Source organism: Miscanthus floridulus, chromosome 10 (genome assembly GCF_019320115.1).
Source record: "Miscanthus floridulus cultivar M001 chromosome 10, ASM1932011v1, whole genome shotgun sequence".
NCBI classification, from domain to species: domain Eukaryota; kingdom Viridiplantae; phylum Streptophyta; class Magnoliopsida; order Poales; family Poaceae; genus Miscanthus; species Miscanthus floridulus.
Window position 1 is genome coordinate 4,121,448 of NC_089589.1, and position 72,089 is coordinate 4,193,536.

General features: G+C 43.9%; 1 protein-coding gene and 2 pseudogenes across 4 annotated transcripts; all 3 read right to left on the reverse strand.

Annotated features, from left to right (window-relative positions):
* Nucleotides 1-13,468: 13,468 nt before the first annotated feature.
* On the reverse strand, nucleotides 13,469-37,180 carry LOC136487885 (uncharacterized; annotated as a pseudogene).
* Nucleotides 37,181-37,660: 480 nt separating this feature from the next.
* LOC136487526 (uncharacterized) lies at nucleotides 37,661-47,208 on the reverse strand. Of its 4 annotated transcripts, XR_010767295.1 has the most exons (13): nucleotides 46,662-47,208; nucleotides 46,252-46,387; nucleotides 44,852-44,971; nucleotides 44,581-44,706; nucleotides 43,086-43,979; nucleotides 41,748-42,336; nucleotides 41,173-41,331; nucleotides 40,863-41,075; nucleotides 40,067-40,643; nucleotides 39,755-39,967; nucleotides 39,114-39,303; nucleotides 38,899-38,999; nucleotides 37,661-38,433 (listed from the first exon to the last, which is right to left on the reverse strand). XR_010767295.1 is itself a non-coding variant. In XM_066484646.1 (11 exons), exons 6-11 carry the CDS (start codon nucleotides 41,763-41,765, stop codon nucleotides 39,843-39,845), a joined length of 1,011 nt encoding a protein of 336 aa, XP_066340743.1. In that variant the 5' UTR covers nucleotides 41,766-42,336; nucleotides 43,086-43,979; nucleotides 44,581-44,706; nucleotides 44,852-44,971; nucleotides 46,252-46,387; nucleotides 46,662-47,208; the 3' UTR covers nucleotides 39,525-39,842. The 4 variants fall into 4 exon arrangements, 3 of the variants coding, with proteins under 3 accessions (XP_066340743.1, XP_066340744.1, XP_066340742.1); XM_066484646.1 differs by lacking the exons at nucleotides 37,661-38,433; nucleotides 38,899-38,999; nucleotides 39,114-39,303 and having other exon boundaries at nucleotides 39,525-39,967; nucleotides 40,067-40,114; nucleotides 40,196-40,643; XM_066484647.1 differs by lacking the exons at nucleotides 37,661-38,433; nucleotides 38,899-38,999; nucleotides 39,114-39,303 and having other exon boundaries at nucleotides 39,525-39,967.
* Nucleotides 47,209-50,543: 3,335 nt separating this feature from the next.
* On the reverse strand, nucleotides 50,544-59,395 carry LOC136486112 (uncharacterized; annotated as a pseudogene).
* Between the last annotated feature and the right edge of the window lie 12,694 nt (nucleotides 59,396-72,089).

Genomic DNA, 72,089 nt, shown 5'->3' on the forward strand with positions numbered 1-72,089 from the left:
ACATGTTAGTCCCACATCACATGATACGATCACTTGCTCCTTTTTGGCTTCCTTCGCTTTGACTTGCTCAATGAGAGATGAGTGAGCCTTTTCAAGCTTAGAGTGAGCTTTACCAAGCTTCTCATGGGCTTCCATTAGCCTCTCATGAGTAGCATTGAGCTCATCAAAGGATTGCTCAAGAAATTTTACTTTCTTGCGCAATTCTTTGCACTCCTTTCTCTTCATCTCATTGCAAGCGTGCACTTGCTCACACATGTCCAAGAGCTCCTCCTTGGTATACTCATCCTCATCATCATCATCATTATCATTCCTACAAGAGTCACTTTCACATTCATCATCATCACTCTTATCATATTTTACCTTGGTGGGTTTTGCCATGAGGCATGTCGAAGGAGTGTCGAAGATGGAGGGCTTGTTGTTGATGGTGATGCTTGCTAGTGCTTTCTTGATAGATTTCTTGCCATCATCACTAGAGTCATCACTATCCGATGAGACATCACTATCCTAAGTGACTACATAGCCTCCACCCTTCTTCTTCTTTTGGAAGGTCATTCTCTTCTCCTTCTTCTCCTTCTTTTCATTTTTATCTTTCTTGTGCTTCTTCTTCTCGTCTTCATCATTATCACTATTGTAGGGACAATTTGCTACAACATGATCGGGGCTCTTGCAATTGCAGCATCTTCTCACATACTCTTTGCTCTTGGTGTGATCTCTTCTCTTTCTTGCACCATAGCCCTTCTTCATGAATTTGCCCATCTTGCGCACAAATAGAGCCATGGCTTCATCATCAATGTCACTAAGATCATCATCATCACTTGATTCTTTCTTTGACTTGCCCTTGTTCTTGGATGATGATGAGCTAGCCTTAAATGCTACACTCTTGTTCTTCTTGTCCTCTTCTTCCTTCTTGTCCTCCTTGTCATCCCCCTCCCTTTCCACATGGTATGTCTCTTGTGTCATGACATCACCTAGTACTTGGTTGGGGGTAATGTCCTTCAATCCTCCTCTTATGATGAACAATCTCAACATCTCAAATCTTGGAGGTAAGCACATCAAGAATCGTTGAGAGACATCATCATCCTTGATCTTCTCTCCCAATGCCTTCAAGTCGTTGACAATGACTTGCAATCGATGGAACATCTCTGGAATGCTCTCATCATCCTTCATCTTGAAACTTATCAACTTGTCCTTGAGGATGTATAACTTGGCACTCTTCACCGCCGGTGTGCCCTCATATGTTTCTTCCAATCTTTTCCACATCTCATTTGCTCTTTCATAATCCTTGATTTGCTCAAACACCTTGGAATCAATGTCATTGTATATTGTGTTGAGAGCCATTGTATTGCATTGCTTGTTGATCTTATCTTGGTTGGTGGGATCATCGGGATCGATGATAGCATAGTCATCCTCGGTCACTTCCCATACTTGATCATTGATTGAACCAAGATGCATCCTCATCTTTCTCTTCCAATAATCATAGCATGTGCCATCAAAGAACGGTGGTTTGCCTCCCACATGGTTGAACACAACTTGAGCCATAATTTGACACCGAGGTTGTTAAGCCTTCAATCAAACGGTGACCATGGCTCCGATACCACTTGAAAGGTCCTAATATGGCTAGAGGGGGGTGAATAGCCTATTTAAAAATCTACAAATCAACTTGAGCAATTTGATTAGTATGACAAATAGCGAAATGCAAACTTGCTCTAGCTCTACAAGGGTTGTAAGCCACCTATCCAACAATTCTAGTTGCAATGATTACTAGGCACACAACTTACAATGTTACTACTCACTAAGAGCTCTCAATCTTGCTACTCTAAAGAGCTCCACTAGATGAACTTAAAATAACAAAGCAAGCTCTCAATTCTAATTACACTAAAGAGCTTGCTATAACTAGTTTGCAAGAATATAAATGAGTGAGTAGGGTGATTATACCGCCGTGTAGAGGAGTGACCAATTACAAGATAAATACTAAATCAATCACCGGGAGAATACTAAAGGGCAAGAGATAACCAGTTTTCTCCCGAGGTTCACGTGCTTGCCGGCACGCTAGTCCCCGTTGTGTCGACCAACACTTGGTGGTTCGGCGGCTAAGAGTTGTTGCATGAACCTCATCCACACAATTGGACACTGCAAGAACCTACCCTCAAGTGAGGTAACTCAATGACACGAGCAATCCACTAGAGTTACCTTTCGGCTCTCCACCGGGGAAGGCACAAGACCCCTCACAATCACCGGAGATGGCCACAAACAATCACCAACTCATGCCAATCCTCCACCGCTGCACCAAGCCGTCTAGGTGGTGGCAACCACCAAGAGTAACAAGCGAAATCCATAGCGCAACACGAATACCAAGTGCCTCTAGATGCAATCATTCAAGCAATGCACTTGGATTCTCTCCCAATCTCACAAAGATGATGGATCAATGATGGAGATGAGTGGGAGGGCTTTGGCTAAGCTCACAAGGTTGCTATGTCAATGAAAATGTGCAAGAGAGTGAGCTTGAGCTGGCCATGGGGCTTAAATAGAAGCCCCCACGAAATAGAGTCGTTGTACCCCTTCACTGGGCACTGATCGGGGTGACCGGACGCTAGACCTAACATCCAGTCGCCCGATGCCAGGCACGTGTCAATCTTCATTTAACTGTGACCGCCAGATCTCAACGGTCGATAGTTGACCGGATGCTCCGGCACAAGTGACTGGACGCTGAACCCCCAGCGTCCGGTCGTTTACAGTAAGGTTTCAAAATCGGTTTTTTTCGACCGGACACGTCCGGTGGCACTTGACTGGACACAACCAGCGTTCGGTCAGTTACCCTGATTTCTGTGCAGCTACGTCAGCTTTGAACGGACACTGCCTTCCAGCGTCCGGTCAGTTAGAGGCCCAGCGTCCGGTCACATGACCGACGCCAGGATATCACGGCCACGCCTGATCGGACGTGCCGGTCCTCCTGAGACCAGCGTCCGGTCAGTTGTAAAACAGCGAGACTGACCTTCTATCATCTCTATCTCCTTCACCCTTGCTCAAATGTGCCAACCACCAAGTGTATCACCTTGTGCACATGTGTTAGCATATTTTCACAAACATTTTCAAGGGTGTTAGCACTCCACTAGATCCTAAATGCATGTGCAATGAATTAGAGCATCTAGTGGCACTTTGATAACCGCATTTCGATACGAGTTTCACTCCTCTTAATAGTACGGCTATCTATCCTAAATGTGATCACACTCACTAAGTGTCTTGATCACAAAAACAAAATGGCTCCTACATTTTATACCTTTGCCTTGAGCCTTTTGTTTTTCTCTTTCTTCTTTTCCAAGTTCAAGCCTTTGATCATAACCATGCCATCACCATTGTCATGATCTTCGTCATTTCTTCATCACTTGGAGTAGTGCTACCTATCTCATGATCACTTTGATAAACTAGGTTAGCACTTAGGGTTTCATCAATTAACCAAAACCAAACTAGAGCTTTCAGCTGCATAGGCGCATTGCTGGGCCACGGACGTTGCTGTTGCCAGCTAGGCCATGGGGAATTTTTCTGTCGCCAGGCCGAATGAATAGTAAATAGAGTTTTATTTTATTCTTTTTTCATAAGCAAATTTTGATAGAATTTTGTCTACTTTAATATCTCTGTTAAAATTTGAACAACGAGATAATTTTTCAGAGAATATTTGAGAAAAGTTTAATGCTTCTGAAACACAGATAATGAATTTTTCATGTTTCCGCTGCTAAAGAAATTGTTTATTCTCCAGTTATTTTGAACCAACATGATATTTAATTTGAGAAAAAGAGATTTTTCACATGATTATGATGTTGTTATTTTATGACCAACGTTGTTAATAACAATATCATAATTTTTAATGATTTATGCATTAATTCTATTTCTGCCCAACGGTGATGTAGAATTAATGTATAAGAACAGTTGTATATTTTGATTTTGACCAACGTTGGAATCAAGGCATGCAATTGTTGTTATTTTTATGTTAAGAAAAGTTTGACTTGGCCTTTATCTTGACTTAGGTGGACCGGGTAGTCACTTCACCGTGTTCCACATAGCCTGTGGCACCGGTGAGGGAGACAAACAAGGATGATGCCACTTGGGCAACTAAAGAGAGGGATTTTGAATCCCAAAAGATGTCCTATGACCTTGAGCATAGGAAGTGGGTCACTACCAACAAGAAATGTTTGGCTGTTACAAAGAACATGATTGAGCTTGCAATTGTGGGCTCAATCCCAGAGTGTAACACGGTCACCGAGTACCTCGATAGAATAAAGAGTCAGTTCACTGGCTCTTCAAAGACATATACTACCCAGCTGATAAAAACAACTGGTGACAGAGAGTTACTCTAAAAATGGTGGATAAGAGAGATCACAATGCGTCGTCATAATTATGGCACTGTCGATGAGGCCATATTTCAAGGGGGAGAATAGAAAGACTAGTTAAGAATAATATTCTTCCTCCATTAGAGCTCTCAGATTTAAAACAATGCAGAGAATGCATAAAAAGAAAGTATGTAAAGAAAATTAAGAAAGATGCCAAACGAAGCGTAGGAATTTTATAGATTATTCACACAGACATATGTGGTCAGTTTCCTGTAAAGAGTGTGGATGATAATGATTCGTTCATAACATTCACAGATGATTACTCCTGTTATGTCTACATTTATCCAATCAAAGAAAGAACATAATCATTGGATAAGTGTAGATATTTAAGGCAAAAGTTGAAAACTAACGCAATTTAAAGATTAAGATAGTCAGGTCCGACCGTGGGGGGGAGTACTATGGTCGGCATACCCCATATGGCCAAGTTCCTAGACCTTTTGCAAGGTTCTTACAGGAGAATGGCATAGTAGCCTAGTATTCTACACCGGGTGAACCCCAGCCGAATGGAGTAGCTGAAAAATGCAATCGTACCCTGATGGATATGGTGCGTAGTATGATAAGTTACTCCACCTTACCGATGAGCCTGTGGATGGAGGCATTAAAAACCGCCATTCATATTCTCAATAGAGTACCAAGTAAGTCGGTGCTCAAAGCACCGTATGTGTTGTGGACAGGAAGAGTACCCTCACTAAACCACTTACGTGTGGGGGGGGAGTCCTGCTGAGGCTAAAGTATTTAACCCAAACATTGGGAAGCTAGATCCCAAAATAGTAAGTTGCCATTTCATTGGCTACCTAGAAAAGTCAAAAGGTTTTTGTTTCTACTGTCTAGATAGACATACAAAGTTTGTGGAAACGAGACATGTTGTCTTCCTAGAGGATGAAATGATGAGGGAGAGCATGGTAGCTTGAGAAATTGACCTTGAAGAGAAGCGGGTGTATGCGCCCAGTCCGATGATTCATGAGCCATTTTTCTCACTACCTGCTATCGCTGCACCGATAGTACAAGATATTGTGGTGCCAACACCTGTTGTTATTCCGCCTGTGGCAACAATGAATGATGATGATGAACCTGTTCTTCAGGATCCTATAGAACCAATTGCCACACATGAGGGGGAGCAACAACAATCTCAAACAGAAGATGTGCCAAATGTGGAGGCCCCTAGAAGGTCTCAAAGAGTTAGAAAATCAGCTATTCCTGTTGACTATGAAGTGTAGAACACTGAGGAATTTCAAATGGAGGATGATCCCACCTCATTTGAAGAAGCCATGAGAAGTGATCATTCATCAAAGTGGCTTGAGGCCATGGAAGATGAAATGAGATCTATGAATGCCAATAAAGTTTGGGATTTGGAAATAATTTCTAAAGGAGCCAAAACAGTAGGCTGCAAATGGGTCTACAAAACAAAACTTGACTCTCAAGGGAACATAGAGAGATATAAAGCGGGACTTGGAGGAAAATGTTTACATGGCACAACCGAAAGGTTTTGTCATGGAAGGAAACGAACGAATGGGACGCCGCTTAAAGAAATCCATTTATGGATTAAAACAAGCTTTAAGATAGTGGTACTTGAAGTTTGATCAGACAATAGGGAATTTTGGGTTTAAAGAGAATGTAGAGGACAATTGTGTCTATACAAAGTTTAAGAATGGGAAGTTCATCTTCCTTGTCCTGTATGTGGATGATATCTTGCTTGCTAGTAGTGATGTCAGTCTACTACTAGAGACAAAGAAGTTTTTATCCTCAAAATTTGATATGAAAGATCTTGGTGAAGCTCCGTTCGTTCTAGGGATCAAGATTCACCGAGATAGAAGTAAAGGGGTATTAGGATTATCACAAAAGGCATACATAGAAAAGATCATAAAGAAATTCAGTATGCACAAATGTAGTCCCTCACCTGCTCCTATAGTCAAGGGCGACAGATATGGGGATTTTCAATGCCCTAGGAACCAATATGAGATCGATCAAATGAAAGTGGTTCCATATGCTTTAGCTGTCGGAAACTTATAATATGCTCAAGTATGCACATACCCTGACTTGGCATTTGTTACCAGGTTACTTGCAGATTCCAGAGCAACCCTGGAACAGAACACTAAAAATTGGTAAAGAAAGTCTTGCGTTATTTGCAAGGAATGAAAGGCCTCATGATGACGTATAGAAGATCTGATTCACTCCATATAGTGGGATATTCAGATTCTGATTACGCGGGAGATGATAGAAAATCCACGTCTAGATATGTATTCACTCTCGCAGGGGGAGCTATTTCATGGAAAAGCTCAAAGCAAACCATCACTACATCGTCCACAATGTATGTCGGTTTGTAGCGTGTTATGAGGCAACGGGGCAGGTGAACTGGCTAAAGAAGTTCATACCCGGTTTGAAGGTGGTTGACGACATCTATAGACCACTTAAGTAATACTGCAATGATAATTCGGCAGTACAGTATGCTCAGAACAATAAGTCAAGTGGTGCTACCAAACACATTGACATAAAGTATTATGTTGTGAAAGATAAAGTCCGGGATCATGTCATAAGTCTTGAGCATATAAGTATAGAAAAGATGCTCGCGAATCTGCTTACAAAAGGCTTGCCACCCAACGTGTTTAGAGAACATGTAGCTAGCATGGGTTTAAGGAAAGCCTAAAATTCTTGGACAAAAGAAGGCCCAAAGTTAAGTATCTATTTTAGAACAGAGTGGTGTGTTGTAGCTGTTAAATCTATCGGCAATTGACCATAACGATGAAACATGCTCTATGTGCTAATCTGTAATGAAATGAACAAAAGTAAATGATATGAAATTGAAAGATGGTAGTGAGATCAAGGGGGAGAATGTTAGTTGATCTCCACCAATAGGCCCAATGGCCTATTGGGCCCTTGTCTCTACGCCCTGATCGGGGGCGCCCAACCCTAATATGGTTGGTGGGCCCCTATCGCACAACACATATAAAAGAGATGTGGGGATCACGGCTCTGACTACGAGGTTGGTCTAAGCCACCGTGATCCACCAACAGAAAACCTAATCCGATCTACAGTAAGTGCTGCCAGCGACGGGAAGCCCCATCGACTCCGCCGTCGCCACTGGACCTCGACTCCACTACGCTGGAACCACTACACCGAGCTGTTGTGTCACCGTCATCCAAGCTGTTGTGGTGCCATGGACCGAATGGTGACCTAGACCAAGGTACATCAACAGTTTTCACATCTAAGAGAAAAGCCTACCCCTGATCTATGGTTTAGAGGCACTATTGTATCCAACACTTCAGAGTAGAAGTAAATGGCAACACCGCTGATGGAAGGCAGGTTGTTTGCAGACACAGAGAGGCAGCGGTCAAGGCCGAGAAATAGAGCTCGATCACCAAGGCTGCTCAACGGAGCAAGCCCCCTCTGCTCAGCCGTGCCAACCTCAAACAACGCAAACCGGCGAGGTCCATATCCCTTAGGCCACGTTCGGTTGGCAAGTATTTAATCCACCAGGCGAACCAATCGGAAAGGATTGAGTGAATCCGTCCATGTCACTCAAACCCCTTGTGGACTAAATCCTTTTCTTTACGTATTCCCTTCCTTGTGTTCGGTTTTGGATGGGAACCAATCTAGGGGATGCCTCCATGCTTCAAGTCACATTTGCACAAATGTAGCAAATTGTTATTAGCTCAGATTCACACAAATGCATCAGTGAGGACACAAGAAATCAAGAGTGTGGCAATGGGAACTTGCAGTTGCAGAGGTAGAAATTAAAACCATGGCAACTTGCAGCGCTATCATGTCAATTAGCACACATACACTGCTGTTGCATACTCAGACACATTAGAACTTGGACAGTACAAGGCCTCAATGTGAGAAGTTGTAGAGTATGGAATGTGAGAACTTGAACTTGTTATGGTGCACTTTTTGGACAGTACAAGAAACTCTAATAAATAACCAAAAAAACCACAAAAAAGGTCTCCAACACATTACAATGGCACTTGGATAGTGCAAACCGAAAGACCTTCCAGTAAGGACACTGAGTTGCAGAATCAGCCTTGAACTTAACCTTAAAACCCACTCAAGAGAAGATTTATCAAGGATATAAGGTTATAAGATATAAGGCTATAGGTTATAAAATGAACATTTCAGGCCGCACAAAAACTGAACCAAAGTAGTCATTTGCAGTTGCTCAAAAACTGAACCAAATAATAAAAAACTGAACTCTGCAGTTGGTTTACTGAAACTGAATCTTCAGGAGCTCTTCAATCTATTTACTTAGAAGTGACTAGATCAGTACTGAGAAGTATACGAGGCATAGTTAATAAGGCATTAGATTCTATATATGAATAGAGTAAAAGCCATAGCCTTATTATACAAGGATGGTAGCCAAGGCCTATTAATAGATGCATCTTACAATACTTAGAAGTGATTTCTCAAGGGCCGGATTCCAGTCCGCTCTTTGTTTTACTACTACACATAGTATTCAGAAAAATGGGCATATGGCTGGATGAAATGGTGTGGTGCAAGGAACTATCTTTAGTATCTTATGAATCTCACTCACTACACAAGAATACAACCACAAGGAGAAATCACATAGTAGAAATCACAGTTGGTACGACAAGTAGTTAATTGTCAATGACATAATCTCTAGAGGACATCTTTTGCTGCCCAGCATATCACTGATAAGAAAACAGCACAGGTGTGCCACTCTTGGCTATCTAATTCAGTTATATAACGATTGTTAACAAAAAAAGGCATTGAAAACAGCACAATGACCTTTTATTATTTAGTAGCATTTAAGTTTGACATTGCCACATCATTACAAACCTACTACTAGCAGACTGCAGATATACTCCTTGAACTAGTTGGGTGTAGGCTCAATAAGATTTGGTGAATCACAATAAAACTGAGTATGGTTCTTGTCAACCTTTCCAAATTAGCCAACAGGGCCAAATGAAATATAAAAGGTGGGGAATATATCACGGATCAATGAGATTTATGATACACACTGCACTAAATGTGTGGACAGACAGACAACAACAGTAGAGAAATACTACAAAATTTACAAGCTCTCGGAGAACCTCCGGTCTTCTTTGCCCTACTGCAGTTAGGAGACGCCTTCTTTTTAGTACCACTTGTTGTAGCATTAGATCCTTGGTGCGAGTGGTGGTGCATGAACATATGGGAATTTGAAGGCGATAGCTTAGAAATCTCAAGTACTTCTGCACAAAACTAAAGCGGTTTTAGCAACTTGTTTAATACAGAGCTAGTCTTTGACTGTCAGAATACAGAGCTAGTCTTTAACAAATGGCTTTGCTTGACTTCATTTGATCTGATCATTTGAATGAGGAGCATTTATTGGAAAGTAGAAGAGAATGCATGTGTACTGTACTGTACAATTCTAAGTTTCAGAGAAACAAAATAAACCACAATATCATGGATTCCCATGTACGCATCACTTTCAGACTGCAGGTAAAGAAACTCAAATATTTTGCCTTTTTTATTCTTCCTGGTAACCTTGCACTCAAAGTCCAAAACTCAAGGACCTCACAGCTCCGAGCTATATAGCGGCATGGGATTCTCTCAGACACTAAAAGTGCAATGCTGATGGAAACATGAACTTTGAGTTCGATTAAAGACACTGAAAGTCCCAAACTTGGACTGAAACATTTCTTATCCTTAGTTCGACACTGCAACTTCCCTCACTACAGACCAATATGCTACAGACACAGTGTATATAACTCCTCTCCACTCCTCCATCAAATGTCATCAGCAAAAGCTACAGAGTCAACGGCAATGCAATGGGTTCCACCTACTCCGAGCTGCAAGCCAGCGCACTCTCCCTGCTCGTCCTGCTCCCCCTCCTCTACATCTCCTTTTTTTAACCTCTCCTCTACATCTCCTACAACCTGACGACCAAGAAGAAGAAGAAGCCCACCACCCACGGCCTCACCGCACACCCGCTCCTGGGCCACCTCCCGGCGTTCCTCAAGAAACGCAGGCAACGGATCGAACGACGACAAGAAAGAACCCTAGCGCCTGAGGGAGAGAAGATGGCAAGGAAAACGTGGGCAACGCGTTACCGGCGAGAACGCGTTCCGGGCCGTTCCGGTGGTCGTTCCGGGTGGAACGGAGCCGTCCGTATTGAAAACTGGTGTATAACTGGCGAGGAACGAAACCTGGTACGGCTGCTGCCGAACGGGCCCTTAGTGGGATTGTCATGGGAAAAGTGGCGGATAACAACATACCTGGGCATCGGGCCGGCCCGGCCCGGCACGGCACGGTCACGGGCCGGCACGGCACGATGGCTATCGGGCCAAGGAGGCACGCCGTGCCCTGCGGGCCGTGCCTCATCGGCCTGTGGGCCTGGCCTTCAGCCCAGGCACGGGCCTGTGGGCCATTTTTCGTGCCGTGCTGGCCCATGAGGCACGGCAAAAATAACAGGCCGTGCCAGCCCACAGCCCGTTAAATCTAAAACACCTCCAAATAAACATCTCAATCCATTCAAATATCAAAAAGAGCTGTTTTGTGCAATGCTGCCTCATTAAAAACCTACCTAGGTAAAACTCACCCTTGTGAGAAACCCTAGGCAGGAAAAAAAGAGTGCAGCCAGCTCCAAATGTCTTAATCTTACATAGTTATTACAGACCATTGTTCAAAGGTTCAAATGAAAACTAAGCAAGTGAGTGAGGGACACATCCACTCTCAACTCACACAAAAGTACTCCAACACTCCCAGCCAACCAATGCCACTGTCAGCCACCAGATCCATCATCTTCACCTTCTGGTTCATCCAGGAACAGATTCTCGAATGCATCTTCAATTTCCTTGGTATCAGCAGCTTCATGTTGTTCCCTCTTCTCTCCTAGCTCCCAGTCCTTCAACAAGGTCAGCATCTCAACATGTTCTGGTTTCAAGCTCCGGCGCCGTTCTTCTATGATCCTCCCTGCTAAGCTGAAACAAGACTCTGAAGAACAAGTGGAAACAGGAACTGACATGATATCTCTGGCCATAATAGCCAGGATAGGATAGGTTAGTTTGTGGTCCTTCCACCACAGAAGAATGTCAAAACCATCCTCATAAGCAGTTATGCAGTCGCTGTCCAAATAGCTTGAAAGTTTAGAAGCAGTAGAGTGAGAAGAAGAACAGGCAGTGCCACTGGAAGGACCAGGCAGACCTGATCCTCCAAAAATTACCCCCCAAGCCTGTTTTCTCTTACCAGTGGGTGGGGTAGGACCAGCAACCCTTTGTGACCTGGTTGCACCAAACTTTCTCAAATATTTCTCAAACATTTTATGCAACTCAGTTTTCAAATCAGCATAGTAAGTAGTGTAATCAGTACCAGTATATTCAGTAAGTAAATGGAGGACCCTTTGCATACCTCTCAGCTTAGCTCTAGGGTCAAGAATGAATGCAAATGAGTATAAGAGAGAAATGTCCTTCCAATACTTGAGAAATTTATGCGGCATAGGGTACACAAAGGGTCTAAGATTAACATCTCTTTCACATGCATGCAAATAAGTTGCAATCTCCAGAACATGGTGCAGCACAAGAGGACTGGTAGGATAATAAACACCAGACAGTGTAACAGTAGAGTCATAAAATACTTCCAGGAACTCCAATATTTTCCCAGCCACGTGCCAATGGGCTGGAGACAACAGTGCAGAACCATAATTTGAATTTATGAACACAGAAAATACTTCACTGTAAGGAACCAAGTGTTTTAGCATGAGATAAGTAGCATTCCATCTAACATCCATGTCTAAGCCAAATTTTCTAGGTCTCATACCTTTAGCTTCACAGTAGTTTCTAAACATAGCAATTCTTTGATTAGGGGAGTTCAAGAAATTAATTGCAGTTCTAAAATCCTCTATATAAGGTTTGATTCTTTTTAGTCCAGATTTGACTATCAGATTAATAATGTGATAAGCACAGCGTTGATGCACAAGACTGTAACCAGGTGCAGGATCATCAGGTGCAGGATCACAACCAAGATAACCAGCAAACATGGGTGTCAAAGTTTCCATAGCCTTAGCATTAGAAGATGCATTATCTAAAGTGATAGAAAAGATTTTATCAACCAAGCCATACTCCTCAACAACAGATGCAATGGAAGCAGAAATGTTTTCACCAGAATGCTTAACTTGAATCAACCTAAGACCAACAATCTTCTTTTGCAATTCCCAATCAGCATTCACATAGTGAGCAACAACATATATGTAATCCTCTTTAGCATTACCAGACCATATGTCAGAAGTCAAAGCAACAGATGCAGAAGCATGCACACAGTTCCTAATCATAGCACGATGTTCAGCAAATAACTTATCCAGATCTCTAGTGGTGGTTCTTCTAGATGATCTAACAAATCTTGGGTTATGAGAATTTTTAATATATTCCTCAAATGCATCAGTGTCACCAAAACCAAGAGGAAGATCAAGCCTAGCAATCAATCTACACAGTTCAGTTCTAGCAACAGCAGGATCATAGTTCCAATTATGCAAAGACCCATCAGCATTAAAAGCTAGTCGAGACTGAACCCTAGAAGCATTATCAAGTTTCTGTTTGCAAGATTTTTGGTGCCTAAGGATGTGACCAGTACCAGCAGTAGATCTAGCACTCAACACAGTTCTACACATCTTACATATAGCTCTAACACGCACATCGACACTATTAATCTTCTCATAAACCTCCTCAAAGTCACCCCAGCACTGAGACTTGCGCTTACCAAGTCCAGAAATAGCACCAGAGGAAGGAGAACGAGTACCATTACCATCAGCATTACCATTAACACCAGTGTAGTTGGAGTGGGTGTTGGAGTCCACCGTCCCTGTCCCCGTTGCCCCTGCATCGACGGCATCGACGTCGATCGCCGGCTGTGTCCCGCGGGTGGCGTCATCAAACACCGCAAAGGGGTCACGGCCGTCGTCGTCGTGCTCCGGGGACAGCCCAGCCGCGACCAAGTCATCGTCGCCAGTCACAGGGAACATGGCACCGTCGCCCTGCGAGTCACACGCCATGGGGCCCTCGGCCGCGGACGGCTGAACTCCAGCACCGTTCCTCAACGGTGCGCGGCTACGGCTTGGCCGTGGTGCCATTGCCCGTCGTCCGTCTACGCCAAGGCTAGTTGACGACGAGGCATCGGCAGCAGACCTGCAAAAAAAAAGAACACGCAAAGAAGAAAAGGATGAGAAAATGATCCCAAAAACAGAATCAAAACACTGAGAAACGTATAGATCTAGGGGCTAGGGTTAGGGTTACGAATGGGGATGGACTTGCCTGCGCAACCGGAGCCGGATGAGAAAATGATCCCAAAAACAGAATCAAAACACTGAGAAACGTATAGATCTAGGGGCTAGGGTTACGGTTACGAATGGGGATGGACTTGCCTGAGCAACCGGAGCCCGGCGCCGGAGAAGACGAGGGCCACACAAGGGCAAGACGGGATTAAGAAGGACGGCGAGCGACGGTGGAAGAGAGACGGGGAGGCGGACTCACATGTTCATCGACAAACAGAGGAGAAGGAGTAAAAAGGAAGACGGAGAGGGACTGAGGGAGTAGGGAACTCAGGGAGAGCCGGAGAGGTGATGGAGCGGCGGCGATATCACCGGATCCAAGGACGACGGTCGCACCGGCGACGAAGATGGATCGACGAGAGGAGGCGAAGATGGACCGAGCGGGTGTCGAGTGCGGCTGCGGTTGGGAGGCGAATGGGATTAGGGTTAGGGTGTCGAGTGCGGCTGCGGCCTGCGGTTGGGAGGCGAGGCGAATGGGGTTAGGGTTAGGGTGATGGAGCGGCGGCGATATCACCGGATCCAAGGACGACGGTCGCACCGGCGACGAAGATGGATCGACGAGAGGAGGCGAAGATGGACCGAGCGGGTGTCGAGTGCGGCTGCGGTTGGGAGGCGAATGGGATTAGGGTTAGGGTGTCGAGTGCGGCTGCGGCCTGCGGTTGGGAGGCGAGGCGAATGGGGTTAGGGTTAGGGGCCGGCCGGGGGAGGGGGGGTCTCGGTTATATGGGGAGCCGGGGAGGAGCCGAGGAGGCCAGGAGGGGAGGGGGCCGTTCTTGGGCCGCCGGCCTGCTTGCCTGCTTGCGGGCCGTGCCGTGCCGGCCTGTGGGCCTAGGGTTCGGCCCAAGCACGGCCTGCACCCCGTGCCGTGCCAGCTAGGGCCCATTGACCTTCGGGCCGGGCCAGGCTAGGGCCGGGCCTAAATAGCGGGCTCCGTGCCGGGCTCACGGGCTCGGGCTTTGTGCCCAGATATAGATAACAAGCACCAGGCAGGAGGAAGAAGGAATAGTCTTGAGGCATGTCGAATCTTGGGATTAGAGCAATGCAAGGGCCCAGGCATTGAGGATAGATCTGCAGAACTGCCATCTTGTTTCTGACGACGCCACAGAGCCGGCCTTGGAAGGAGTCGGCGCGCTGAGGCAAGCTGGAGGCTGTGGTGCACGGTATACCAGCACGGGGAGCCAGGCTCGGCGACGACTACCCCCGCTGCGTTGAGGAACCAGGCGACGACGGCGATGGAGTCAGGGGAGTTCTGGGACATTCACACGGCGGCTCTCACCCAGGAGCGGGACAGCTGGTCCTTGACCATGTAGTCCAAGATGGGGGCGATGGGCGGGAGGTCGACGGCAACGCGGGTGAAGGGATGCAGGACGCGGACGGCGGTGGTTCCCTTGTTGAGCAGGATGAGGAGGCCGTCGGTGAAGCCCACGATGCGGTGGCCGCGGAGCTCCGGCAGGCGGACGCGGACGCACCTGCCGGTGGCGGTGCAGAGGAAGGCGACCTCGCATGCGTCGGCCGGGCGCACGCCGTCGCCGTCGCATAGCGCGACCCAGCCGCGCGGTCGAAGACGCGCGTCACGGAGGCTAGGGTCGCGCGGACTAGGCGTGGAAGCACGCCAGCTCGCGCATACGGCGCGCAAGGACATGTAATCCACCACGCCCGCCGCCCGTACGCGGGCGGCGATGAGTTGCGTCAGGTCCGGGAGGAGTGACGCCCAGTCACTCCGCATCTCGATCGCTCTCCCTCCTGGCAGGCGCCACTGCCATCTCTATCTCGCTCTCCCTCCTGGCGGGCGCCACTGCCGGGCCCTGACGCAGGCTCCTTCGCCTCCACTCGCCCGCAGTCGGCACCTCCGCCCTCACCGGCCCGCAGCCTCTGCCCTTAGAGAGAAGTTGGCCCCGTGCACGAAGTCCGCGACGCGCCGCCCGACGAAGTACAGCCGCAAAAACGGGAGCCCCAGCGCGCGCTGCAGATTCTAAATCTCAAAATCAGAGCCGCTAGCTCCTACTTCTATCTAGCTAATTGATCGATGGATGAGCAGTGGGTTAAAGTTGTGGCGTTGGGTTGCCGTAGTCTTCGCCGTAGACGAAGCGCACGTTGCCAGTGACCGCTAGCGAGTCCCCGAAGCTATATACACCCGCGGGTAGCACCCGGACGCCCGCGTCGCTCCAACCAGCACCGCCGCCGCTGCCATCACCGGGAACAGCAGCCGATGCACTCGGTTTGGGAGATGATAGATGAAGAGGCGCCACGGTCAGCCGTAATGACACAGTAGATCGATGACGTGTCGCCACGTAGGATGAGACCACTTTGGATCGGCTAGGGAGGTAAAATAAATGGTATTGAAAGTTGAGGGGGGAAATCAGACTATGCCAATAATTGAGGCAGAAAAATAGGGCTTCTTCCCATCGAAGATCACACGCTATTTTGGCAAAATCAGGTCCACTAAAGCCCAGTATCGGGTCCATAATCCATACATGCTTATGCTCATTTCACTGATCTAATGGCCCATTTACGAATGGTCCCACCAATGAGAGAGATTTTCCTCTTGGGGCTCCAAGGCCGAGAATGTGCAATTTTTCTTTTAAGGAATCAGCTCCTAATTCATTCTATCCTGATTCTTGAGTAGGAGTTGAGAGCCGAAAAAATAGCTTCTTCGTTATGAGAAGTGACTCACTGTTATGAAAAAAAGTAGTTTGTCTTATAGAATTACTAGAGAATCACTTCCAGCCATGTAACCAACTTCTACTTAGAGAATCACTATCACTACTACAGAATCGATTTTTAGGGGCGGCTCGTAACCATTTGTAGGGGCGGTTTGGCCAGCCGCCCCTACCGAACTGTCTCTACAACTCATGCATTTGTAGGGGCGGTTCCCAGGCCGCCCCTACAAATTGATTTGTAGGGGCGGCTCGTATTACCAGCCGCCCCTATAAATCGATCTGTATGGGCGGCTGTAGTACCAGTGAAAGCTCTAGTTTGGTTTTGGTGAATTGATGAAACCCTAAGTGCTAACCTAGTTCATCAAGTGATCATGAGATAGGTAGCACACTTCAAGTAGAGAAGCAAATGAAGATCATAACATGACAATGGTGATAGCATGGAGATGATCAAGGGCTTAAACTTGAAGAGAAGAAAGAGAAAAACAAAAAGCTCAAGGCAAAGGTATAACTTGTAGGAGCTATTTTGTTTTGGTGATCAAGACACTTAGAGAGTGTGATCACATTTAGGTTTGATAGCCGTACTATTAAGAGGGGTGAAACTCGTATCGGAATGCGGTTATCAAAGTGCCACTAGATGCTCTAACTCATTGCATATGCATTTAGGATCTAGTGGAGTGCTAACACCATTGATAATATTTGTGAAAATATGCTAACATTTGTGAAAATTCGGCGCTTTCGGAAAAATGAAATGCCTATTTTCTATTGCGCCGGATACAAATTCTTGGTGGTTGGCACATTGGAGCAAGGGTGGAGAAGATAGAAGTGAGAACAGAGCTGATGCCAACGTCGGTCCAGTGACCGGACGCTGAATCCAGAAGCACCGGACGCTGACTACCTGCGTCCGGTCGCGTTGACTGTCGGTACAGTGGCTAGGGTTTACCACCGGACGCTGGCCTGTGTCCGGTCGAGGAAAACCAGGTTTTGACCCTTACTGTACTCGACCGGACGCTGAGGTTCCAGCGTCCGGTCAGTTTTAACCGGAGCGTCCGGTCAGCGTCATAGCCGTTGGAATCTGACGAACAACGTTTGAAGGTGATGACACGTGGCGTCCATCTGTGGACCGGACGCTGAGTCCAGGGTCCGGTCAAGTGGACCGGAGCGTCCGATCAGAGCGCAGAGTACCCAGTGAAGGGGTACAACGGCTCTATTTCGTGGGGGCTTCTATTTAAGCCCTATGGCCGGCTGTGGCTCATATCTTTGGCCATTTTCATTGACATAGCAACCTTGTGAGCCTAGCCAAAGTCCTCCCACTCATCTACATCATTGATTCATCATCATAGTGAGATTGGGAGTGATCCAAGTGCATTGCATGAGTAATTGCATCTAGAGGCACTTAGTGATCGTGTTTCGCTGTGGATTTCGCTTGTTACTCTTGGTGGTTGCCGCCACCTAGACGGCTTGGAGCAGCGAGGATTGTCGAGCGGAGGTGGTGATTGTCTCCGGCTCCGATCGTGGTGATTGTGAGGGGTTCTTGACCTTTCCCCGGTGGAGCGCCAAAAGATACTCTAGTGGATTGCTCGTGGCTTGTGTGATCCTCATCTTGTGTTGGTTGTGCGGCACCCTATTGAGGGTTTGGCGTGTGAAGCCAATTAGCGCGTGAACCTCCAAGTGAGTGAATCACCACAACGAGGACTAGCTTGTCGGCAAGCAAGTGAACCTCGGTAAAAATCATTGTGTTCATCATTGATTCCGAGGTGATTGGTCTTCATTGTTATTCATCTTTGTGATTGATTGGTACTTCATCTACATGGAGGTATAACTATCCTAATCACTCTCTTTACTTTACCGCAAACTAGTTGACAAGCTCTTTAGCGTAGCTAGTTGTGAGAGCTTGCTTGCTTGGTTGGTGTGGCTCTTTAGTTAGTCTTTGAGAGCACACTAACATATGATAGTGTCTTTGCTATTGTGTGAATAGACACTATCTAAACTAGAATTGTGGTAGGTGGCTTGCATTTTAAGTAGGCTAGTGCAACACTCGCTTCACCTCATAATTGTCTAACCACTTTGTTAAGTGTTGTTGTAGAAATTTTATTAGGCTATTCATCCTCCCCCCTCTAGCCATTAGGACCTTTCAACCAGCCGCCCCTACAAACAGGTATTTGTAGGGGTGGTTCAATCTAAAACCGCCCCTACAGTACGTTTTCCCACAAAAAAATTCAAATTTACAATTCAAAATCTCGTTGCCGAACGTCCCGCGACCAACGTTCCGAACCGCGTTCGCGTTGTCAAACGCCCCGCGACCAACGTTCCGAACCACGTTCGCGTTGCCGAACGCCCCACGACCGCGACTACAAGCACAAGAGTATTCTATAAACTACAATTACAAGTCCAATTCACAAGAATATATACAATCCATCATTAAATATACAAATTCTATACACATTGTTATCAACGTCCTAGAGCTAGCCTTTCAGTCTCACGAAGGTGTTGGTACTGAGGATTTGTACCTAACTCAGACTCTCGGTCATGGTAGGCGCCTCTAACATGTACAATCTGGTCAAATATGAAGTTGCAAAGGTCGCCGACGAGCTCTAAGAGTTGGTCGTCCTTGTATGTGTCTCTTTTCATTCCATTCCTTTCTCTTCTCTCCACTATAAGAGAACAAGTTTTGGTTTAGTATTTCATACCATGTATGAAGTTTTTATACTACGGGTGAAGAGGTTCAAACTTACCCTTAAGGGGTGTCTCCTGTAGGCACCGGTGTTACTCATCATCGAATATATATAGTATCCACAATATACACTCTCAGGCTTCTGCTTGGGGCACTGTGTGTTTTGCATATGAAAATATTAAGTAATGCTTTTGACAGCCATGTAACGGAGTACTGAAGAAGTAAGTTACACTTACCGCACATAGTGTTTTTATAGCCAGCTTTTCCTTCCTTGCTGGATCATGCCTTCCATGATGATTAGTGACATAGAACCTAAATGCTCTGTTCAAATTATTTTAGCAAATACAACTTGTTAGTATCCAAAAGTGAACGTTACAAGTATGTATACAAACATATAAGCTAATGAGGATTGTCGATATGTATACGTCTTGAGAATCGATATGAAGTCTTTGTATGTCACCGTGTCCCTATCAAATGAATCAAAGACCCATGCCATGCTCCTCCCGACATCGACGGCTATACAAATCCAATGGTTGCTGCATGGATTTAATCATAGAACTAGATAAGCTCTTTTGCATCGAATAAAATATATCGAACAAAGCTTTAAGTATAGAGTTGAACTTACTCGAAGTTGTATGGTAGCCATATAGTAGAGTGTTGTTGGAGATTTTTGAAAGCCAGGGCAATGTATGCCGCAACCTTAAGGGACTCTTCCCTTAGTTTCGCCGTACAGATGCGCTCTTTCTCCCGAAGAGTCTTTGCAGCAGCTAGCTCTTTGGCATCCAGTGTCCACCGTTTAGGGTAATTAAAATTTGTTTGGGCTATAGCTTGAGGGTCTAGATACCCGGCTTTCACACTTGGCATTTGTTTGACAATGTGTACTTGCATTCTACAAATCACGGCGTGGGTTAGTTACAACAAAATTCAAAGATTACATTCATATCATATCAGGAGGACAAGGACTTATAGGCACCACGTGCGAATTAGATTCATCTCCATTTCTCCTAGGTGAAAGCATGTGTGCATGTCATCGAAGTCAAAGACAATTTTCCTGACTGGGCTTCCAAATGTGCCGGTGGGGAAGCATGCTTGTATGAGATCTATGCTCGTTGGGAGAACACGCAAGTACCAATCATGGAACCTTCTCATTCCAAGTGGTAGGCGCTGGATGTCCTAGTTTGGTAGGAAGGGCTTGCCTCTTTCATATGTTTTCGAGCAATCCTTTGACCATTCGATGGCATCAATATTTGGATACTGCTTTGCAATTTGGTGGAGTTTGCTAGTGACGGCCTCCTCAGAACCTCATGATGGGACTTTTTTAACTTGGTTCTCAGGCTTGAACTGGTCATGGGAATACCACTTAGACACCGATGAGACGTCTTTGATCGGAACATAAACTGGCCTTATGTTGATTGGAATCTTCTTTCGAAGTTCCCATTTAGGCACTTCCTCATCTTCTTGTGCATCACCTTCTTCAGGAGGCACTCGTTCATGTATCGGCTGTGCTTGTTGAGAAGACTGTGGCATCTCATGATGCACTTTTCCTCGGTACGAGCTGGAGAAGGTTGTGGCATCTCATCAGGCACATGCTCGCTAGGAGACGGGGAAGAATGTGGCATCTCAGGAATGTGGGGGTCACGAGACGGTGAAAATATCTCCCCGACCTCAACAACTTGCTCCAAATTTGGGAGAGGGGGAGGCGGTGAAGAAGCAGTCAATATAATGTCCCGTTTGTGCCAGAGGATGAACTGCCCCATAACGTCTCCGAGTAACACCAGCCCCTTGGGAGTTGCGTAGTCTATCCTCCACTGCATGAACTCGAGCTTCACTGTATGCACCTCGACCCCAGTGTAGTCCGGCGGTATCTTATTATTGTGGTGTAAGCCACCGGGAGGATGTGCCACACCCATTGTCACCTCCATCATAGTGTTCTGTCGGCCACTGAGAGACACCAGGGTGCAACTAGTTGGTTCCCATATGCGATCGACAGTGGTTGTGGCTACAGTGGAACCTTGGTTCCTAGGAACTTTCGGAGGGTTGCCAACTAATGCCAGTTCTCCCGGCGGTGTCACTAATATCCATGGCTCCATAGACAGTCCTTGCTCCTCCAGCGCCTTCGCAACTAGAGCCTTCACTTGGAGCTCAAGACTAGTCTCTCGGTCTCTGCCATGTTTCTTGTACATGTGCTTGTCCTCTTCGAATCCTTGCTTCTAGGTCGTCCTTTTCCCTAGCCCCCTAGTGCGGCCTGTGTGCTCCTTGTTTCCCAAGCCAAGGCTAAGCTCGTCCCTCTCTCTAGAAGGATTGAATGAGCCCTTCTCCTTGTCTTCAGCATATTTCAGTATCCTTGATACTGCCTCTTGGGTCTTTGGCTTATCAAACTTAAGATTACTGCCGGATGATTCTATACTCCTTGCATATATCCAATTCCTTGAGCGTACCTTCAAATTCATCACATCGATATTCCCAGCAGCTGCAGCCTCTTTATCCATCTTCCTAAACTACTCTTCCTTGGCATAGTAGCCACCGGGGCCTAGATGATGGTGGTGTTTGTTCCTCTTCGCTAGCTCGATGTTATGGGCACTGAGCTCTAATGCCTCTGGTGAAGTCTTCTGAGCCACGAGCTCCTCCCATTGACTATGAGTTATTTTGCCAAACTCGTTGAAGGGAGTTAACCCCTTTTGGATATACTTCGTGTTGAGCTCCGACCTCCAACGTCGGAATGACTCTCCGATCATCCTGAAAGCATTTTTTTACCAGTTCGTGCTTACCCTCTGGAAATCTAAAATTGAGCTTCAGCTGCCTATCCCATAGTTCATTCTTTTTGTTCTCTGGTACCTCTTTCTAGTTAGGGATTGATGGGTTCAATTTATCTCTTACTAGGGCCCCGATCGCATTATGGAATCGTCCTCTTAATTCCTTCGGCTCAAGGATCTCCCCTACTGGCCTGACCTCCGTTATCACATAGCATGCCTTATTTAGATATAGATTTCCTTTTCTATCCCCTCGTTTCCTCTTAGGCTTGGTAGTCATGGTTGTGTCTTGAGGTTGTGGAGCAGAGGCATCGTGATCCGTCTCTATGGCTGTTGCCTCTGCTCTCCTTTTCTCTACTCCGTCTTGTCCAACGAGATGTCGCGAACGTCGACGTCGTCTTTTTCGAGTTTCAGGAGGGACTTGTATATACGACAGGTCAAAGTGTTAGTAGAGGTAACATAGCCAAAGCTTTAGCAAAATTTATAAGCTAAGGCTTTTTCCCTACCTCCTCGTTCGGGTCAAAATCCTTGTCCAAATCTTCCTCCGTTGACCTCCTTCTGGCTTCACGTGGGAAAGGATCCTCAGGACTTTCATATCCCTCTTCTGAGTTATCATCATCATCATCCTCTTCTTCTTTGTCTTCAGCAGCCTCTCCTTTGGGGCCTTCCTCCTCGTCACACTACTCCTGAGTAAGTATCACTTCTAGATCCTTTTCTACCTCGTTATCGAACTGTTCCTGAGTAAGCTGGTCCTCTAGTGCTTGCTCCTCAAGGGTTGGCTACTCATCATGCTTGGGGCATTAGGCTGCACTGTCTGGTATCCACGACATTATTTCGCTCTTTGTTCTAATAGATGCAAGAAAGTGTGTTTTAGGTATGCGGGAAGGTATAAGAAATAAAAAAGGTCTATAAAACAAAGTAGTCCTATAAAACAACAATATATCCAAAAACAAGAAGTAGCAGTAGTAGAGGCCTCAGAAACATGTCAATCATCATCTGATCTTGAACTTGGAGCATCAAGGCATCATAACAGAGAAGAGAGGAGAAGGTAATGTAGGGGCGGCTGCTAACAATGCCAAGTTCCTCACAAGTTCTTGATCATCAGCTCATATTCCATATAATGTATGGACTTGGACAATTTTATCATTGGCAAAACAAAGGACATGAGTAGGAGTAGTAAGAGAGGTGAGGAGAAGAGAGAAGAGAGGTGTGCACATTATTTAAATCAGAATAGGAGCAACTACTGCTGCCAAACAAGAGAGAAGAGAGGAGAATAGAGAAGAGAGGTGAGTAGAAGAGAGAAGAGAGAAGAGAGGTCTACATATCATTTAACTCAGCAAAAGAGCAGCTGCTACTGCCAAACAAGAGAGAAGAGAGGATAAGAGAGGTGAGAGAAGAGAGAATAGAGGTCTGCACATTATTTAAATCAGAATAGGAGCAACTGCTGCTGCCAAACAAGAAAGAAGAGAGGAGAAGAGAGGTGAGTAGAAGAGAGAAGAGAGGAGAAAATAGAAGAGAGGAGAAGAGAGGTGATTAGAAGAGAGAAGAGAGGTCTGCATATAATTTAACTCAGCAAAGGAGCAGCAGCTGCTGCCAAACAAGAATTGCTGGATAGCAACAAAAAAAAGTAGCAGCGCAGCTATTGCAATATAGGAGAGTAGTAGAAGCAGTAGTTGTTGCAAATGACAGGAAATGAGTTCAAGCACTTAAGCGGTAGAAAAACAGCAAGACGTGATAACTTAACTGAAAAAGATCCATTCCATTCCATGGCATCAGTAAAAAAAAAGTAGCAGCGCAGCTATTGCCAAAAAAAGTAGATTAGACAGCCAGTGCACTTAACCTATTTGGTTCATGGCCATGGCCTGCCTCAGGTTGCACAGAGCACCAGCTGGCAAGATTACTTGTAACTAATAAACAAGTCCTTATGGCATGTTTGCATCATTTTTGAATTCTTAGAATCTGAACTGTGAGAAGGATTATATTGTAATAATCTGAACTGTGAGAAGCAAAATTCTCTCTGCAGCTTGTGCATGCATGAAAAGAAAGGAGAGAGGAGAAGCGGTAGTGAGGCATCAGTGTGTGAATGAATTGGCATTGCTTTGCTGTTTGCAAATGCATGTTTGCATTACTTTGCTGGAGACTAACATTGTTGATGCACATGCATTTGAACTGAACTGGAGTGAAGTGGTGGTTTCCAAAATGCAAAAGTGTTCAAGTGAGACGAGAAAGAAATGCAGGGTTCGGCCAGGCCGGGCCGGGCAGCAGGGTGCAGCAGATGTAGGTGGGAATGAAGTGACAGGTCAGGATGGTTGGATGGATGGATGGACGGGACACGAGGGAAGGTAACGATCCAAGAAAAAAGAATGAAAAGTAGGTCAGCTCTTCTTCTCAGCTCCATGCCCATGGATGGATGGATCATGGATCGTCGTACACACACATGCACAGAGTCAGAGAGAGAGAGAGATGAGAGACGACAGGGACAGCGACAGCGACAACAGCAGGGTTGGAGGAGGAAAGAGGAGTCGTGTGTGTGTGTGCTCGTGCCTAGTCCCAAAAAGCAAGAGACAAAAACAAAGAAGGTGACATTAGGTGAAGACATCTCAGGGGAGTAAAAATTTGACAGCACTGATCTCAGCAAGCAGCAGGCATATGAATAAAATAAATATCAACGACATGAATATAGCAGGATCTATCTTGTTCGAAAAAGCATGGATGGCTATAGCAGTACCTACCTAGTCCCAAAAAGCAAGAGACAAAAACAAAGAAGGTGACATTAGGTGAAGACATCTCAGGGGAGTAAAAATTTTGACAGCACTGATCTCAGCAAGCAGCATGCATAAATAGATGGGAAAATAGAAAAGATCGACATAAACGAAAGGAAGCCTAAATGATCCACAAGGCACCAACAGGCGACATGCATATGAAGGAATCCAACATGGAGTGGAGACACGAATACTATTAATAACGCAATCATGCAACAAAAATGAAAAATACCAACAATATTCAGAAAAAATATAAGCAGTATGAGTACAAATTAAGCATCACGCAAGTCACGGATGGTTAAATAAGATGTGAATTGCCGATGCATCAAAATAGTCTGTTGCATATTGAAAATGGTTTATCAACCAGTCTCATATATATTGTTTTGTTATTTGAAAACTTCGTAGAGATAACCGTTGCAGATGTCAAACCAGATTTATTCAGTAATACTAAAGGATCAGAAACCTATCACTGAGTTAGCTCTCTCAAAATAACTATTACATTCAAAACCCTTTGCCTTTCATAGCTAGATGTTGCTAAATTAAAAAAAGGTATGATATCCCAACGCTATAACCACTGAAATGAAACTAAAGCTAAAATCTTCGGGGCAGCAATCTAACTAAGGTTCCACCAAAAGTTTAAATCGCACAACTAGAAATTAGGGTTCTATCTAGGATCTAACACAGAAAGCAAAACTAAAGCTAGGTTACCATGGAAATGGAACAGCCCACACAAACACCGCCGATTCTCGTGGGGAGACTCAAAAAAAGGAAAAATGAAAACGCGCACCTTGCACCGCGTTCGAATCAAGATGGTGCGGGCATGAATCTAGTGCATGATTCGGACGCGAATGTAGATGCGTGGAGCCTAGTCGCGGCCACTTACCCGGACTCGCGACAGTTGCTGGCCACTTACGATTGGAGGATTGCTGCGGTGCTTCCGCTTCAACTGCAGCAGTTGTTGGCCTCCTCTTCGAAGCGTCGAGCAGCCAGAATGGCGACGAGCCGAGGAGCCTGCGTCGTCGGTGTGCGGGGGTGGGACGTCGAGGGCCGGGCGCGGGGCGTCGGGAGCCTGCGTCGTTGGTGCGCGGGGGCGGGCGTCGGGGGCCGGGTGTGGGACGTCGAGCGCCGGGGGCTAGTGTGGGTGGGCACGAGCGCGGGACCGGCGGCGGGGCTGGCGGCGGAAACCTAGGGCGGGGAGGAGCAGGCACGTGGGGCAGCCTAATAGCGTCGGAGGAACAAGACAGCGCCCAACTCATTTTCTCCCATGCGCCCTCCGATTTATACTTGGGACTATTTCTAGGAGCGGTTTCTGATCCAGCCGCCCCTACAAATGCATTTGTAGGGGCGGTTCCTGATCCAGCCGCCCCTACAAATGCATTTGTAGGGGCGGGGGCGGTTCCTGATCCAACCGCCCCTACAAATATTTTCAATTTTTTTAAATTATAAATTCTATATTTTTATATCGTAAAAACACAAAGTAATATAAAAAATTGTGTATATGCACAAATATAATATTTTGTATTATTCTATATATGAATAAATATATATATAAACAATTGTAGTCAAAACAATATAGAAAACAAAAAAAACAAAAATTAAAAATTTGCATTTTAAAACTTCGACTATAATTTTATGACATTAAATGAAATAAAATGGAAATGTTGTAAACATAAAAGTTGTATAACTCATCAACTTGTCCAACTTTTATTTTGGTCATCTTGTCATGTGACTTTGTTTGAACGATTTAAATTTTGAAATTCAAACAATTTCAACTTGAAACAATATTTTGATAGAGTAAATGATTTCAGATGAAAAACTCATGAATACCAAAGTTGTAGAACTCATCAATATGTACAACTTTTATTTTGATCATATTTTCATTTGACCAAATTTGAATAGTTGAAATTTTGAATTTCACTAAATGGCAACTTCAAACAAGATTTTGAAACCTTAAATAATTTCAACAATAAAAGTTGTGAACATAAAAGTTGTTGAACTCCTCACTATCTACAACTTTTATTTAGGTCACTTCTTCATGTGACAAAGTATTAGTAAACATTGTTCATAAATTCACGTATGACTCATAGTTTCATAAACTATACGAGAAACATGTTAATTTGTGAACAATGTTTACTATTACTTTGTCAGATGAAGAAATGATCAAAATAAAAGTTGTAGATCTTGATGAGTTATACAACTTTGGTATTCATTACTTTTTCAGCTGAAATCATTTAATGGTTGAAAATCTCGTTCGAACTTGTCATTTTTTTAAATTTGAAAATTTGAAGTGCTCAAACTTTGTCAAATCAAAAGAATGACCAAATCAACACACTAACTTGATAGGGCAAGATTTTAGAAAATTTTAGGAAAAAATCATCACATTTGGAGTTAGTATGAGGGAGAAAGACTAGTTACAAATTTTACCCAGAGATTAAAAAGAAAAATTACTAGATGATTTTAGAAAATGACAGCTTCAAACCTGATTTTCAAACACTAAATGATTTTAGCTGTAAAGGTGATGCATATAAAAGTTGTATAACTCATCAAGATCTCCTACTTTTATTTTGGTCATTTCTTCATTTCATAAAGTGTTAAGTATTTTCATAAAGTTTTAGTAGTAATAGAGTGGATGTTCAAATAGAGTCATCTGGATGTTGCAAAGGGTAGTCTCACACACATGCATAAAATATAGTCTCACACACATATAAAAATATGTAGTCTTACACACGTATATAAATATATAGTCTCACACGCATGCATAAATAAAGTCTTACAAACACACACTTACACAAACACTCCACGTTCAACAACTAGCTAGCCCACTGTAACGACTTTCCCCTTGATACCTATTCATTTCCATGGCATTTTGTATTTGGGGAGGTTCTTTTCCACAACACTGATCTTCTTAGGAAAGTCTGTGAATAGCGGCATCTCATCGTAGTTATTGTAAGCTTCAACATCGTCCACGCCATCAACTCCAATAATGTGTTGTTTCCCGGAGGCAATCACGTGCTTTGTCTTCTTCTTTGGGGGGAGGTTACTTTGTGGGTCAGACATATAGAAAACGTGTGCGACATATGAAGCGAGCACCCAAGGGTCATCTTGGTAGCCTAGATTCTTGAGGTCCAGGACTCTCAATCTGATCTCATTCAGTTAGTGTTGTTTGATCCAGCGGCATCGAAACAGGGCCACCGTTATATCTCTTCCATAGTCAAGTTCTCATATCTCTTCAATGATGTCAAAGTATTGGATCTTTCATCCCAATCCATCGAGAGCCTTTATTTGAACGCCGCTATTTTGGTTCACATATTTACTATCCTTTGCGTGGGTATAGTTTGTATACCCATTGATGTCATAAGGATTCCAAGATGTCACTTGTCTCGATGGCCCCTCCTCTAACCTACTGAGGGTAATAGAGTCTATGGTTTCTCCAGGTGGTATGTTTTGGTCCTTCAACCATGTAGTTAGTCGTTGCTTGTGTTGTTTCATGACCCAATCGTCCGAACGGCCATTTCTCTCTACCATAATGATAGCCAAGTGTTCATTAATGTACGGTTGCATCAGTTGTGTACTCTGCAAGACACTGTAATGCGCCCGACTCATCTCTTTGTAATCATAGTCGATGAACACTTTTCTACCACTGATGCCCTTCCCAGCCAGCCGACCCTTGTGATGAGAATTGGGTTTACCAATCCCTTTTTGTACTTTTAGGTACTCTTGACAGCACTCGATGACTTCTTCAGTACTGTAACCCTCTATCATGGAGCCCTCTAGGTATGCTCGATTATGCACGTATCGACTTAAAACCGACATGAACCGCTCGTAGGACCACATTTCATGCAAGTAGCAAGGGCCTAGCGCCTGTATTTGATGAACCATGTGAATCATGAGATGTGGCATTATATCAAAAAAAGCAGGAGGTAAACACATCTCCAGTTGGTTTTGTGTCTCCACCACAAATTCATGTAGGTCACTCAGCTCTTGCTTGTCAATCGTCTTCTGTGAGATCTTCGAAAAGAAGTAGCACATGCGGGTGATGGCCATTTTTAAGAACTCTAGCTTTATAGCCCTAATTGCAATAGGTAGAAACACTATCAGCATCACATGGCAATCGTGAGCCTTGCAGTGTGTTATTGACAAGTCCTTCATCGATACTAGCTTCTTCACATTTGTTGAAAACCCAGTCGGGACTTTGATCCCCCTTAGGAAAGTGCATATAGCTCTCTTCTCGTCTGGTGTTAGGTTGAAGCACGCCACGGGCAGAGTGTATTTTTCATTAGCCTTAGGTACCGAGTGAAGCTGTGGCATCACGTTTAGCTACACCATGTCTTTCCGTGCTTTTAGACCATCCTTTGACTTGTCTGTGTCCATCAAGGTAGCAATGAGACTCTCAAAGACATTCTTCTGCACGTGCATAGCATCAATGGCATGGGGGACCTCCAAGTCTGGCCAATAAGACAGATACTGAAAGAAGATCGATTGTTTCTTGAAAGGTACGCCTTCGACAGGAGGTGTGCTTCTATCTCTGTTCGTCCCATCTAGATTCTTCTTTCCATAGACGACGCGTATGTTTTTCACCATTCTGTACACGTGTTCTCCGTTATGACGTCTCTCCGGAGGGGGTTCAATCTCCGAGGCATTGTCATAAAATCTAAAGAATAATTTGCTGCGGCACTTGTGACTTGTCTTTAAGAAGCATCGGTTCCTTAGGTAAACTATCTTCTTGGATGCATCCAGGTACACCAATGTAGTACCATCCAAGCAAACCAAGCATCCCGTCTTTCCTTTGATCTATCCAGACAAAGCAAACATCGCGGGATAATCATTGGTAGTAACAAATATTATTGCTCTACATATGAAGTCCTCCTTTTGGAACACATCATACATCTGCTCCCCATGCCTCCATAGCCTCTCCATTTCTTGCATCAATGGCTCGAGGAACACGTCTATATCAATGCCTGGTTGTTTAGGGCCAGAAATAAGAATAGTGAGGAGAAGGTACTTTCTCTTCTGACACAACCATGTTGGGATGTTGTACATGGTCAAGATCACTGGCCATGTGCTGTGGTCGCTCATCCTCTTATTGAAGGGATTCATTCCATCGGTGCTCAAGCCAAACCGTACATTCCTTGGGTCATCGCTGAATTCTTTGTGCTTCTCATCAAACCTTTCCCACTGACTACAATCAGCCAGGTGTGCAATCTTATCATCATCCACCTTGCTCTCATCATCCCACCATGTTATGAGTGCGGCTTCTTTAGGGTTTAGGAAGATACGTCTCAAGCGGTCGGTCACTGGTAGGTACTACATTACAAAGACAGGAAATCTTCTCTGCTTTGTATCGTTGCCTAATGGAGTGTCTTCTAGGGGCTAAGATTCTTGTATCACCTTTTTGTACCCTTCTTATTCCTCTTTTTCCCCGTGGAGGCTTCGTCCCCATCATAAAGGTCATTGTTCTTGTATCGGCTGGCCCTGCACCGGGGACATTTATCTAGTGACTTGAACGTTTCGCCACAAAAAAGTATACAGTGGTTGGGGCATGCATGGATTTTTTCAACCCCCATTGTCGATGGACTTATGACCTTCTTCGCTTGGTATGTGTTGACGGGAACTGAGTTTGGTTGTGGTAGCACCCATGACAGGAGATGCAATAGATCATTAAAACTACAGTCTGACCAGCCGTACTTAGCCTTCAGGATGAGCAGCTCAAGCACAAAACGTAGCAATGTCCAATGTGTCGGACAACCCTTTTCAACACCATACATAGTCTCCTTCGATGCTTTTGTCATCCTTTCCAAATTTTCTAGACCTTTCGGGCTATTTAGTAAAATCTCTGGTCCAAGGGCTCGAATCATGTCCTCCAAATCATCTTCATCCCCAACACGTGCTCCACCATCATTATTGACACCACCTTCGTCGTTACCATCCCAACCACCAGCATCACCACCTTGTTCATTGCCAAACTCAAAATCCATTCGTGCATCAAGCTCTGCTGAATATTGGGACAGGGATTCTATGATTTCGTCGTCGTATTCGTCCTCATCCTTGTCGTTAACAATAAATTTCAATATTGGGAAGGGATTCTATGGTTTCGTCGTCGTATTCGTGCATCAAGCTCTCTTTCAATGTCGTTGCATGCTTCTTTGCGGCTTCAATAAATTTATCCACCTCTTCACGGAAACCTGCCTTGAACCTTAACGAACCATACATCCAAGAGTTCCTGTACTCCATCTTTTACAACAACAACAACAAAACAAACATTAAAGGACTACTTATTCAGATATATATAAAAATGAAACAAATTAATAATTACTTGAGAATAATTGTATATACTTCAGATATATATGAATATAAATCTAATATAATTACATGAAGCATACAAACACACCATGTTAGAGAAAAATTAATTAATGGCCCATTTATCCATAAATAATTAAAATACATATTTATTGATTACAATAAACAATTTCAAATACAACAATTAGCAACAATTATACTTTACCCAATATCTTTCATACAAACCCTAGTCTAATTTCATCAAACATAAATTTATAAAAACGAAATTAATAAAAAAACCAAACCCTAGATCTAGATCCACATGCACATGAAACATCCATAAAACTAACTAATTGTTCACTAAAATCAAGAAACATGGACCAAATAAGGGTATGATCTTGTTCCCCTCCCTAATTTACCATAATACATTTAAAACTTGGGTCTAATTTGCTTCATAAGTAGCTCAAGCACCATAGAAGAGAGAGAAAAACAAAACTCTAATTACTCACTAACCAACCATTAAAACTTCAAAAAAAGTATGGAATAGCATTTTCTTACCTTCTACAACCTCTCCACCAAAGGATTTGAGACCAAAACCTCTCCTTTAGTAGAGCAATTTTTGGGAGGTGCCCAAGGCCTCCCCACCTTTCTTTCACGGGTTGAAGTGAGTGACCCGAGGAAGAAGAAGGTGTTGCGGCAGTTTTATATGTGGATCATTTGTAGGGGCAGCTAGTGATTGAGCTGCCCCTATAAATCGGAGCTATATATACGGGGGCATTTGTAGGGGCGGCTCAATCACCAGCCGCCCCTACAAATAGCAACTCCAGGAACGACTGGTGATTGAGCCGCCCCTACAAATCAGACCCCATTTGTAGGGGCGACTGGTGTCTGGGCACCCGAGCACGCCACTGTAGGGGTGGCTCCATCACCAGCCGCCCCTAAAAAAAATCGAACCGTTGCTAAAAATCATTTTTTACGTAGTGTATGTTATGAAAAATAGCTTATCTTAGAGAATTTCTATATAATCACTTCTACTCGGAGAATCACTTCTAGAAAAGCTATGCAAACAGACCCTTAAAAGATTTCCACAAAATTTGAAACGAGGCACTAGTGGATTCATAAAATGGACATTATCTCAAAAGCTAGGAAGCAAACTCAATCCAGGAAAAAACAAACAAAAATAGCAAATTGTACAACAAAATTCTAGAAAATGCGTGCAAGTATATGTTGGGCTAGCTGTTTGGCTAATGATTGGCACGTCGATTGGTTGATCATGGATGTTGATGACCCAGAAGTCTTGCTGCCTGTGTTGTTTTGACAAGTCAAGCCAAGTGACTGGCATGTCGTCCATTGCTTGATCATAGATCTTCATGACTGAGAGGTCTTGTTGCCCGTGTTGTTTGGAGAAGTTGACAATCATGGGCCATAGCGTCCAGTGTCTAGGATTCTTGTCCAGTCGTTGTGCCTGAGAGCAGCTGCAAGTGTGGCGTTGTCTATCATGTATGTGACGTAATGGAGATGTAGGAAGATGAAGCTCGAGGCATATTATATTCTTTCATTGGAATAGGTTGTAGTTGTGGGAAAACGAGTATTGAAGCTTCAGAATAAATTTACAAAACAGTTATAGGTCACACTTTAAATCAACACTCAGAAAAAAATAGTTTAAGGTTCCAAATGATAGCTAATACGCTACTTTTAGAGCCTATTATCTTATAATTCTATATCATAACATGCCAAAATTCTAAACTAGAATGCTAGGCCCTACAAAGTTACAATGTTGTAGTTTTAAGATTCAAGGATCTGGATATTTTAAATTTTTGTTCAAATTCGATGAGCATCATTTTTCATGGACCCTGATCTCAAACTAAGGGCTTGTTTAATTAGCTACAAGCCTGGAAACCACGCTTGGCCTAGGCAGGTCACCCAGGCTTTCAATTGTCTATGCATAGATAAACGCTCTACCAGTTGAGCTACATCCCTAATTTTGTTCATTTTTGCCACTACAAATTGTTTTAAATTTTATTTAATCTTGAAGATAGATTAATAAAAATAATAACAATTAGAGATATGAGGAGTTGAAACCATGTACCTTTTTCATGCATAGACAAACACTCTACCAGAGCTAGTTGAGCTACATCCCCAATTTTGTTCAATTTGTCACTACAAATTATTTTCAATTAGATTTAATCTTCGAAGATAGATTAATAAAATACAATGATTGGAGATGCCAGGAGAACACTACTAGTTGAGATACATCCCAATTTTGTTCAATTTTCCACTACAAATTATTTTAACCCCAATTTTGTTCAATTTGTTACTACAAATTATTTTAAATTACATTTAATCTTCGAAGATAGATTAATAAAAAAAAATTGGAGATGCGAGGATTTGAGCACTTGAGCTACATCCCCAATTTTGATCGATTTCCGCTACAAATTGTTTTAAATTTAATTTGATCTTGGAAGATAGATTAATAAAAAATTTGGAGATGCGAGGATTTGAGCAGTTGAGCTACATCCCCAATTTTGATCGATTTCCACTACAAATTATTTTAAATTTTATTTGATCTTGGAAGATAGGTTAATAAAAAATAATAATTAGAGATGCGAGGAGTTGAACCCCGTACCTTTTTCATGCATAGAGAAACGCTCTACTAGTTGAGCTACATCCCAACTTTGTTCAATTTCTACTATAAATTGTTTTAAATTTTATTTGATCTTGGAAGATAGATTAATAAAAAAATTGGAGATGCGAGGATTTGAGTAGTTGAGCCACATCCCCAATTTTGATCGATTTCCACTACAAATTATTTTAAATTTTATTTGATCTTTGAAGATAGATTAATAAAAAATAACAATTAGAGATGCGAGGAGTTGAACCCCGTACCTTTTTCATGCATAGACAAACGCTCTACCAGTTGAGCTACATCCCCATTAGTGCTCAATTTTCCACTACAAATTATTTTAAATTTATCTAATCTTGGAAGATAGGTTAATAAAAAATAAAAATTGGAGATGCGAGGAGTTGAACCCTGAACCTTTTTCATGCATAGATAAACGCTCTACCAGTTGAGCTACATCCCCAACTTTGATCAATTTCCAGTACAAAATATTTTAAATTTTATTTGGTCTTGGAAGATAGATTAATAAAAAAGATAATAATTGAAGATGCGAGAAGTTGAACCCCGTACCTTTTTCATGCATAGACAAAAGCTCTACCAGTTGAGCTACATTCCCACTTTTGTTCAATTTTCAACTTCAAATTATTTTAAATTTATTTAATCTTGGAAGATAGGTTAATAAAAAATGATAATTGGAGATGCGAGGAGTTGAACCCTGTACCTTTTTCATGCATAGATAAACGCTCTACCAGTTGAGCTACATCCCCAACTTTGATCAATTTCCACTACAAATTGTTTTAAATTTTATTTGATCTTGGAAGATAGATTAATAAAAAATTAATTGGAGATGCGAGGATTTGAGCAGTTGAGCTACATCCCCAATTTTGATCGATTTCCACTACAAATTATTTTAAATTTTATTTGATCTTGGAAGATAAATTAATAAAAAATAATAATTGGAGATGCGTGGAGTTGGACCTTGTACCTTTTTCATGCATAGACAGACGCTCTAGCAGTTGAGCTACATCCCCAATTTTATTCAATTTGCCACTACAAATTACTTTCAGTTTTATTTAATCTTGGAAGATAGATTAATAAAAGAATAAAATTGGAGATGCGAGGAGTTGAACAGTTGAGCTACATGCCTATTTTAAATTTTATTTGATCTTGTAAGATAGATTAATAAAAATATAACAATTGGAGATGTGGGGAGTTGAACCCCATACTTTTTTCAAGCATAAACAAACGCTTGACCAGTTGAGCTACATCCCCAAATTTGTTCACTTTGCCACTTCAAATTATTTTAAATTTTATTTAATTTTGGAAGATAGATTGATAAAAATAGTAATAATTGGAGAATCGAGAAGTTGAACCCCATTCCTTTTTCATGCATAGAGAAATGCTCTACAAGTTGAGCTACATCTCCAATAAGTTGAACCCATACCTTTTTCATGCATAGACAAATGCTCTACCAATTTAGCTACATCCCCAATTTTGTTCTATTTGCCACTATAGGTCATTTTAAATTTTATTTGATCTTGGAAAATAGATTAATAAAAAATAGTTAGAGATGCCAAGAGTTGAACCCCATACCTTTTTTCTCATGCACAGACAAAAGCTCTACCAGTTAAGCTACATCCCTGATTTTGTTCAAGTTGCCCCTACCAATTATTTTAAATTTATTTGATCTTGGAAGATAGGTTAATAATAAAATAATAATTGGAGATGCAAGGTGTTGAACCCATACCTTTTCCTGCATAGATAAAAAATGCTCTACCAATTGAGCTACATCCCCAATTTTGTTCTATTTGCCACTATAGGTCATTTTAAATTTTATTTGATCTTGGAAAATAGATTAATAAAAAAATAGTTAGAGATGCCAAGAGTTGAACCCCATACCTTTTTTCTCATGCACAGACAAAAGCTCTACCAGTTAAGCTACATCCCTGATTTTGTTCAAGTTGCCCCTACCAATTATTTTAAATTTATTTGATCTTGGAAGATAGGTTAATAAAAAAGTAATAATTGGAGATGCAAGGAGTTGAATCTCATAGCTTTTTTCATGTATAGATAAACGCTCTATCAGTTGAGCTACATCACCAATTTTGTTCATGTTGCCACTACATATTATTTTATAATTGATTTAATCTTGGAATAGAATAATAAAAAAATAATGATTGGAGAAGCGAGGGTTGAACCCCGTACCTTTTTCATTGCCTAGATAAATATAATGTGTTATATGGACAAGAAACTGAATGGAGAATTAAAGCAAAACAGCACTTTACTCAGAACCTGAAATGCGTCAGCACAAAGAAACAACACTTGGAAGATCTTGCTGTAGAGTTTTCATGTATTATACTAAACAAATCTACGTTTGGCTGAAGGAGGTTAAGGGAAACAAATAGTAAGAAGCCCACATCAACTAAAAAACAGTAGCTAGCTTTATAGTGGCAACTCAGGTGTGGGACGACGTCTTTAGAGATGGCGCAAGCGGATCTAATTGTGGATGGGCTACACGCCTTCCAGCGGAACACAACGGTTAGCCCTGCTTAGCAGCGGGTTACTTAGTGTGGGACATCGTCGGTAACGACGACGCAAGCGGTGATGAGGGCGATTTCGTCTTGACGGCTTTGTTTTTCGGGGGGGTGGCGGTGTAGTGTAGTGTAGTGTAGTGTAGTGTCCAGTTCGCGGTGGTTTGGTGGCGGTGAGGTGTGTGTCTTTGTTGAGTTGCGGCTCGTGTTGATGTCCCATTCCGACCGGACAGAGTTGTTTTTTCCTTCTTTGAGTTGGGGTTTTGGTGCGTGTTGAGATCACAATCTAACTGACCGGAGTTGTATCTGTTTATTTTTTGCCTAGTCTAGACTTCATTTGCTTTTTAATATAATCGGCAGCTCTCTTGCCTGATTCGTTAAAAAAAAGTAGCTAGGGAAAAAATGGTAACCTATCCCGTTTCCACAGGACACCTTTCTAAAAATGTCGTCAGAGAAATCACACCCACAGCACTACACCCGGGAGTTGTTATTTCAGACTTTTACGCTTTCATCATATAAATAAACGTCAAACGCAACCTGGAAGAATACTTCAAAGTGTATCTGATTTGGATTGTGATCAGCACAGTGTCATGAAGAACAGTCATTACTGGTATAAAATAATCTTCTGCGAAATATGTGTTATGCACAAACTCGACTGGTTTGAGTGATGCAGAAAGCACCGACATTGCCTTATCAAAGAGGAACATTATGTAATGTACCCCAAAAAACATATATATTTAATCAAAATTATTGTTCCGAACTAACTTGGTAATGGATTGCTAATGAATAACCTCACATTGCTCCACGTGGGGTTATGAATACGGTCACGGATATATCCGTGCGTCCGTCCCGTGACTCCCGTCCGGACGAACCTTATCTACTCATTCACGGACCCATCCTCATCCACACATTCACGGACCCAGCCCGTGTCGCACGCCCACTTTGCACTGCACGCCCCCGCTCGTAGGACGACTCCGCTCGCCCGTGCCGCCCCCGCTCGAATGGACTTCGCTCGTCGGTGCCACCCGGCCCGCCATCGCGGGACGGACTCTGCTCGCCGGCGCGCCCCCCGCTCGCGGGACGGACTCTGCCTGCGCCCCCCCTCCCCTGCCGTTCGGACTCACGCCTTCCATCGTGGCCATGCTCCATCTGCCTACTGCGGCCACTGCCAAGGTCTGTGCCGCCGACGAGCTCTGCACCGGCGACCTCCGAGCACTCCGTGGCATCGAGCTCCGCGTCGGCGTCGAGCTCCACAAGGACGAGCTCCATTCGTCCAAGCATCAAGGTGACATTGTGTTGAAAGCACGTGTTGCAAGTGTATGTTTTGAGTGTTTCAGTTGTTTTAGAGGTATGTTGGGTTTCGTATGAATGCTACAAAAGTAGATCAGGATGTTGCATATGTTGCAATGGTTGCACACTTTATGTTGCAAACGTCTATCCCTAATGTTTCATCTGTTTTTCAAACGTATGTTGCAATTGTGTTTATCTGAAAGTTGCATATGTTTCACTCATATGTTGTAAATGTTTTATCTGGATGTTGCGTACGTGTTGCAAAAGTTTTTAAGTGTTTCATGTGTTTTTTGCAAGTGTTTCAGACACACATTTCAAATGTTTCATCTGTCTTCAGACGTATATGCAAATGTTTCATCTGGATATTTCAAAAGTAGATCAAGTGTTGCACATGTTACAATGGCGCCGGTGGCTGGCAGACGTACAGCGGCTTGCCACGGGGCTTCGGCTTCTACCTCGCACGGCGCGCCTCTCCCTCCCCACTCTTTCTTTCCCTCCATTTCGCCGCAGTAGTTTGAGCTCGGTGGGAAACCCTACCCGACGAGCACGCAAACGCCTGCGGAGGTGGTGTCCCCGGGTGGACCGACAGCGACGAGATGCTCGCGTAGTGGCCCCGAAAGCTGAGGTCCATGCCATAAGCTCGCTACGCGCGAGAAACAAACAGCTGCGGGCGTTTGGATGCTAATAACGCCCTTATGAATAACCCAAAAAAACATAAATTTTTCAAATGAGCTGCTGGTGCAAGAAATAGATGAATACAGAGACACTACACAGATTTCTAACAGAACCGCTGCTTCTCTCTTATGACTCCCCCTTCATTCGCACGCTCTGTCTGTGATCATGCATGACCCGGCAGCGCCTTTGCTCGACGTTCAGCATTGCTCCACCATGAGGCTTTTTTCTTTCGTACACTCGAAGTTAACCTCTGGTCATCATACGTGTTGCGCTTCTTCATGAGCGCCAATCAGATCGTGAGATCCAGTGATAGCGATCACAGGGATCATAGGTGTTTTAGAGCACCTAGCGCTCGAACGCCTGGCTTCAGCGCGGCGTCCGGACGCACCTCGGGTCCGACCGGTTGTCCCAATTCGATTCGAGTCGGAAGCACCAAATAACGTTTTGATTCGAGTCAATCCCACCAATCCGAACAGAGCTTCACTTGCCAGTCGTGGTATCCCACGCTCACGGACGGCCGGTCCCTCGGCCACGCCGCCTGTCACCCGGCCATCCTGCTGCACCACATTTTTCAGATGTAACAGTAGTGAGACTCGACTATTTCATTAGAGCATTTCAGATGTAATGGTAGTGAAATCATGCTGTTTCATGAGAGGATTTCAGATATAACAGTAGTGAGACTCGGTTGTTTCATTAGAGCATTTTAGATGTAACAGTAGTGAAATTATGTTGTTTCATGACCACATTTTTCAGATGTAACAGTAGTGAGACTCGGCTGTTTCATTAGAGCATTTCAGATGTAACAGTAGTGAAATCATGCTGTTTCATTAGAGGATTTCAAATGTAACAGTAGTGAGACTCGGCTGTTTCATTAGAGCATTTTAGATGTAATAGTAGTGAAATTATATTGTTTCATTAGAGAATTTTAGATGTAACAGTAGTTCTGCCCATTACAAACGAGTGTCGTTGCTTCGTTAATCGTATTTCATTGAAACCAAAGAATGTATATACAGCTCACATACCAGATCCATCTTGTTGAGTTTAAATGTTTTGTTTATCTTGGTGTAAAGGTTCTTGCAAGTCTCACCATTATTGAAAGAAGCTAGATCCATACTCAGGAAGTCTTGTCCAGCACACGTTAAAAAAGGTGGAAAAAGGAAAAGGAGAAGAGATAAATAAAAGATGAGTTCTAAGAATTCAGTTTTAAATGAAAAGTCATAGGGTATTGTATCATTACCGTGGCCAACTGGGGAAAAGCAAATTTTCTATCTCTTGTTTTTCCCTCTTCAAACAATTGAAGGTGGTCAAGATTGAACTGGTAACTCCACAAGGCCATTACATTTTTACCGACCAATCCCCTTGACTTAAAGGAGTCATAGAACTCATCGTACGTAACATGAAAGCCAGATATCTCAATGAAAGGTGGCCTTGTAGAAAAGAAAAGGCAATATAATTACTAAAACCGATGTAAAATAAACAATGAACATATAAGCAGAACCTACAAGAACAAAGATGAATGAAGTGTTAAACCAAAAGAAGCTTGTTTTTTCAACAGTTGAAACAAGCAACTGCAACAATTAAATAAAGCTATGGCAACACCTACTTGAACACATGAATGAAGTAGAGCTACTTTTTATTTCATTTTCTAAAAAAATGAAGACTACAGAGGTGGAAAATAAGCAAATCTAATTGATCACTTAATGCAACAGGTATGAATGAAGTATGAAAACAGAAAAAAGAGCTAGTTTCAACAGGTGAATAATACATTTGCAACAACTAAGCAAGCCTAATGCAACAGATCTGAACACCAGATAAAACAGGGCATAAGTGTAGGACAAGTTAAAGTGAAAAAAGGTAGGGGGTGGGGAGGGGGTAAACTCATGGTTGGCTTTGACCCTCTATCTTGAATCCCTGATGAAAAGCTCTTTTAGCCAAAAACTTGTTCCAAATTTCTTTGGAATCATCATCAACCTTGATTTTTTTTATTCAGTCCAAGGCCAACGTGAATTCTTTTCCTCTTTTTTCTATTCCTTTTTTTGATCGTGCTTGAGCCTATTTCTCTGTCCTTGGAAGCCTCAATGGTGGTGCCCCCTGGACAAAAAAAAGATAAAAACACATGTGTCAATCGAAGAAGCCACATTTCAACACATAAATGAAATGTGATGGATGAAAAAAAATCAGAGTGTTTACTAGTAGGCGTAGGGCTTCTTGATCTTTCTGCACACACATCTTCGAACTCTAGTTCATCAGGTTTGAATAAGTCAAATGAAGGGATATCATCTAAATATGAAGGGCCTGATGGCTTGGGAGGAATTGGACCTTTTGTACTCTCCTTTGGTGAGATTGGTGGAGGCGAAGGAGTTGGATCTTTTGTACTATCCTCTGGTGGGATAGGTGAACCGGGAGGAGTTGGTTCATGTGTTATGTCCTCTGGTGGGATTGGTGGACTGGAAGTACTTGCATGTCTTGTACTCTCTACTGGGCTGGATGGTTTTTTGGGTGACTCAGCTGGTGGATCTGTTGGATCTGATGGAGGATGCACGTTGGCATTGTCATTGGAAGGTTTCTTCAGCTGGCTCATCTTACTTGCCAAATCAACATCATTCAAACGTTTGTTCAGATGGATCAACTTAGAAGCCAACTCAGCACCACGCTTTGCCATGGTCACCTTTCCTTGCTCTTTCATTGCCCGCGCAAGCTCATCAAAACCTTTCTCCACCAAAGAATTATGCTGAGCCAATAGAACTTGGTATTCTTTAGTAAGTGACTGCAATAAAATAATATATGCAATGTTAAACATAGGAAATTGCAACATATATATACATATATATTTGCACAATATAAAATAGGGTCACTGACACATGTAAGAAATGACACTGCAACATATGAAGTGGGGTAAATGAAACATGGGAAAAATTACACTGCAACATATGAATGCACATTGTGCAACATGTACAGAAATTATGAGAGGGTTTGACAAAATTACCTCAATGGCAACCGCAGGAGTATCAACTGGATGGTGGCTGGAAGTGCCTGGGCAATCCAGCCAGTCCTTAAGACTTAGGAGCACGGACTCTTCTTCTTCTTTAGGCATTGGCGGTGGGGATGGCCCCATGGCCTCTTCTTCAAGCATTGGCGGCGGGGGTGGAATGTAATCAGTCATGGGCACCGAGGTAGGGTAGGGGTTGATCTTTCGGAACTAACAATGAATGAAGATATATTATGTCAAGAAATAATGTAATGACTAAAAGAAATGACCAAAGATGAATGAAGAGGAAAAAAAGCATCAAACTCACAGGTTGCTGCCCATATGCATTAAGTTGCAGCCTACTCCCGTCAACCTTTTCAACGAATTTAAAGTCATTGTTGCTGACATGGCAAATGCGTGGAATAGAATAATTGATCTTGTGAGTAGTCCGGTCAGCAGGTATGTCAAGGTGGTCCATGTACGCAATCTACATACAAAAAAAACATGAAGGCCCAACATTAGGAAATCGGGGCTGCAGTATATGGAAGCACATGTAATGAAACATGTATAGATAGCTACTACAACATATGAGGTAGTAGCAATGAAATAGTAGAAAATCAGGGCTGAAGTATATGAAAACATATGTACTAAAACATATATAGATAGCTACTGCAACACATGAGGTAGTACCAATGAAACAGTAGAAAATCAGGGCTGAAGTATATAGAAACATATGTACTGAAACATATATAGATAGCTACTGCAACACATGAGGTGGTACCAATGAAACAGATTAGCAAAGTTATTGCAATGGGACTACAAAAGAATATAAGACAAAAGGGAAAAATGAACATATCGCCAAAACAGCAAGGCAGGAGCCAAGGTAGGGGCTTGCGGCAGCACCTTCAGCTTGAGGATCATGGGTCTGGTACTTTCGAACTTGATTCATCAAATGATTTGATTTTAGAGACATCCTGTAAGTTGTACAAGTACCGTGGGGTGGTTGCATTATCTGTTCCTGGGCAGAGTACAGACTCCAAGGCAAGCAACATGAATGCCCTCATAAAAGGGTCCTTGTCCTTAGGCTTAGTCAACACCTCCATGCACTTGGGCCACCTCCCTTTGAATCCATCCATAAAAGGCTCACGAATCTTCTGGAATGATTCGTATTGATCGGCGGTGGAAGTAAACTTAACAGGCTATTCTTCGCTAGGCACACCAAGAATGTTGCAAACAAGCTGCTTGTCAAATACAATAACTTTATGTTTGAGCCTAAACTCTCTCAAATCAATGTCAATGTGCTTCATGATCCATGCAACGAGCTTCACAGGGATGGAAAACTCAGACATGGCAAGTAAAGCACCTAAACCAGCCTCTTAGATCCACCCTATCTGATCTTGACTGAACTTGTGGTCACGGATCCTGTGGACTGAAACTCTTGTTTTGAAGGGGTCGCCATTGACTTTGACTTTGGTTTTGGGAGCATTAATTCCTGCGTAAAAAATACAAAGAAACAACATATTAAAATCAAATCCGAAAATTAGGGTACACAGTTCAGAATAACACATAAAAAAGTGGACACAAAGTTGGTACATGTTCCAACATGCAGGTGGACAGCATAGATATGCCGATAACACATGCCAATATATACACACCCTATAGCTAATTGTTGCAAAAAAAAAAGAAAAAGACATGAAACACTGGACATATCATGGTGAAACAAAGCAACAGTATAACGAAACTAGTTGGACGGTGATGACCATTTGAATCAAAAGATAGGATGCAGTTTGATCATCATGAATAATAGACACAACAGAAACTGTTTCAGTTATTGTCACTGAATCTTAATGTTCTCTGTTAGGACCTACTGCAGTATGTTTCGTATTAATGAATGAATTTTCCATGAATCCATGATTACAGATCTCTTGACTCTTGTTTAGATATCATATGCTTGTCAGATGCTGTGAGATCGATGGAGATCAGATGCTGTGAGATCGATGGAGATATGCTGGTCGAAACAAATGGCACCACACAAATAAACAGTAGGGACACAAACATTCCTAGTAGAGCACTATGCACACCTAGCTAGCAACCTTGATGATCTTACACTATGCTTAAACAATGGTTAATCACTACACAGCTACAGCATAATCAACATACTAGTACCAGGGTCTGCATAATCAGCATCACATATGCAACTACATAGCACTAACCACAATTCCAACTACATAATACTCATACCTTGCTGCTTGGGGACCTTCTTCATTGGAGATTTCTTCACAGGAATGTTGGTTCGTCCTTTGCTCTAAGATGCTTGGCCTGCCTTGCTGTTGGGGACCTTGCTCGCTGCCAGAACCCCGCATGCCTTGCTGTTGAGGACCTTCTTCACTGCATGACGCCGGCGACCACGGACCAGCCCAGCATCTGCCTCCTCGTAGCTGCTGCTGGACGAGTCGCCCCTGACGGGCAACACATCCCTACCTCGTATGCATCACAGTCGCTCCGGCGCTAGGTCGCGGTGGAGAAGGAGGAGCAGGCAGGAGGCAGGCAACCGGCGTGGTACCTGCACCGCTAGGGTTGAGGTGATAGGCAACCGTCGCAATCCCTGTGAAGGTGGGCAGTGCGATGGAGGTCGTCACGACGGGAGGATGGCACCGTGGACGCTGTCAGCGACGGTCGGGGCGGAGTGGAGCGGTGCGGGCCTACGGCGAGAGGGAAAGCCGAGCGATGCGGGCCAGGCGGGCGGCGCGGTGAAGGCCGCGGCGGCAAGCGGACGGCGCAGTGGAGGAGCCGCAGACGGCGAGGTGGATGCGGCCACGACCGCGGTCTGGTGAAGGGTGCCGATTCAGAGTGAGTGAGCGGGGAAAACTGTTCGCTGGGGTGTTCCCTGGGGTCCCTGGGCCGCCCGTCCGCAGGCCCAGCAAGGAGGCCGCCGGCCCAGCGGATCGGCCGGACGTCCTCACCCAATCAATATCGTAGGTGTTTAGGATCGGATTTCTTGTCGTCAGAAGAGCACCGCCCAAGGTGGAGCCAAGTACAACGAAAACAACCGGTAACCAACGTCATTGCAAACCGGTAACCACACTACGATCCCTTTGCACTGTTCTGCGAAAAAAGAGGACCTAGCGTGTTTCTCTGTGTACACATTAAGCAGCGTTAGATGATATCCTAGTTATTGGATAGTATATATTTGATTACAAAACTAATAGTATCAAGTTTGTGATACTTAGCCCAATTATTGGTCAAAGATTATAAAGTTTGACTCTTGGCATATGTATGTGAAATAATAAATACCTTATAAACTAACCTATATAAAAATGTGTTATCCATTGGATTATTTTTCAAAGCTTGCTGATAGTGTAAACATTTATCTAATTTAAAACCTATATAAAAATGTGTTATCATTGGATTATTTTCAAAGCTTGCTGATAGTGTAAACATTTATCTAATTTAATGTTTGTAATTGATATAGCCTCTTTCATATTGTTAAAATCTGCATTTATCTATATGTTAATTGTATTTGGTACGGGCTTTTCAGTTGGATCTAAACGGTAAGATGTTCGAAAAATTAACAGAGCATGGTTTTTATCTCTTTTCCGATTAATCTCGTAATTCTAGTCTAAGTCATAGTATATCGGCAAACATGGTGGCCTTGTATTAAAAAAACGAGTTTTTAATACAGTTATATTAAAAAGAGAGTTTTTAATTGGGAGGTGTGACAGTTCAAATCTCATACCTGCGTCAAGTCGAGTACTAGAAAACACAGGGCGCGGCGTTGCCGCGCCAGTCTTTGAGCAGTCCGGTGTTGATTAAATCAGAGAGAGAGAAAATGATACTCTTTCTTCTCATTTATATAGAGAACCTGGATGGAGTAGAACCGAGATCCATATATATGCAAAGTCATAGCAGAAAAAAAAAACATAGGAGATTAGGAGCAAGAACTGTGAGGCTCGAAACTAAGCAAATATACTCTCCATCTATCATGTCTTCTTTCATCCGTGGTTTACCTAAACTTTAAATAAGGACCGTAGATAATTGTTGAGCATCACTTGGAGCATGCAAAATATATATCAGTTCAGGCAGCGCGGACCAATTGGACAGCTCAAGATCACGGATCAATTGGACAGCTGAAAAAAAAGGGTGCACATCATTAGAAAATAATCCAAGATGTGAGCCGCGACTACAACTGGTTGAAAAGGCATAAAATTGTTATCCATGAAACTAAAACATGTGCTGAATTATTTGGCAAAAGGCATTCAAACTATTACCCATGAAATATATACTAAATTATTACTGAGGTGGTAGATATATAGAAATATCGCTAAAATAATAACATATCTATTCATTTATTAAATACTTCATATGGCTAGAAACCTTGTTTTTAAACTTACAATAAAGTTACAAAACTAATACAATGAGAGTGGTAGGAAAGCTCAGCACTAAGCTATGTCATCTTAAATGTCCCTATAGTAGTGCAACAGGTTAACCTGCGGCTGAGTGTATGAGCGTAGGCTTCCTCTTCCTATGTTTTAGGCAGCCATTAAGTGTGGATGACCCAGAACATCAAGGCATGATTTGTGGAGAAACGCAGTTCGAGCTGAGAAGAATCGTTTAAGCATTTAAGGAATGATGAGTCTCTTAAGATTCCAATCACACTAAGGAAACTTTGTTCAAATTCTTCCTCAAACAAAATAACATTCTAATGATGCCTACACAGGTAAGTAGCTTGTCCCACATATGCACTGATCAATGCTGTACACAGCATGGATCATGTATGTAAAAGCAACCAGTCTAAGAAATTTCATCAGAGAGAATAATTTACCATATATTGCTTGTAGGATGAAATACAGGGAAAATGAGTTTGCATTAGACTTTATTCACCTATATGAACAGCTGAAACCTAATAGTAAATAGGTACCCCAAAGATGAAGGCATATGGAATTATGATATCAAAGTTGTCAAAGGTAGATGAAGACAGCGTCCAAGGGTAACACCATCAATGACACCACAGATAGTATAAGAATAAATATAGATGAGACTGGACAGTGTGGACTGTGGAGCATCCTAAGTAAATTCCGATGGCAACTACATAAGGTGTTCCAAACACAATAAGAGCAGAATCCTGATGTTGAAATGCAGTATATAAGAACTCATCATCGCTAATGAGAACACATGTTGCATTTGCAGGGCATTTATCAAAATAAATGTTGGAACACAATATTTAGTAACTTATTCAACACTAAAAGTAAATGCAGGTAATCTGTAGCAACAAATCCAGGTAAGTGCAAGTAATTTGTAGTGTAAATAATTTCTCTATGACAGCAATTCCAATAAATTGAGAATAAAATAATTTTAATGCAAGTCCAGAGATAAAAGGAAGTTAGTGCACGAAATGGAATTATCTCACCTTGAATCAATAGCATGCTGCAGTCCCGCAGATTAAGAGCACCTGCAAGAAGGGAGCGAGCTTCTCTCACTTGTGCAGCAACTGCTCCTCGTATTGAATTGATTATGCCGTTGTAATTCAATCCAATTCCATTGAACTAACATAGAGAATAAGAACATGGTTGAGATGATGGCCCAAGAACAGGGGAATAGAATTACAAGATAGTTCCAAGAACTAAATCCTTCACTGGCTAGATGTGAGCAGCAGGACCACAGGGCAGCGCGAGGCCTTGGCTGACAGTAACTTTTATATTGACGTGGTGAGAGTGCTAGCCATCTCAGCGCAGAGTCGCAGTGGCGGCGACGACGTTTGTATAACAATAGAGATGGGATCCGTAAAGGAAAAAGGAGGAAAAAAAAGAAAAAAGATACCTTGTGCTCATTTTATCGAACACATTCACGGCAGCTTCATGGAGGCACTGAATTCGATGTCCGATGGCAACGTCGAGCACATGGGAGCAGGAGGCATGGAGGCTGTAGATGCCCCGCATGAGCCGGCACTGTTTTCTTCCCCATCGCCGCAGCGGGATCCATGCGGACTGGTGCCGCGAGCGGCGAGCGCCGGGATGGAGATAGCACGGGTGCGGCGGCGACGGCAGGCGACCGCTTTCGACGTGGCGTCGCGTAGGCCTGCACGCCGCCGTGGTCGAGGTCGAGCCACGCCGGGGTGCCGCGCTAGGTCCAGCACGCGAACCAGGGACGCCGGGCTTGCCCGCGCTGGGTCCGGCCGCACCGAGAACGGCACGCTCACCTATGCCACCTGGAATGCTGCTGGCGCTGCCGACAACGGGGACGCCCGTTCGCAGCTCACCCACCAAGCTGCCGCCCGGCCATGGAAGGGCGAGGCGCCCGGCGCACCCGAGGTTGGCCTCTTCTCGGCCGGAGGGAGCCAGCCGATTCAACGGCCTAGGAAACGTGCCTATCGGATCGGACGGCCGAGAGATGATGAGGTGACGTGGCCCTATTAGAATCCTTTCTTTTGGAGGCAGGATTCCTATTAAGGTATTTCATCACGGCTGGAAAGGTCCACCACAAGTTCACGACCCAACCAAACCCAACCAGCAAAGCTATGCTCAGTTTGCAACTTTGTTTGATTTAGCGTTATGAATCATTTTATATTCCTTAATTTTTCATAGAAGACCATTTTTGCGTTTACACTCACAAGTCATAAGGATCCACATCTCCTTAGCGCTTGACTAAGAGTTGCATTGTAGTTGCTGCCCTCATATATCATCTGCCCTCATATAGCCATAGCCCATAGCGCTTGACTAAGAGTTGCTGCCCTCATATATCATCAGTCCTTCACTAAGAAGTAAGAAGTCCTCATCTCCTTTGCAGTTGCATGCAGCCGTCCAGCAGGTCCAATTCCAATGCAAACAGCAGCATGCATTGCATTGCAAATGTAGAGCAGTGGTACGCAGCTCTACTCCAACCAAGTTCGTTCATTCCCCATGTTACTTGTTGCTATACCATATGCCATCTACCGCTGTGGCCCAAGAGCAAAACGGCCAAGAACGAACTGACAACGTCTCAATGATTGGGATTGCAGAGGAGCTAGCTAGGTAACAAAGAAGAAGGAGCTCGGCAATGCAATTAGCCGACGATCAGATCGATATAAAGCCGGCCGCGGCCGGTCAAAGCTGGGTGTGGACTAAGAGACAGATAGTCCATGGCCAACTCCTCTTCCATGTGGAGTCGCATATGCACTTGTCGTAGCAGTTCATTAGTTGGCAGTGCTTTGTTTACTACTCTAAATAAATTGGATCGGTAACAGCATTTTCACAAAGGTATATATGCATATATGGTGTATATATAACAAGGTCCAAGTTCATGCGAGGCCAGTCATCAGAATTCAGATCAGTGGCATACCCAACTTTATTTCAGAGCTGAAGAATTTAATTAGCTCATACTGTTAGGAACTGAATTCATGTTCTTTTTTCTTTCTTGAAAGACCACGGCTGAATTTATATCGGATATGCTGTGCACAGTGTTCAAAAGGAAGGAGCATTCTATCTGCGTGTGATCCGTCTGTGGCCTACCGGCCGTACATCGGCCACGGATCTGAATCTGAAGCTTGTTGGTGCCATTATTGTTGTTCGATCACGCAACTAACCGAATAAGATTCTCAAGCTAGTATATATATATATATATCCTAACTCTAGTCCAAGAAACGAATGTGTGATTTGATCACATGCATGACACTGCCCGGCTAGCTAGCTAAACTGAAATGCTGAATTGAAAGAAACCCCTCCGGTTTGTTGTATAAATATACGGCGACGGCGGATATGTGCAGATAATGGTCAAATTCAGATGAACTTCACATGGTCGGCGTTTAGGACTCCGTCTGAACTGGTGACCATACTAAGCATTTGACCAGATGACCTGACCTGACGGCAATATTGTGTGATTTCAGAGTCAGAGAGGAGAGAATTAATGAAGGACAGAAATGGTACGCGGATACCTGAATTCTCCAACATTTATAGGCGTCTGATCCGACCAGCACAGTCAAAGGGAACCAAAGACTATAGTTTTTTTTTCTTTTTAAATAAAATTTGCATCTGCAAGAAAGAACCACGATGAAGTGATGCAGTGATCCCAGGGCAACATGTTCACACAGCTCGGCCATATATATGCTCCACTCCACTCCACCCAGGACATGGAGGAGAGGACGTAGCATCCATGTTCCCTGCACGTTCCCACCTAGTGGAAGTGGAAGTGGAAGTGGAAGCAGCGTGCTTCGTCCTCCACTCGCAGCCATGTTAGCACTAGTAGTCTAGTAGACTAGTACACGTAATATACTGCAGTGCAGGGCCACGATCTCTCTCTCTCTCATATATATATATATATACTAATTTTATATACTAATTTACGATAATGTCAATACATATTTATGATAGTTGGGTTACTATAATATATGGGGATATTTACCGTAACGTTATAGTAAACCACTTAGTAAAGAGTTACTATAATCTCGTAAATTAACATAGTAATTATCGTAACTCAAACTGGCTACAGAATAAATTATTTTGTAGCCAGCTACAAGGTAGTAGTTCTATATATATATATATATATATATATATATATATATATATATATATATATATATATATATATATATAGACACACACACACACACACACACACACACACACACACACACACACACACACACACACACAAAACCCGCGGTTACCTACACTAGCTAGCTCGCTCTGCAAGTCCAAGATCTACTCCTCCGACTCCGTCCAACACACCTACACCTAGCGGCTAGCAATCCTCCTGCTCCTGCTCTGCTAGTAACGGCAAGTCACACACAGACACAGCTGAAGCCTCTGCAGATGAAGCAGGCTGCAGTATGCGGCTACAGCGCGGCCATGAGCGCCGTGATCCTGCTCCTCCTCCTGAGCAGCAGTGCGACGGCCGCAGCAGCAGCGTCGTCGTCGCTGACGGCCCTGCGTCCGGGCGGTGGCGAGGACAGCAATGCGGTGGCATCATCGTCATCGCAAGAAGGCTGGGCGCAGCGTCGTCGTGCCACGGCCACCAGGAGGCTGCTGCGACCGGCGGCGGCCGCCATGGCCACCAACACCTTCAATGCCGCCAAGGACAACGGCCATCGACCAGCAACGCCGACGACGAAGATGGCGAAGCCGAACGTGGAGTTCAACGCCAGCACCAAGACCGCGCCGACGAGCAGATACAACCCCAGGCAGAACTAGTAGTCCTGATGATGAAACCGGAGGAAGCTGCTGCTACAGCTTAGTATCACTTGCTGTTCCTTGATTCTCTGATTCCTTCTCTCTTGTAGCTAATCTCTACTCTGTAGCCAGCCTTGTCTCTCTCTTCATCTTGTGTAGAGAAAAAAAAAAGAACTAACCTGATAGGTTGCTTACTGTCAGCTGGAATTTCCTAGCTAGTTTTACACCATGATCTGTAGCTTCAATCTGCTTGGTATTAGCAGATTGAGATCCATTTGTGCATGGTATTCATTTTTCATCACTGGGCGCCGAATACATTGCCCCCAACTTCCATTCTAGCCTCTACACCACTAACTTGTGAAGTTGCAGTGCAGGGCCATTAATAAATTCAGAAACATCTTTAAGAAAAAACTCAACAAATCTAAATAGATTGTGTGTGTTGTCATGCATAGACGCCAAATTGATTCATCTCAACTTGTCTAAATCACCATTCCTTGTCCAAACTAGTCCTTGTGTAAGAACCAAGTGAAGGAAATCAGCAATTTTAGACCCAAACAAGAAGGTATATAATAAGAAGAAGAATAAAATAAGAATCAACAATTTTAAACAGCATGGAAAATATTTGCAGTTCAGATCATATCCATGAGACTATGACCAGTAAGTTCTACAACTGTTTTAGCCCTAAAATTGTTCTACCAGTTGGCAACTCTTAAGCACCAGTTTTCCCAAGTCACTTTCTTCTGCCTCGGGGGATCAATGCAGACGGGAACAAAAACAAAGTCTAACTACTTCACATAACTAGGAAGAGTGAAAACTCCTCAGACAAAAGAAGGAATAGCTATACATCACAAAAGATGCATGCCTATTCTACAATCTTCTAATTCGTAGCCATTGGCCCTGCCTCGCTTGCAGGACCAGCCACGCTTAAGCTCGATACTCGGTGAATACTGTTTAATGTACAAAAGTTAACACAAGGTGCGGCCTTTATAAGCCCATGAATGCCATAGCCACCGTTGGAATCACTGTCGTTGGGCAGACGGAGATTGCTGCACCTGCACAGGCGGAAAGAACCCCATGCCTGATGATTGAAAGAATCCAGCTGATGTTGGTGATTGCTGTGGCGCCTGAGGAGACTGCTGCTGCTGCTGCTGGGGCTGGGGCTGACTCTGAGCTGGTGGAAGTGGAGGTGGAGGAGGTGGCCCACTTGGTCCCGGAAAACCTGCCGGCAGAATGTTGGTCAATGGAGGCGGAAGTGGAATAGAGCCAGCCATCATCCCGAAAGGTCCTCCCATCCCAATCATTCCTCCAGTATTTTGACCAAATTGTTGCAGGTGCGGTGGCAATAGAGAAGGCAATGGCGGTGGAGGTGGTGGGAATGGGCCTGGAGTTGGTGGATGCGTGCCTCCAAGAGAAGTAGGCACTGCTCCAATCTGTTGTTGCACCTGTGGTGCTTGCCCAAAAAAGGGAGGTGCACCCATGTCAGCAGCCTGCCCTGATTTCTCAAGCCTAGGCCTCTTATCAATCTGGAAACCTGGTGGTCCTCCAGAGAATTCTCCAGAAAGCGATCCGCCATTTATGGAAGCAGCTTGCTCAGCAGCAAAAGATGATAAAATGGAGGTCAGCACCTGCACAGGTGCTGACAAAGATGCAAGCTTATCTGCCATAGCTGCTGCCGTTCTCTTGGACTCATCACCCACTGCACTGACTGTAGGGGGAAGTGAAGTTGCAGGATTCAGTGGTTGTGACTGGGGAGGTGTCGATCTTACTCCTGAACCCTGCATTATAGCCGAAGTTTGCTCTGGTGGAGTAATCATGAGCGGACTAGAAGTAGATTGTGTAACGCTCTGTACAAGGGCACGGCCCAGTTGTTCTCTAAGTTGGATGACACGTTGAGCCTCTGCTTGAGCAACCTGTTTTGATAATTAGATCAGAGATTAGCAAGACGACATGTTACAATCATAAAATGGCTAAAGCATGACTACAGTTGCATAAAAGATACCAATATAAAAAACAGTGATATCTACCAATATTAAAGAAAGTTAATTGTGACCTCACAGATAACTTTCAACAAGCTAATTGAAGAGCAGCAACAGGCAATAAGGCTGTTTATATCAAACTCATGATGTTGAACATTTCATGCTATATATAGGCACAACAAATTTTCAGTGAACGCTAAGGCTGTTTATATCAAATATATATAAATGAAAGGAACTTCATGAGACTACAAAAAAGAAACATGCAGAAGGAAAAAAAGAGGCCAGGAGGGGGATCAGGGAAAACGCAAAACCACTTGAACATATATAATAATCTTTACCCTCCAAAAGTGTCTCAAGATTTATGTGAAGAAAAAATAGGTAGAAGACACGATTTCCGTCAGTCTCGATAAGGATGCTATTGGGTAAACATTACCCACACAAGCATGCACACACTATTTGATAGGGTACAGAGTAATAACTGCAAGAAGGCAGTGGGGGCAGTTGGTAGACCATATCTTATTCAAGCCAGGCCTAGTTTGAGCTAATTTAATAAGATTTGAGCTGTTAGATTGATAGGTCATCTTTTGTTAGTTAGAAAGCTATCTCGTGATTGATTTGTTTTCTAGTGTGAGCCACCGAGCACCGGTTGTGGACCACGGCAGGGGCTCGAGGGCTTTCCCTCTTGTCAGCCCATCTCCCAGGCGATTAGTCTTTGGGTCTGTGTGGGTAGCCTTGCAGCCAGCTTAGGTGCGCTTGTGCTTTGGCTGCAGTAGCGTGTGTTGTGTGAGTGAGTGAGTTGTGTTTGGGTGGGTCTTGTAAGTGTTGGGTTCTTATACCCTTTTTCTTCTTAATACAATGAGACGCAGATCTCCTGCATTTTTCGAGAAAAAAGGAAGGGAGGTATACCCTCCCAGTACGTACAGCCCTGATTAGAGCCCTGGTTTCAATAGTCAGGATCAGCACTGTAAAATGCCTCCCAATAATTGATCAAGTAAGAATTAGCAATCTGCCTTCCCAGTCCCTTCTCAATCCTGCCTAACTGGGTGGGGTGGTAGCTAAGCACAACTGTGGGGCACAGCTCTATTAAAACTAAACACCAAGTTCTCTAACACACTAACACATGCTACAGCTATTTCCTGCAATTGGATCATTCTACCAATCTACAAACCCACTAGAATATAGGGTGCGGGGACAGTAACACACACTTGCCCATCATTTACCCATGCCCGCACAGGCGGACAGTCGTGGAAGATGGAATCGAGGCTGCGTGTGCCTGGGACACGCTGAAGAGACAAGAAAATCCAGCAGACCGAGGAAGCAGGCAGCCACAATGAATCGGACGAGAGAACCCCCGTGGCAAATCATGCAGACAATGAGCTGCACAGACTGAGGGGACACATGCCAGCGCTAATTTCCACGTGGGGGCGGACAAGCAACAAGTTGTGCGACAGCAAATTCAACAAAGAATGACAGCAGTGGTCACATGGGGTGAAAACAAAATCATCTAGGGCAGATCAAGAGGAAACCTAACCCTAGTTTGGCTCTGTAGTCTGTACCATGACATGAATAGAACTTGTATTCATTATGATTTATGAGAGCTCTAGGCCCAAATATATGTAGGTACATGTATTAGCAAACTACGTTGCACGGATATGTCGCTGGTCCCTCGTATCGCGTATCAGATTCGTATCCGATACGGATACGCCGCTGATACATGTCCGTGGAGTATCCATTTTTTTCTTTTTTTCACGAATATTGGATACGTGGTCTGATACGTATCTTCGTCGCCGATACGGCCCAGCCCAACAAAAGTGCCTTATCCTGTCCCCGACGCCCTAGCCTCCCGATTCCCGCACGCCTCGCGCCGCAACCTCGCGCCTCGCGCAGCATCCCCATGCGCCGGCCGCCGGCCACCGGCGACAAGCCTCCGCCTCTTCGCTCGCCGGCGACGAGCCTCCACCTCTTCGCTTGCCAGGCGACGAGCCTCCGTCCCCGCTCGCCGGCCGCCAGCGACGAGTTTCCGCCCTCCCGCCGCATCCTGTGCACGCATCCCCAGTCCCCACGTGCACCACCCTGGGGAGCACCCACCAGTCCGCTACAGACAGCGGCTAGCTCACGCGATGCGGGGGGAGATGCAGGGAAGAGGACGATTCAGCACTCAGCAGGCAAAGCTAGCTTCCGCCGATCTCCCATGAGTACACTCCCTTTTCATTCTTGATGTACTCTACTTCTCTACTTGTTGCATTGCATCCAGTAGATGGCCTCTCCAAATTTCAGCAGTGCTGGCGCAACCGTGCAAGTGCTAGTGCTAGTCAGCTAGTCCTAGCATAGGATCCACTGGCCACAACCATAACAGACACAATCCTGTTCCTGACTTCCTGTTTTAGTAATTGCGCAGTATAGTTGGACTTGGATCTCCTGTGAAAACTAAGAAACCTACAAGGTGATCTGGTGATGTATCATATATGATTGTATGTACTATAAACTAATAATTAGTGATTACTCAATTTACACTTTCACAATTTTAATTTGCATTATTATTTATTTTATTAAAAAATAGTAAAACGTATCCGCGTATCAGGTTTACTGAGAAATTGCCGTATCCGCGTATCCATATCCTTCTGATACCGATACGCGTATCCGTATTCGTGCTGCATAGTTAGCAAATATGCACAAAACTCCCTTATACAATGAGGAGGTACAAAGAGTTAGAATAGATCTAACATTCAGTATACTTGGCTCACGTTCACACCATAGATTTCTACAAGATCAATTAAAACACATCAGACATGATTAAATACTATAGAGGATCTTTGCGGAGATTGGAGGGACTAAATGCACAAGTAGGCTCCATGAACATGAAGAAAATGAATGACATCTAAAAGTACTTGGAATTTCAACCTTGTGTTGACACCATAAATTTTCATAGCGCAAATGAAACTTGTGGGAGATAATCCTGAACTGCTTTGTGCTGGCTGGACCAACCGCACAGGTGGGCGCACTTGCAATGCGGGGACTATGGATAATAATAAAGTTTATTCTCTAGTTGTAGGTCTACCCAAATCCACTAGTAGTACCCGCAACTGTGGCTATGCATGGATAGGTAAGATTTTGATGGAATTAGGTTCCCCGCACCCCAACAAAACCGAAAACATCCGAGTGCATAGGATAGTTCAGACCCAAATGCATGTAACAGCACACACAAAAAAAACTGTCTTTAACATAAGGCACACTAAGTTGTTATGAATTATGATCATGGACATATATGTGCTGCCACATACCCAGCAACCACAATTGGTCAGCCTTCCATTGCAAAGGAAAATTATGCTAGAGTGGTAGAGTATTTAATCATGCTAGAGCTTCCCTGTAACATGTGCATGTTCTGCCTCTATTTCTAATTATTTTATCACACAACGCATCTTGAACATGTGGATGCATTGATCAATATGTTGCCATACAGCCATAGTTTTATAATTATGTCCATATCATGGGACATCTTAGGCAGTACTAAGATAAAAGAATGGTATCCACTCTCCACTGTCCAGAACTCTAAAATAGATTAAAAGAGTAAATGGGACAAGATAGATAAGCATCATAGTGAGGATGTGATTTTGCAAGGAATAACAACAGATGAAAAGGACAACATGCAATAAGATATAAAGAAGAATTCTTACTTGCAATTGACCGCGAAGAACTACTGACTTCGACTCCTGTTATAAAGAAGAAAAACATATAGTTCTGAACAGCACAGGGTATGTAATTGAGATAGAACGTTGGGAAGATAATGAAAAGGCTCAAAACCTGTTCGCTGAGAGCTTGTTTCAATTGATTGATCAGGGATACCCTTGCCATATCTACACTTTCGAGTTGTTCGATGCACTGTTTTAGGGTCATTTCCTGTTCTTGCAGGTCAGAGATCAATGACGATGCTGGCTGATTACCTTATGAAGAAACATAGAGGATTAAAATAGCAGAACACATCAGAATGTAGTCAAACTTTCTTCAACAGCAGATCACAACTTTGAATAACTAGTGAGCAAGCAAAATCCTTACCGTTGATGCTAGCATCGTTAATATCTTTATTTATCCTCTCCAAAAGGCCCACAGTAGTCTTACATTTGTTTAAAGCTGTGTCTTCGTCAAAATGTTGATCAAGCACTGATTGGTATGCAGACACAATTTTTTCAGGCATCCCGCCAACAGTGAGTTTCTACAGTAAAAGTCAACAATAAGGTGGTGCTCTCATATCCAATTCAATGTCAGAAGTCAGATCCACCCAAGATAATAAGCAACTTACTTTTACTATTGTACCGGAATCCTTCCGTGCAGCTTTGGAATTTGAAGTGGGATTAGAGCTAGGATTTAAACTATTCCCATTGTTAGGAGGGTTGTCACCAAGAATGTCATTTTTCATACTTTCAATACGGGTCCCAAAAACTTTACGATCATCCCAGATTAATATCTGTAGTTCCAAAAAAGAATAACAAGATAAAAACATTTAGCTTACCTAGTACTTATTTTGGACTTGCAATAAAAGATGACATAAAAATTCCATCAGTTATTCCACAATTAATCTAGTCACACTATGACTAGGAATTTTCCGTACAGAGTATTGATGAAAATAAAGCAAACTATGACTATGATCGTGTCTTAAAAAAACATCAAAGCAAACAAATACCTGGAATTAAGATAAGTGTACTGGGGGAGTAATAAGGATAGTTGCATAACTAAAGCAGCAAAAGCACATGAATCCAATAGATTGCTATAACAAATAAACTAAGGATGGTCATTGATCCAATGGTATTATAGTAGCATGATGGTACAGATATAAAGCAGCTAAAGCATATGACACCAATAGTTTGCTATAACAAATAAACTTAGGATGGTCATTGATCCAATGGTACTATAGTAGCATGATGGTACAGATCCTCCTGCATTATTAGACAAGGTTCTAGGACAACTCTAGAATAAAGTTGCTTCTCAAATGCGAAGAATTAATCACGTAACAGTGAAAAAAGATTAAACTTACCAATCTCGCCACCTGCTTCTTCCCTTCTTCTCCCCCCTTTTCATAGACATGCTTCATTGATCTAGGTAAAACCCTCCAGAATTCATCCACATAGTCTGCTCCCTTACGTTTGCTGTTTTGCAGGATATCATTTGATAGATATAGGAATGATATTTTCTTATCCTCCCTTGCAATAGTAAACTGCTTTTCCCATGTGTCCACAACCCTTTTGGCCCTCTTGCGGTGAAAAATGCACCATTGTGAAAGTGCTGCATAAGAATTAAGGAACATAAAAAGAAGAACCACAAATGCAATCTCTAGATGCAAACTTACATATAAAAAAAAGACAAAATTCTGATAAAAATTAACATCATTAACAGACAGGAAGTGTGGAAATAAATAGACAAGGTGGTTATTTACTACTTGAGAAACCTGGACTAAATCAAACTATATAGTAGAAAGACATACTTAAAGCACACAAGATATATAAACCACAGAATTGAGACCACCACCATTAAGAAAAAGGGGAACACAGTTCCTAGGTCAATACAGGTTCCATCTTTGTAAAATGAGAAGTTCCTACCATGCAGGCTCCCACTAAAAGGTGGTCAACAGTTTCAGTCATCTCTTCCTGATTTGATAGTGTAATTATATTACATCTCTAGAAACAGAACATGTCTTGAGGCCAAAAAAAAAGAGCAGCATTGCTCAATAAACCTACAGGTTTAGACATTTAGTGGTGGACATCAAATTAAGCAGAGTGTAAGCATGGAAAGTTAACGAGGGGTGAGATCATTTGGTTCTATAGGGTAGGAATGGTTAGTATGTCATACAGCAATATATGCAGACACAGTATATCTCACAGTAACTTGAGTAGAGATGGAGTTGTATATAACAACATACAGCACGGATTCCTCACGCAGAAGCAAGCACAATGATATTAAAATAATCATATGATTCTCCTTTTTATCAATTAATAGAGAGTGACATGCGACATGCCTTACTTCAAACTCCAAAAGTAGGGCTTGCAGGATTTGTTTATATAAATTAATAAGGAGTTAAGGGTGTAGGACATGTCTTCACTTCACTGGTTAGTTGGCTCAAAATGAAGATATATGGCCATGATGTAGAAGGTGATGTAGTACTGGCAATACCTTTTCAGTGCAATAATATGCTAGAACAATTTAGTTTGAACATGGAACAGGTAACAAACTACAAAAGAACATCAGAATACCATAAAGTGCAAGCAGCAAACCAAAAGCAAAAAAACAGGCTTACTAGTTACTACCATATTAGTGCATAAATAACAGCAAGAGACATCTCTTGCTTGTTGAGACATATATTTCTGTTATCCTGTCTAGCTTACCATATTAAGTGAGCAGAACAATTATGTGCCACATCCTTCACTAGGAGCTAAAGTTTAGCCATGTCGTTCTTACTTGTAAACTAGTTTGCAATTATACTCTAGTGACAGCTAATAGATGCAATGTGTAGTCTTAGGAATTCATGTTATCATTTTCCATTTCACAAAGGGAACAGCCTGAAAAGACAATGAAATTTAGGAATTCATGTTATCATTTTCCATTTCACAAAGGGGACAGCCTCAAAGACAATGAAATTCATCTTTATAGAGAAATGGAAACCAAGCATTGGCAGTAAAGACAACAAAAACAAAGCCATTTAGTCCCCAGAAAGTTGGGGCAGGCCAGAGTTGAAACCCAACAAGAGCCACCAATAAAGAAGTAAAAAGAAAAAGGGCATTAATGACGATAGTAACATTAACTGTACTAATCACAAGAGGAGATGGTAGCCTATGTCATCTTTCCAGTGGTGCAGTGCTGGTTTCTACGCACTTATGTCCAAGGACAGAAACGCGTATATTCAAGTGCAGCACAAAGCTGATTCGAAATCCAAAGCTTGTACCGTGTTTGATTTGCATTTACAATAGGAGAACTATCTTATTCAAATAAACTGAACGAGAAAGACTCTAGAATCAAGAGAACTGTCAGGAAGTAGAGTAATATAAATCATACTGTAATACTGATACACTACACAAGCGGATTTGCAATTCCTATATATGTGCACCTCCAAACTAACAACACGATAAGCACTGCGCGGAACAGAGCAAGACGGCTATACTTAGATCTCCTAGCCAGTTGTACTCACAGACATTGCAATTTACAAGTTAGGGCTTTACTTAATCAAGAGAATATGAAACAGACAGCAAACACCATGCTACCAAATTTGCTAGCGTGAAGAAAAGTAAACACAGAAGAAAGGATACTTTGAATGCTAGTGGCTGAGTTGTTGAGCCTGTTGAGCTTATCAATCAGCCTCTGCTCGCTGAAGGAGCCGCCGCTGCCGCCACCGCCGGCCCCGCCCCCGTCTCCCGTTTCCGCAGTCTACATCCGCCTTCGCGCCCGCCATCACGAAGCCTCTAACTAATCCGGCTCCCTCGTGGATACGGCACCAACTCCCTAGAGAAATCTGCACTCCTGCGAAAGCAAGATCGAGCTAATTTTGTGCATAAAAATGCAGAGAAAATATCCAGAAAAAAACCAGAAATCTCGGGATTGTGGTGGGAGATTGGAGCTCGGAGTTCTACGGGGAGAGATGCATACCTCGGTAGCGAGTTCCTGAGCTTGAGCTTGCCGCCGCGGACGAGGCGAAGGGGGAGGGGGAGGGGAAGGTGGGAGACGAAGAGCCAAATCCAATCCTTATTCGACGCGCGTGCGACGGCACTGCTAGCTACGCACGGCGCGACGCCTTCCGCGGCGAGGATAGGGAAGGGCGGCGGGCGCACGGGGCGGATGGGAGAAGGGCGGAGCGGCGGCGCGGCGTGCTGGTGGTTTTGGTGGGGTGGCTGTTTTTTCTCTCTGCTGGTTTTTCCCCCTTTTCTTTTCCAGCGTATTTTGCGCGTGAGACTGAGAAAAAGGGTAAAAATAAAATATTTTATATGTATATATTTATTTTGGCTGGCCTTCTTTATTGTGTGGATTATCTGTCGCTGTAGGATTGATTGTACTAGACTGTATGTTAGACTTATATATACTCTATCTGTTTCAGAAGAAGTATCGTTCCTATTTTCGAGAAAGTTAAAATATCTTAATATTTAAGATACATAATAGATATCATTAACTAATCATTGAATATGTTTTTATAGTAAATTTATTTGAAGCTACATATGTGCTACTAAATATTTTCATAAATCTATAAAACCTTAAGCTACTTTATTTTTAGGATAGTGGGAGTATAGCACAGCTTATTTATATTATTTAGTTGCTTAATTGAAGAGACATATACGCAGTCTAATGCATTATTCCTTCTTTTGCCTGCATCCACTAAAACACTAGGATTGAATTTTCCTGCTTTGTGCACCATTTGCCTATGCGACGGCAATGGGCCGCCATTTCCCCTCCTCCTGTCTGTCTTTTTTTCTTTGCTTGCTCTTATATCTCCCCTTCTTGTCCACGGTGCATCTATTTGTCAAGGATTATGTCTCTACTTAGATATATAAAGAGAATATAATATGGAAGCATATAGGAGTGAAAGAGCTTGTTTACAGTTTTAGGTAGGGTAAACTTAGCACTGCTCCACGTCCGTGATGGCACTTAGCATAGCAACAATAGTGAACAATTGTGCCACCGCCAACTTCTTACTCTTCTTCCTTGAAATAGTTTTTTTTTCTAACTAATCTACTTCAATGTCACAGTACATGGTGGTCGCCTGTGGCAGCTGCCCCCGGTGGCCTATGATCGACGCGGGTGTCAACAACAGCCTCGTCGATTATAAGCCAGGAGTACTGCGGGCTGGTTTGGTGTAAGAGAAAAATACTGTTCTAGCTTATAATCCACGATCGTATACGATCGTATAAGCCGAAACGAACAGGCTGAAGTTCGGTGATGTTTTTCTCAGATACGCAAAAAAATTGCGTATCATTGTATTAAGAAGAAGAGTTTAAATAGACATACAACTGTCGATGTTCTACCACCGATAGCCTGCCACGGGGGTCCCCGGGGCAGTATTGTTCGGGCTTCAGCGTATACAGAACTCGATGGTGAACGCAAGAGACAAACGACTTCTCCTGGTTCGGACCCTCGATCGTTGATCGAGTAACAGCCCTACGTCCAGCCGGCGTTAGCCTCTACGTTGGATTGATTATGAAGTGTCGTACAATTGTTGTTCTGTTATTCTCTTCCCCAGGAGCCCTGCCCTCCTTTATATAGTCAGGAGGCCAGAGTTCTAGTCGGTTTACAATGAGAGTTCCTAGTAGGATTACTGAATAGTACTACTACTAAGATTACATGGGAAGAATCCTAGTTAGACTAGATCTTCTCTCTCCCTTGCGGGGTATCATGTGGGTCCCGCATCGACAAGCCCCCGAGCACTTCATGGTTGAGCTCTGAAAGTCTCGTTTTGCTCCTTCAGGTCTTGTTGAGTAGGAACAAACGTCATCCGAGTGCTTTCTTGAGTGAAACCTTCTAGCGCTTCTTGGGATCTTCGAGTGGTAAGTGCTTTTTGAAGAAAAAGTACATCCATCTGGTTGTAGCCCCCGAGCCTCTTGCTATTTGGAACAAGGAGCTGGAGGATCTTGTCTTAAAGTTGCTTTGATTGTTCGTTGAAGTTTTATAAAAAAGAACTCAAATATGGCTCGTTTCGGGTTCTTTTTGTCGTAATGTCTTGAAGTGGTCTGCGTTGAGGAAGTCTTTTGGTGACGTGCGCTTTTTCGAAGAAAAAGTGCACTCACTGAGTGTAGCCCCCGAGCCTCTTGCTATTTGGAACAAAAAGTTGGAGGGTCTTGAATCTCTATGTTGTTTGAAAATTTATGCTCTGAAGTAGTCCCCGAGACTTGGATTATGTCATCATCCGAGTAGTTTTGCGGCATCTTTCCGAAGCAGCCCTTTAGTCTTGGACTAAACCATCATCCGAGTAGTTTCGCAGCATGCAGCCTCCGAGCGTATATCCGTGTTGTTTTGTTCAGGAAAAACTCAGATGCGAGGTCTTGGCGTATTCTTTGATAGTCTGCTGTTGTCAGATGTAGCTGTATGGTGGTGGTTGAGTATAAATGCATTTTGTTCACGGGTTGTACTGTGCTGGTATATTCTTCCGAATATGCTCGTCTTCGAGTACTGTTCTCTCTCGCCTAAGTCTTCCATTATTGAGTCCTGTCTTTTCACTGTGTCCTTTGTTAGGCTTATTTCGTTGGTACTCCTAGTCCATGTGCGCCGCTCCTTTGATCTATAAATACTGTCCCGGAGTGCTTGTTTTCATCCATTGGACATTCTGTTGAAACCTTCGTGGTCATGAACATGGTAGTTTGTGAAGTAGAGCAGCCCCCGGACATATTTTGTAGTTCCTATGTGTCTTGTCGTAGCTGGAGGAAGTCTTGTGATAGGGATTAGAGGTAGGCTAATTCCGTGACAGCATTGTACCAGGATGTACATGGCGGTAGTTGGAGGAAGTCTTGTGATGTGGGCTTCGTTCCTTCATCTGGCAGTTCTGGGTTGATCTTCGTCGCCTGTCCTGAGACTGTCCGGTGCAGATCAACACCATATCCAGCATCACATCGGTCTTGGGTAGACAGATGCCCGCCGGCCTTCTCTGCTCCATGTTGTCCTGCCGTGCTGCTGATTTCCGCCTTGGATGCACTGCGTCCGTCCTTTGAAGAAAACAGTGTAGCTGATGGCGGTTTGTCCTTCCGAGTAGCAATTTGGGACACGTAGTCATTCCAGAGCCTAGCCGTGTCCGTGTTCCTATTTGCTACTTTGCTTTTCGTGGTACCGAGTTCGTTGGGTCTTGTAAGATTTGTAATCTTCTATTTTTGAAGTCGCTTGTAATGGAACGAATTTTGTCTTCTGAGTTGTCCTTTACTTCTCTGCTGTGATCCCTATTGTTCATGAGATTACCGAGTTCTTTAAATAATCGGGTTCTTTTGTTCCTTACGAGGTAGCCCTTTGTTTCTTCTTGGTTGATGGGTTGTTCTTGTAGTGATCTGATAACCCTGCCGTGGTGCTGGACGGATAAGTCTGAAATCTGCCTATTGGATTGTACCGTTGTGTGGATTTGTGCCCTCCGTCGTTTTAGCTGCATCGGTAAATGGACCGTTGCGTTCTCACACGGTGTTTTAACGGGCCTAGTGGGCTGTTTCTAACGCTGTAAAATTTATTTATAGACCCTTCGTCCTCTTTTTCTTTACTGCCTTTCTTTTGCCTTCAAACCCTAGCTCTTAATCATCCGCCGTCGCCATTGCCGTCGTCGTCCTTAGCGCCGCCATCTAGCTTCATCTTCCCCAATACCTTTTTACTTCCGCTAGTTCATGGGTAAGAAGAAAACCGCGAGCAAGTCCCAGGCGACCTTTGTGGACGAGGAGTCATCCCTTTCTTTGATCGAGAACCAAGAGTTCGTGGCCATGAGGGCTGCTCAGAAGGTTTGGCCGGCTCCAACAACAAGCAAAGATCAGCTGTGCGAGCTCGTCAGCGACGGCTTGATCCAAAGCAAAGTCATCGCTGAATGGAGAGTTCCGGGCGAGCATCGAGTTCCTGCTCCGGGTCCTGGTGAGATTGTCCTCTTTGTTTCCTTTGTCCGCGCCGGACTTTGCCTTCCTACTTCTGCCTTTCTTCATCAGTTTCTTGGTTATTTCGGGGTTAGTCTGAACCATCTAACCCCTAATGCCGTTCTCCATCTTTCCGTTTTCGTTTATCTCTGTGAAGCTTTCCTTAGAATCTCTCCTTCTCTATCTCTTTTTTGCTACTTCTTTGGTCTGAAACCTCAACCCCGCCGCGAAGAAACCAGCGTTCTTGGCGGTTGCGGGGTTCAGTTTCGCCAGGGTTTTAAGAGCAAGTTCTTTGACTATGACCTGGTTGATTCTGTAAAAGATTGGCGTGCCGACTGGTTTTACGCTGTCAATTTGATCCCTTCCCTTGTCGTCCACTCTGGATCTGGTCCTGTGGTGAATGACCGATGGGACAAGAAACTTGAGTCACCTGCTGAGATTCAAGTGATCCAGCCACTCCTTGATAGGATTAGCATGCTGAAACAGCAGGGTTTAACCGGTTTCGGTATTGTTTCGAGTTTTCTTCATCGCCGAGTTCAGCCTTTGAAAGAGCGGGAGCACCTTGGCTTCGAGTATTCTGGGGCCGAGGATCCTTCACGCATGGTCCCAGCTCTTGAGCTGACCGATGAGGAGGTACTCGAGCGTCTCCAGAAGATGATAAAAGGAGTGAGCGTTATTCCTCCTGCTGTCTCTGAGTTCTCTGCCAACAACCCGCCCCCAGCTGTGAGTTGTTTATCTCTTTGTTTGGGTACTTTATGTACTTTTGCTGCATCCATTTTTGCTTAGCTTTTCTTTGTCTTGCTATTTTATCCTTTTTCGTAGGAGCTTGGGCGGAACTTTGTTGACCCGATCTCTCTTGATGTTCTCCCTGCCGTGGCGGAGACTGGGGATAAACTTGCTGGAACTTCTGCAGCTAGTAAGTCTCCAACCTCCACAGCGCTTCCTAGAGTTTCTTCCGGATTTATTGATGTATATGAAGAATATGTTCCTCGTCTAGTCCCTCGCGGTCCTCGTAGTGTCCCGAAGAGGGGGCGAATGGATGGGTCTTCATCTGGCCTACCTGTCTCCAAGAAGCCTCGCAAACCAAGTACTCTCTCAAGTACTCCAGTTGTTGCTAGCATGCTCTTAGGTGAGCACATTTAATACTCTTTGTTCCTTTGTTTTCCTGTTTTTCTCTTGAACCGAGTACTTTTTATTCTTTTTTCAGCAGGTGCTCTGGTTTCCTTGGTTGAGGGAGAGGAGGATGACGAAGTACCCCTCATCATGCGGCGGTGAGTTGTTTTCATATTCCTGTTGCATTGAATTTCTCTTCTTTGTCTTGACTTTTAGTTTTGAACTTTTTGAAGTAATCGGACATCGGGTAGGAGTTCTTCTGAGGCTCCCGCGCCGACTTCTTCTGAAGCTCCGGTGTCGAGTTCTTTGGTAGCCTCGGTACCGAGCTCTACCGCTCCTCTAGTGCAGAGTTCTTCCACGGCTCCAGCCCCAGCTTCTTCCATGGCTCCGGTATCTGCTATCCCACTCCCGTCGTCGGGTGGCGGGGACGTTTTTGCCGTCGTGGTCCCCCCTGCGAGGCCTTCTTTTGGCTTCACGAAGAAGAAAGTGGCTGGGTGAGTAGATTCTGGTTTCATCCTTTTGCTTCTGTCTTCCTTCTTCTGGTTCTCATCGGTGATTTCTTTTATCAATTTTCAGTCTTTCGTCTTCTCTCGTTTCTTCATCGACTTCTTCTCAACCTTTCGCCGTGCCATTGAGTTCCGAGCCTCAGGACTTGCAACATTCTGTTGGTGAAGTTGCAGCGGGGGCTTCGGAGCTACCTGGTGAAGTTGCGGACTTGGCTGCCCCGGAGGTGACTGTGGCCGTCGCGTCGGGTCCTTCTGAGGGATTGGCTTTGGCTTCCCGGGAGGTTGCTTTGGCCGTTCCTTCTTCGCCCCAGCCAGCCTCTCCTTCCCCTTCTCTCGCTTCCGGCGGTCCCTCTTTTACCGATGACGTGGTGCAACAGTTCGATGCCACCCATCGGCTATCGGAGCTGACCGCAGCCTGGGGGAGCTTGGCGTCCTCTGCAACTTCTTTCAGGGAGAAGCTTCACGTAAGTTTTTCTGAGATTCTTTCTTAGGCCATTTGTTTTGCCTTCGTCCTTACGCCTTATTTTTCTCTATCTTTAATTGTTTAGACTTTCTCTCATGACCATACCGGCTTCTTCTTTTCGTCTGAAACTGAGAAGAAGTTAACCTCCGAGGTAAGTTCTCTGAAGACTGACCTTGACCTCCTCCGGGCCGAGTTGGAGACTGAGCGTAAGTCGCATCAAAAAGAGGAAAAGGCTCTCCATGCCCGGGTGGTAGAGGTAGAGAAACAGAGAGACACTGTTGCCTAGGAGTTGGAGAAACAGAAAGATGCTGCTATCCGGAAGGCTTCAAAGAACTCGGAGGCCATGAAGAGCTGGAAGCCATGAAGAAAGAATGTAAAGGTATTCTGGGTTCTCTTTGTTTCTTTCAGTATTCAAACCTTTCCCTCCTGCTGACTTATTGTTTGGTGTCTTGTCCAGCTCTCCGAGTTGAAGGAAAAAAGCTCTCGGAGGGCATTGATGAAATGAAGACTCTTGTTTGTACAAGTCATAACAAGGCTGAGGAGGTAATTACTCATGCTGAAGAAGAACTTGCACTTGCTAAGTTGATCAGGCGTGGAGCTGATAAAGATCTTGTGCAGGCCCAAAAAACTATTGAAGACTTGTCTGGGAAGCTGGCGATGGCTACTGAAAATTGGAACGTTTTGTAGAAATCCTTTCGTTCAGTAGCTGATGTTCTCCGGACTCCAGCGGATGACGGGCAATCTTGGGCTCAGTTCATTCCTCGGATTCCGACTCGTTTCCAAGAGTTCGCGAAGAAGTGCGCTCAAGTATGTACCAAGAATGTGCTGGCCCAGGTCTGGGTCCTTGCTCCAGAGGCGCCTCTGTCCAAGATAGCAGAGGAAGCTGATAGCCAAGAATACCTTGATGCCATTGAGAGGATAGAGCCTGAGGTCGAAGGTTTAGCCAGTAGGGTTGTAGATAGTCTTAATATTGATATTTCCCTTCCTGATGACAATGCCTGATCCAATTGACCAGCCTCTTGTAATATTACACTCCTCTTCAAATGAAGATTCTTTATTTTCGTTGATGTATTCTTTGCCCGGGTGTGGTCGGAGTTACTTGACTTGCTGAGTACTTTGTCCCATTTTCGTCTCTACTCTGTAAACAACTCCGTGTGTTATCCTGATGAAATCCCTCGATTTGTCGAGTACTTTTCTTTTCTTCCTCTTTTGTGATCCGTCGAGTGCTTTGTCCGCGCTATGACTTGTTAGGTGTAGATCTTTGTGTTGACAACCTTTCGTCTGTGCTATGTAAAACGACTCGGCATCGAATGTTGCCTTGACAAACTTCGGCATCCGAGTGCTTTCTTGAGTGGCGCTTGTGCTTTCCTGAGGAAAAAGTATTCCTATCTGGATGTAGCCCCCGAGCCTCTTGCTTTTTGGAACGAAGAGCTGGAGGGTCTTTTTAAGCTTAATTTTGGTCGACTAGTTTTAGGTGTTAGCTTTTAGCTACCCTCATCGGCGGGCTCAAGCGTCTTTTTAGCTATTTTGCTCTCGGCCGGGATGCTCAGGCATGTTTTTAGCCATTTTGCTTTTTGTTTCGGGTGTTAGCTTTTAGCTACCCTTATCGGCGGGCTCAAGCGTCTTTTCAGCTATTTTGCTCTCGGCCGGGATGCTCAGGCATGTTTTTAGCCATTTTGCTTTTTGTTTCGGGTGTTAGCTTTTAGCTATCCTCATCGGTGGGCTCAAGCGTCTTTTCAGCTATTTTGCTCTCGGCCGGGATGCTCAGGCATGTTTTCAGCCATTTTGCTTTTTGTTTCGGGTGTTAGCTTTTAGCTACCCTCATCGGCGGGCTCAAGCGTCTTTTCAGCTATTTTGCTCTCGGCCGGGATGCTCAGGCATGTTTTCAGCCATTTTGCTTTTTGTTTCGGGTGTTAGCTTTTAGCTACCCTCATCGGTGGGCTCAAGCGTCTTTTCAGCTATTTTGCTCTCGGCCGGGATGCTCAGGCATGTTTTTAGCCATTTTGCTTTTTGTTTCGTGAAAACAACTCGTTGAAAGTCATGACAAGACATGCTGTGGATGAATATCATCTTTATTGATCATGAATATAAACTAATACATATGTTGTCGAGGAATATTGTCCTTTGTCGATTGTGAACGTTGGTCCCTTGTGGCTTGTATATCTGTTTTTTCTTGAGTTGTTTTTACGCGTAGAATCTTCTTAGCTGGCTGATGTGCCATGTATTGTTGACTTCTCTTCCATCTTCGGTTATTAACTTGTATGTGCCTGGTCCGGTGACTTTTGTGACAATGAACGGACCTTCCCATGGACTGAGTAGCTTATGTCGTCCGTCAGTTTTTTGTATCCTTCTTAGCACTAAGTCTCTGACTTGTAATGATCGAGGATGGGTACTCTTGTTGTAGTGTCGTCTTAAACCTTGTAGGTATCTGGCTGATTGGAGGGTAGCGTTTACTCTGACTTCTTCTGAGCTGTTGAGTTCTAATCTTCTTGTATGTTCTGCTTCTCCTTCATCGTATTGTTCTATCTTTGGTGATGTCCAGATCAAGTCGGCAGGCAGTACGGCCTCTGCCCCGTAAACTAGGAAGAAGGGTGAGTAGCCTGTTGCTCTGCTTATTTGAGTTCGTAGCCCCCATACTACTTTAGGTAATTCTTCAATCCATTTGGACCCATAGTCCACTAGTTCTTCGTATAACCTTGGTTTTAATCCGGCTAGTATGAGTCCATTAGCCCTTTCTACTTGTCCGTTGGCTTCTAGATGTGCAACAGACGCGTAGTCTATACTGAAACCATAGTCTTGTGCCCAGCTTTTGAATTCTGTAGCTGTGAAGGGGGAGCCTAGATCTGTGATGATTCGATTAGGCATGCCGAAGCGGTGCATAATGTCTTGGATGAACTCGACTGCTTTGGCTGCGCTGTATTTCGCGAGTGGTTTGTATTCAATCCACTTGGTGAACTTGTCGATTGCTACAAAGATGTACTCGAAGCCGCCTTTTGCTTTCTTCAGAGGTCCTACTTGATCCAGCCCCTAGCAGGAAAAAGGCCAAGCGGGTGGGATGCAGATAAGATTATGAGCTGGCACATGGGCTTGTCTTGCAAACATTTGGCAACCTTTGCATTTTCTAACGAGTTCTTCTGCGTCTTTCAAAGCGGTTGGCCAGTAGAATCTGGTGCGAAATGCTTTGCCAACCAGTGTTCTTGAAGCGGCATGATTTCCATAGCAACCTGAGTGTATTTCGTTTAGGATCTCTTTGCCTTCTTCAAATGAGACACATTTTAGGAGTACTCCTGATGATGCTGCTCTTCTATAAAGTCTATCTCCTACTAGAACGTAGTTTTTGCTTCTGCGAACAACTTGGGTGGCTTCTGCTTTATCTGCTGGCAATTTATTTTCTTTAATATAGTCGATGAAAACTTGGCTCCATGAAGTGTTGATTACCAAGATCTGAACGCCTTTAGCCTGAATTTCATGGGTTGTTTTCACCGGGTTGTTTGATAGAGGGAACTGATAGCTCTTCTATGAATACGCCGGGTGGAACCTTCGCTCTATCTGATCCGAGCTTGGCGAGGACATCTGCTGCAATGTTGGAATCACGCAGGACGTGTAGAATTTCTAATCCTTGGAAATGTTTTTCAAGTTTCCGTATTTCAGCACAGTAAGCACCCATGTTTTCTTTGGTGCAATCCCAATCTTTGTTGACTTGGTTGATGACTACTGCTGAATCGCCATATACGAGTAATCTCTTTATTCCGAGGGTAATTGCCACTCGTAGCCCGTGGATGAGGGCTTCATATTCTGCTTCGTTATTTGTAGCTTGCCATAATATCTGAAGGACGTACTTGAGTTATTTTCCTTCTGGAGAAATGAGGAGAACGCCTGCACCGGCTCCGCCTAGTTTGAGTGACCCATCAAAGTACATCTTCTAGTGGTCAAGGATTGTATCTGATAAAGGCTGTTGAATCTCTGTCCACTCGGCCACAAAATTGGCAAGGGCTTGAGATTTGATTGCTTTCCGTGGGGTGAAATCGATGTTAAGAGCTCCAAGCTCGACTACCCACTTAGATATGCGCCATGTGGCATCTTTATTGTGTAGGATGCCTCCGAGTGGAAAATCTGTCACCACGATAATCTTGTGGCTTTTGAAATAGTGGCGAAGCTTGCGTGAGGTGATAAGTAGAGCGTAGAGTAGTTTTTGTACATGCGGGTACCGGATTTTGGATTCTGACAGTACTTCGCTGATGTAGTATACGGGACGTTGCACTTTATACACGCGCCCTTGTTCTTCTCTTTCTATGACTATCGCCGTGCTGATCACGGTAGAAGTCGCCGTAATATATATCATCATATCTTCGTCTTTCTTTAGAGGTGTCAGGACAGGCGACGAGGTGAGGTATTCTTTAAGTTTTTTGAAAGCTTCGTCGGCCTCTTTTGTCCACTCAAACTTGTCTGTCTTCTTTAGTAGTTTAAAGAAAGGTAACCCCTTTTCGCCGAGTCTTGATATGAAACGGTTGAGGGCCACCATGCATCCTGTTAGTTTCTGCACATCTTTGATACTTCTAGGTGGGCCCATTTCTGTTATAGCTCGAATTTGCTTGGTGCTGGCTTCAATCCCGCGCTGACTGACCAAAAATCCGAGTAGTTGTCCTGAGGGAACTCCGAATACACATTTATTTGGGTTCAACTTCCATCTCCATCTCTTCAAGTTTTCGAAGGTTTGCTTTAAATCTTCAATCAGAGTGTCTGGGTTCTTTGTTTTCACCACTACATCATCCACGTATGCCTCCACATTTTCACCGATTTGATCCCCAAGGCAAGTTTGGATAGCTCTTTGGTATGTGGCGCCAGCGTTCTTTAGTCCAAACGACATGGTCTTGTAACAGTAAGCACCGAACGGAGTAATGAAAGACGTCTTGCTCTGGTCTTGTTCTTTTAATGCGATCTGGTGATACCCTGAATAGCAATCGAGAAAGGATAATAGTGCAGACCCTGCTGTTGAGTCAACTATCTAGTCAATGCGTGGTAGCCCAAACGGATCTTTTGGGCAATGTTTGTTAAGATCTGTGTAGTCGACGCACATGCGCCACTCGTCCGTGTTCTTCTTCTGCACAAGGACTGGGTTTGCTAGCCAGTCTGGATGAAGGATTTCTCTGATGAATCCGGCTACCATCAGTTTTGTGATTTCCTTTTTAATTGCTGCCTTTTTGTCAGGTGAGAATCATCGTAGCCGTTGCTTTACAGGCTTGGAGCTTTCATTAACATCAATTCTGTGCTCAACCAACTCTCTTGGGACACCTGGCATGTCGGCCGGCTTCCAAGCGAAGATATCTTTGTTATCCCGAAGAAAGTTGGTGAGCGCAAGTTCCTATTTTGCCGAGAGGTGAGCACTGATGGTTGCTGTCTTGGAGGTATCGCCAGTGCCCAAGTCGATTTGCTTGACGTCGGCTTCTTTTGGTGGTGTGATGATGCTGGGCTTTTTAGCGGTATTTCTAATTCTTCTTGGCTCATCTCTGTAGCAATTGTGGCTATTTCTTTTCTTCCATTGTCGGCTTGTGCTTTGGCTGCAATTTGGATTGCCTGAACGTCACAGTCAAAAGCTCGCTTTAAATCACTTCGAAGAGAAAGGATACCGTTGGGTCCTGGCATCTTAAGCAGTAAGTATGGATAATGTGGTATTGCCATGAATTTTGCCAGTGCTGGGCGTCCGAGGATTGCATGATATGATGAATCGAAGTCTGCGACCTCAAATTTGATAAACTCTGTTCGGTAGTTTGAAGGAGTTCCAAAAGTAACGGGTAAAGTAATTTGTCCGAGTGGCATGGCTGCCTTGCCTGGTACTATGCCATAAAAATGTGTACTTGTTGGTGTGATCATCCCGGCGAGTTGTAGTCCCATCTTCCTTAGTGTTTCTGAAAAGATGATGTTGAGTCCGGCTCCCCCGTCGATTAGTACTTTGGTGACAGTCATATCAGCAATAGTTGGATCTAGAACCAGTGGATAATGGCCTGTGTTTCCCACGCTAGTCCATTGGTCTTCTCTGGTAAATTGGATAGGATACTGTGACCAATTGAGATATCTTGGTGTAGCCGGTTCTGCTGTCATGATAGTCCGTAGTGCTAGTTTTTCTTGATGTTTGCTTCTGCAATCTAGAGCCCCTGAGAAGATCACTGCTACTGTTCCCCTGGGTTTTTGGAATCCTTTGTCCTCGTGGTTGTCTTCATCTTTTTTCTGATTGTCCTCTTTGGTGTTCTCCTTACTATCTTTTCTTGTGTATCGATCATTGAAAGTGTAGCAATTTCCGATGGTGTGTCTCCCATTGGGGTGCAATGGGCAACGTATGTTTTCAATGTCATCATATCTTCTGGGTTTGGAAAGCTTCTTTGATTTGTCGGCCATTGCCACGGTATTGTCTGGTCTATGTTTTCTTTCTTGATGTCTGCTATTTCGATGATTTTGCTTGTCCGGGTTGTCCTGGTTGCTTCTATCCGG

Excerpts from the sequence above, each read along its gene's own strand:
- LOC136487526 (XM_066484647.1), bottom strand. Across the intron at positions 40,644-40,862 it reads CTCCTGCGGTTGCCATTGAG|TCACTTACTAAAGAATACCA; the intron begins GTAATTTTGTCA and ends ATTTTATTGCAG. Across the intron at positions 39,968-40,066 it reads AAGAAGCCCTACGCCTACTA|GGGGCACCACCATTGAGGCT; the intron begins GTAAACACTCTG and ends TTTTTTGTCCAG.